Source organism: Ursus americanus, chromosome 4, assembly GCF_024610735.1.
Source record: "Ursus americanus isolate L20-20 chromosome 4, mUrsAme1.1.p, whole genome shotgun sequence".
In the NCBI taxonomy this organism is placed as follows: domain Eukaryota; kingdom Metazoa; phylum Chordata; class Mammalia; order Carnivora; family Ursidae; genus Ursus; species Ursus americanus.
The window spans coordinates 6,285,444-6,357,532 of record NC_142130.1 but is presented as its reverse complement, the minus strand read 5'-3'; the positions used below and the strand labels follow the sequence as shown (position 1 = coordinate 6,357,532).

Genomic DNA, 72,089 nt, shown 5'->3' with positions numbered 1-72,089 from the left:
TCTTTTTCAGATATAGCCTACCTGATATAATGCATGTCAGAGATGTAAATTGAATTCTTCAGTTTTTCTGTTGTGGGGTTAATCTCTTTCAAGTGGTGATATTTATAGATGCTTTTTTCTTTTGTCAAGTTGGAGTCGTACCGTGGTTTTATCTGATTGATCAATTGAACCTTTGGAGAGCTAATAATAGATGTCCTAGTTTCATCTTCCAATGGGGATTATTATTAATACCTTCCACTACATATTCCCAATGGAACAAAGTCAGTAGCATCCCACATTGTTGACAATTACAGAAAGGACCATAGGAGAAAAAGGCAGGGTCATTTAACCCTTGGACAGTCTGTAGAGTAAAATATGTTCTGTGACTTCTATACAATTGAACCAGCTACTCTAGGGAGAATTCTTCTTGCCTAAATGAGAAATGCTTTGGCTTTAATGGAAGGACATGGTGTGAACATGTGGTGGACATGGAAGAAAGGGTAACTAATTAGAACTTAGAGGACATGGATTCATGTTTTCAGTTCTGTCAAAAACTAAGAATAAGTTATTGGACAAAGACTTAACTCTCTGAGTCTCTGTTTACTCTTGTCTAAAATGATTTTAAATATTTCAAGTATATTGAAAATAAAGAGAACTATTAACTTAATGCCTTTGTTTACAGTATTCAGCTTTGTGAATTTTTTTATGTATAATGTTATTACTTAGAGCAGTTTTAGTTTCACAGCAAAAGTGAGCAGAATGTACAAGAGTTCCCCTATACCCCTTGCTCTCCCCTGACAACACACACAGCCATTATCAGTGTCCCTACCAGAGAGGTACATTTGCTACCACTAATGAACCTTCACTGACACATCCTAATGACCCAAAGTCCATATATTACATTAGGGTTCACTCTTGGGTATTGTACTTTAATTTATGAATTTTGACAAATGTATAATGACATGTATCTGCCACTATAGTATCACTCAATTATTTACTTTTATTTTTTTCACAATTGTTATTTTGTTATATACTGTATGGTGACTAATATAACAGCTTTGTGAAATTTTAATGGTTTGCCATACTTCCTTTATTTTTATTAGGAATAAAATATTGTGAAAGATATTAGAATATGCTACCCCAAAATATGCCACTTTGGCATCTGAATCATTTGGGGCTGAAGGCAACTGAGAAGAAGCAGATACAAGAGAAGCTCTCTGCCTTCTACCTATTTGCCTAAGAGCAGGACATATATTTGTAATGGTGCCCCCTGTCCCCTCTTCACCAGGAACGACAGAAGTTAATCACCACAGACAAGTCTAGATCCTTTTCAGTGCAGAGAGGGAACCAAAGGAATCTAACAAAACTTACTAAAAGGCTAGTGACTTTATCTTTTATTAGTTCCTCCATATATTTGCCGTTCCACAATTTGCTACTCTGGAAACTCAGAGACCTTTCCTTTGTCTTGTCACTTCTTTAAAATTTATAGTTCTAAACTGAGGGTTGATAAAGAGAGGTGGGCGGGAGATGGACTAAATGGGCGATGGGCATTAAGGAGGGCATTTGTCGTGTTGAGCATGGGTGTTGTATGTTAGTGACAAATCACTGAATTCTATTCCTGAAAACAACATTGCACGAGAATTTAAATAAAAATTTGACAAAAAATAAAATAAAATGTAGAGATCTTTTAAAATCTCATTTAAGACCAAATTCTAACCACCCCTTTGAGTTACTCCCTGTGTATGTGCAATGCACATGTTAATAACTCTCTCATGTTTTTCTCTTGTTTATCTGTCTTTTGCTAGTTTAATGTACAGGGTCCTAGCCAATAAACCTAGGATGGGTAGAAGGAAAATGATTTTTTCTTTTTACTCTCCTACAGTTGTTAGTTGGAGTATCTTATATAGCCCCACAAACAGTTTTTCAGAGTTAACCTGAGTTTGATATTTAACCTTCCCATGACTTTTTAAAATAGTTTTACTCATAGGGATGTATCCACCAAGAAATAATACATAGCTTGGATTAGCACGTTTTTTCAAGTCTTTTACAACTTGCTGTTTTCCACTAAATAATTTATTTGGGACAGTTATCAATAGTCATGCATATAGTTTTAGTTCATTTTAATGGTATAATTTTCATATTGTAGGACTACATTGCTTATCTGTCATTTTTTGTGAATAGACACGCAGCTTATTTCCAGTTCTTGGTATTATAAACAATGTTAAAATGAACATTTGTGTGAATAAGTATGTGCTGGAGGTTCTCCAGAATGTATTCCTAGCAGAATAATTGCTAAGTCATAAAGGATACAAATCTTCAGCATTACTAGATGTTTCCAAATTACACTACAAAATGGTTTCACACATTTGCACTTAATTTTATTTATCTGTATATCGCTTCTCAGCTCTGAATTCACCTGTTATTATATGTCCTGTGATGAGAATTCCTTTAAGTATATCTCCTTTAAAGTGACCATGATATTAACCTTTCTCAGAGGAGGGACCTAGAGGCACATTGCAAGATGAAGAGACTCTCCTACCAGTACAGGCATGGGCTGAGGTCAGTGGTGTGTGTGAGGACATCCAATGGACATCCCAGACACTGACCCAAAACGCAGTCTCTCTCTGACCTTGCAGACTCCATTCTGGTGATAACCTTTCCACAGCACTCTCCACACAGAAACCAGAGCTCCCCACTCTGAAAGGCTTTTGCCCATGTTAGAACCCAGAGGCCTTGTGCACACACACCTTACCAGTTGCTGATTACCTGTTTCCCCACCTGCACAATGGGTGGCCTAACATTGCGCAGCAGTTCAAGATCAGGTCTCACCTGGCCCAACCAGTGACCAAACTTCTTTACTAGGCTGTGAGAGAAGCCAAGCTTTCTCCTTGAGTTTGAGCCCTTTTGAGATTGTCCTTCTGCGACCATAACATACAATGTATTGATTTTTTTTTTCCAATTAGGCACATGTTCACAGGTATATTATTGTGGTTATTATTGGCTTTTCTGTGGTTATTAATGAGTTCTAATTTGTTTCACAAATTAATTATACATGTAGTTTTCTTCTGTGAAATGCCTATTTTCAACAGTGGTGAAAAGTATCAATAGTGGTCTTTCTCATTTACAGAACCCAGAAGAACTTGGTTCAGTCAGAAGTATGCCCATCAATAGGAAGTGAACTAGGTTACATTTCTAAGGTAAATTAAGTCTCAATTCTCTCTCCTACTTGCATTTATTTTCACTACTATGCTTTGTTTTTACTGTGTTTCTTTTCTATTTCATTCTTGCCTTCTATTTAGTGGGTCAAGTTTTGTCACACTTTTATTTCCTCTACTAGTTTGAAAATCATATATTTTATTTTTCCTTCAGTGGCTGCCCTCACAATTTTAACATGCCTAAGAAGTCAATATTAATATCTTTTCCCCTTTCATTAAGGTAGGAAGAAGTATTTTCTATCTCTTTGAGAGTAGAGTGATCTGTTTAATCTATTCTCTCTATTGTTCAAAATGGGGAATTTCTATTCTGCATTTCAGTTCACTGATTCATTCCTTTGTCTCTTGCATTCTGCTGGTGAGACCATCCATTGAATTTGGGTGGTTTTTTTTTAAAACTGACATTTGGTAATCATTAATAATCAATTACATTTGATTTATATTTACATTTTTTGTTTTACATTTGGTTCTTTTTTGTACTTCTATTTATTTGGTAAGACTTTGTATTCTGTTATTTGCTGAGATGTTGAATTTTTTATCATTTTTAAAAATGCATTCACAATTGCTCATTGAAGCATTTTTAGGATAGCTTCTTTAAAATCTGGATAATTCTAATACGACTATCCCCTTGTTGTTGGCATCTATTCATTTTCAGTTTTCTTTGAAGTTGAGATTTTTCTAATTTGTATGATTAATGATTTTTTAAAAAGATTTTATTTATTTATTTGACAGAGACAGCCAGCGAGAGAGGGAACACAAGCAGGGGGAGTGGGAGAGGAGGAAGCAGGCTCCCAGCAGAAGAGCCTGATGTGGGGCTCGATCCCAGAACACTGGGATCACGCCCTGAGCTGAGGCAGATGCTTAACGACTGCGCCACCCAGACCCCCCTGATTAATGATTTTTAATTGGAATCTCAACATTATGTGTATTATATTTTAAGACTCTGAACCTTATTTCAACTTTCTGTCTTAGTTGGCTTGTTTTTACATTTTTCTGACAGGTGAAGACAGAGGAATACCCCTTTGTTCCTGCCACGTGGGTGTAGAAGTCTTGTTTCCCAACTCTGCTTCTGTCAGCACACAAAGGGAGGCGAGGACACTTCTTGTTACCGCTGGGAGGGAAGGAGAGCTCTGGACCCTTACTAGGCCTCCACTGATTTCTAGGAAGGAGAGGATTGCCTCTTGTGTTGTCACTGCTGCTCACTTACACCATGGGAGGAGGTGCTGCTTCCAGTCTGACAAAGATGAAAGTTCAGGTTCCATACTTGGCCTTCTCTGACACCTCCTCAGGTGTGTGGGGGTGCTGGGGTAGCTTGCTACATCTTGGCCAGCAGTAGGAGCCCAGGCTCCCCATTTGGCCTTTGCTGGTATAGGTGAGATAGGACCAAAGATTCTTTTGTGGTGTTTGGCTGAAGTAGAGAAGTTGTTGTTTAAATATTTTATCTTGCTAGGCAGCCCCTCTCCTGGTTGTTTGGCTAGAATGAACAGGATTTTGTTGGGGACTTTTTTGGTCTATTCTCATTAGTGTTCCTGAGTTGTTGGCATCTTCTGTCACGTAATTTCTTGGGTCCCTATGCATTCTACCTTCTTCTCTCCAACTTTCAGAGTGTTACAATATATATTTTATATGCAAATCAATTTATATCAATCAGTGATTGATATTATATTAGCAGGAGGAATATGGAAAATTGTGTCTACTCCTTTTCCAAGGAACAGAAGTCCCTGGATTTTCTTTTATGATAGCAATATTTTCTCCTTTTATATTTGTTTTGTATCATTAGTCATGTTGAATATATTTGCTTCATAATGTGTATCCAATATATTTATTACTGATTTGAGAGGAGAGTAGGAAGTTAGTCTGCTGTTTGCTCAACTGACTCCTGTTCAATGTACATAGGTCATCATGTGTTTGTGAATTTGACTCAATTCAGTCAAGGTCACCTGAACTTTGGTTTTTCAAATGACCCCCGAATTTCAATGACCCTCTGGGTTCCCAATAGCTAATGTTGATTTTTCAGGTCAAAACTCTTCTTACTGTGCAGAGAGTATACAGACTCCAAACTCATTTGTGAGCAATCCCATGGTTCTAATTTCCAAGAGGAAGCAATTTTTCTATCCATAGGCTAGACCAGCAAAGGTAGTTTGGTCTTTTCCTTGTACTCGATAGTACCCTCTTCTGTATACATTTTGAGAGTTCCAGATCAAAAAAAATTCAATCCTGCCGAATGCTCTTGCAAGACAGAATTTTCCCCTAATGGCCAAGTGTACTGCCCATCATTTTCACAAACTACAGTCAGTTTCCATCAGTTTCCCTCTCTCAGAGCATCTGTTTCAGATGCCATGAGTTCATTTATTTATTTTAAAGAATATGTCTAGAATTCATAAGCAAGATCCTGGCTAATAGAATCCAACAGTACATTAAAATGATTATCCATCATAACCAAGTGGGATTCATCCTGGGATGCAAAGGTGGTTCAAATTCACAAATCTATCAGTGTGATAGATCATATCAACAAGAAAAAAGCCAAGAATCATATGATCCTTTCAATAGATGCAGAAAAAGCATTTGACAAAATACAGCATCCTTTCCTGATTAAAACCCATCAGAGTGTAGGGATAGAGGGTACATTCCTCAATCTCATAAAAACCATCTATGAAAAGCCTACAGCAAATATCATTAAATGGGGAAAAGCTGGAAGCCTTTCCCTTAAGATCAGGAACACGACAAGGATGCCCACTCTCGCCACTATTATTCAACATAGTACTAGAAGTCTTTGCAACAGCAACCAGACAACAAAAAGGGATAAAAAGTATCCAAATCAGCAAAGAAGAAGACAAACTGTCTCTCTTCGCAGATGACATGATACTTTAATGGAAAACCCAAAAGAATCCACTCCCAAACTATTAGAAGTTATAGAGCAATTCAGTAATGTGGTGGGATACAAAATCAATGCTCAGAAATCATGCATTTCTATACACGAATAATGAGACTGAAGAAAGAGAAATTAGGGAATCCATCCCATTTACAATAGCACCAAAAAATCATACGTTACCTCGGAAGTAACTTAACCAGAGACGTAAAGGATCTATATTCTATAAACTACAAATCACTCTTGAAAGACATTGAGGAAGACACAAAAATATGGAAAAATATTCCATGCTCATGGATCAGAAGAATTAACATAGTTAAAATGTCCATGCTACCCAGAGCAATCTACACTTTCAATGCCATCCCAATCAAAATACCAATGACATTTTTCAAAGAACTGGAACAAATAGCCCTTAAATTTGTATGGAACCAGAAAAGGCCCCGAATCACCAAGGAATTGTTAAAAAGGAAAAACAAAGCTGAGGGCACCACAATGCTGGATTTCAAGCTGTATTACAAAGCTGTGATCACAAAGACAGCATGGTACTAGCACAAAAACAGACACATAAACCAATGGAACAAAATAGAGAACCCTGAAATGGACCCTCGGCTCTTTGGGCAACTAATCTTTGATAAAGCAGGAAAAAACATCCAGTGGAAAAAAGACAGTCTCTTCAATAAATGGTGCTGGGAAAATTGGACAGCTACATGCAAAAGAATGAAACTTGACCACTCTCTCACACCATACACAAAGATAAACTCTAAATGGATGAAAGACCTCGATGTGAGACAGGAATCCATCAAAATCCTAGAGGAGAGCATAGGCAGTAACCTCTATGACATCGGCCAAAGCAACCTTTTTCATGACACATCTCCAAAGGCAAGAGAAACAAAAGATAAAATGAACTTGTGGGACTTCATCAAGATAAAAAGCTTCTGCACAGCCAAGGAAACAGTCAAAAAAAGTAAGATACAGCCCATGGAATGGGAGAATATATTTGCAAATGATGGTACAGATAAAAGACTGGTATCCAAGATCTACAAAGATCTTCTCAAACTCAATACGTGAGAAACAAATAAACAAATCATAAAATGGGCAGAAGATATGAACAGACACTTTTCCAATGATGACATACAAATGGCTAACAGACACATGAAAAAATGTTCAAAATCATTAGCCATCAGGGAAATTCAAATCAAAACCATACGAAGATACTACCTTACGCCAGTTAGAATGGCAAAAATTGAGAAGGCAAGAAACAACAATTGCTTGAGAGGATGTGGAGAAAGGGGATCCCCCCTACATTGTTGGTGGGAATGCAAGTTGATTCAGCACTCTGGAAAACAGTGTGGAGGTCCCTTAAAAAGTTAAAAATTGAGCTACCCTATGATCCAGCCATTGCACTACTGGGTATTTACCCCAAAGATACAGACGTAGTAAAGAGAAGGGCCATATGCACCCCAATGTTCATGGCAGCTCTGTCCACAATAGCTAAGTTGTGGAAGGAGCTGAGATGCCCTTCAACAGATGACTGGATTAAGAGGATGTGGTCCATGTATACAATGGAATATTATTCAGCCATCAAAAAGAATGATTTCTCAACATTTGCTGCAACATGAACGGCACTGGAGGAGATAATGCTAAGTGAAATAAGTCAAGCAAAGAAAGACAATTATATCGTTTCTCTCATCTGTGGAACATAAGAACTAGGAAGATCGGTAGGAGAAGAAAGGGATAAAGAAAGGGGGGTAATCAGAGGGGGGAGTGAAGCATGAGAGACTATGGACTCTGAGAAACAAACTGAGGGCTTCAGATGGGAGGGGGTGGGGGAATGGGATAGGCTGGTGATGGGTTGTAAGGAGGGCACATATTGCATGGTGCACTGGGTGTTACATGCAACTAATGAATCATCGAACTTTACGTCAAAAACCAGGGATGTACTGTATGGTGACTAACATAATATAATAAAAAATATTAAAAAAAAAACAGAATTCATAAGTATTTTTGTAGGACTTTCAGAATTACCTAAATTTCAATATTGCCAGTAGTAGAGGTATGATCTTATTTTTCTGCTGTACAGATATTTTGTGAGAATCAAATGAGATGGTATAATGGTACAGTTTATATGTTACATTGTGATCATTAAGTGTGTTTGGCTTTCTCATTATCATCATCATCACCATCATATGACACAGTCCTATATTAGTTTATTTTTTTAATTCTGTTTCACAAAGGAATCAACAGAGACTTGTGGAGTGGTAAAGTCATGATGGGAAAAATGAGTCAAAAATTGTTTAAAATATACTTGGTACTAAATCCTATTCCACACTACCGTTTCTTCTACACACAAAACCATATTTTGCCTTTGGGGAATGGCTTTTCTTTCAAGTATTAGAAGTTAGAAATTGAAGGGTTTTTGTATCATTTCCTGATACATGCTGATTTGATTATGCTCGACTGATTTGCTGATTATGATTGTGCTCAACTCACTTAATTTGTACGATGCATGACTTTCGGTCTTCTAATTGGTGACAGAGGGGTTAGACTGTAAGAATTAAATATTAAATAAGTGTGAAAATGTAGTCTTCCTTTAAAAAGTCAAAAGAATTCTCGTTTTTAGAGAGCTTCAAAAAATGTATTCTGAATTATGTTTTGTTTGTTGGTATGGATTAGAGAGCATGAATTACATAGAGATAGGTGAGAATATAGAGAACAAAACCATATATTTAGCACTATTGATGAAAACGGTCTACTTATACGGGGAGCAGTATCCATTTTTGCATTGTAGTCATTGAACTTTGAATGTCAATTCTAAGCTTTAATACACTGATATAAAGAAACACTGTCAGCTCAAGTTTTAGTATTTGTAGCATGGTTAATGTAAATGTACGAATGGTACTTGGTTTCTGAGTTTGGATAATGAGTTCCGCAATATAGTCTGTTTGCTCTTTGGTGCCTATGTTTGGATAATTTGTTGTGAGAGCTCAGATTGCAAAAAATACTATCCCTATATGCAAAAAAAAAAAAAAATCCCAATCTATTTAGTTTCTTAGTTCAAATAGAAATAGTTTGAATAGCAAAGAATATAAGTGTGAGTGTTTGTATACATTTACAGAGAGAGAGAGACAGAGACAGAATAAGGTATATAACCAGAAATGGTAAAATTTATGATAATCCCTACCTCTAATTTGTGATACCAGATAAGATGGTGACCAGAGAATAACTGCAAATCAATCACTATCCTGAAACATTAAAATATGATTTAAATATTTTACATTACTTTAGTATTTTATGCATTTTCATATTAAGTTGATTGAAAGAAGCATGGATTTGATAGACACATTTTATAGTAAAAGAAAAAGCTTCCTATAAATAATTTTAGTCTGAAATAAGAATTGTTTCATAAGCAAAAAATAGGAAGTCCAATTCTGTTATCTAAGATAGTTTGCTTACTGTTAGAGAATGCTAGAAAGAGGAAGAAAATGGGTGCTATGATATTTCAGTCAGACCAGTAGTTGACAGAGTAAGATACACTAACCTGGCTTTTATTATAGGTGTTACTTATCACAAGGAATACCTGGGAGACTTTCAGAAACGCACTTGTCGACTCCTTAGCTTTTGCATTGCTGATATTACCTCCTTATTTCTTAAGGTGTAGATCATGGGGTTTAAAAGAGGGGTGAAAACAGTATAAAATATGGAGAGAACCGTATCCACTGGGAGACTGCTAAAAGGCCAGGCATAAATGAAGATGCAGGACCCAAAGAAGAGGGTCACCATAGTGATATGGGCACTCAGGGTGGCCCTTGCCTTGGCCATGCCTGCTGAAGAACGCCGTTGCACGGTAACCAGGATGAGCGTGTAGGAGATCAGCAAGAGCACAAAGGAGCTCATGGCCATTAGACTGCTGTCTGAAAGCATCAGTACCTCAAGAGTAAAGGTATTGGTGCAGGCAAGTTTGATAACCAGGGGAAGGTCACAGTAGTAACTGTCCACTTTATTGGGACCACAGAATGGAAGGTTTACTGTGAAGACTAACTGACTTAGTGAGTGCAAAACCCTGATGAGCCAGGAGCCCACCACAAGGCTTGTGCACTTGCACAGACTCATAATGGATGCATAGTACAGGGGTCGACATATGGCGACATATCTGTCGTAAGCCATAGCCACAAGGAGCATCATTTCACCGCCAGCAAAGACATGCAGAAAGAATATCTGGGTCATACAGCCATCAAAAGAGATGGTCTTGTGTTCCATATGGAAATCAAGAATCATTTTGGGGGTGGCAGAGGTGGATAGACACACATCAATGAAGGAGAGGTTACTGAGTAGGAAGCACATGGGTGTGTGTAGTGCAGGTTCAGAGATAACAGTGAGCACAATGCGGAGGTTCCCCAGCACAACGGATAAATAGAAAAGTGTAAAAAATGCAAAATAGAAAAGTTGTAGCTCTCGAGAACCTGAAAGACCATGCAGTATAAATTCAGTCACTTCTGATTTATTTCTTTGGCCCATGATTTCAAACTTGTGAGAAGGGATCAGAAATGTTCCTGTCAAGTGAAATGGAGAAAACATCATCCTCTTGTGACCATGAATGAGCAGAGCTAAGCCTGGGGTATCAAATTCCATTCAGCATACTTATGTATTTAGATCCTCGTAAGCACACAGATAAATGTTCTATGCAATCATTTGTTTTGTAATGACTCTATAACCTTGGCTTTCATCTCTGAATCCCAGCATGATATTCACATTTTAAAACACAAGTTTACACATCACTTCCATGACTAAGAGCATGCCAATAATAGCGTCATCTCCCTTCCATAGCTTCCATCTCATTTTAAATCACTCCCTATAGGTATTCAATTTCACTTACTTCTGGTTTCTTCGTCTTGTTTGTGTTTTTGAAAAAACAAATATGTACATATTAAATAAATAAAATCAATAAGTAAAATACCTGATAAATAGGAAACGTAAGGTGTAGTCGTACTGACACGTTTCAAATGCTATTTCTTATGATTCTTAGTGATGTGACCTTGGGGAAGTTAATTAAACTCTCTGTGCATCAGTTTTTGCCTCTGTGAATTAAGAGAAATAATAGTATATGCCTCAAAGGATTGTTATAAGGATGAAAGAGTTAAAATAGATGAACTACTTAGGATAGTTCCTGGCCCATAAGAGATGTTCAATAGATGTTAGGTACTATGCCTTTGTTCCCTCAATGATGAAAATATTTGCAGGTATAAACTAGCATACTGCATAAATTATTAAAGTATGTACTCATCCTACTTAAGAGAACAGTTACTTCACGCATGTTAATGGTGTCTATTTACATGTAAGTGTGTTACTATGTGAGTTAATAATTAATATCATGTTTTTATCTTTTTAATTAGAGAGTTCCTAATTTAGATTCTTTGTAAATGCATAATGGCTCTTTTCTACCCACTGACTCTGAATTTCTGTGAATTTAAAATGTGATCCTCAGTCAGCATCAAGTACAAAAAAGGATACCATATTTGCTGATACTATCAATCTATATGTTCTCTACCAATTTATATAAACACATTTTATGATTTTGAAGGAAACTGTTTTATGCTTTCTTTGGTTTTTTTTTTTAGAGTACATTACTCATAGTGTTCAATAATATTTGTTGATCCAAATATACAAAAAATAAAATTTTTAGTTTCACATCAGCTAAAAGAGAACTGCTTTTATTTTCCTCTATAGGCTAATTATGTCTGGGTAGTTGTAGGAAACTCAAAAAAAAATTCTTTTTAAATGGCTCTGATTCTTGGGGCACCTGGGTGGCTCAGTCCATTAAGCAAGCGTCTGGCTCTTGATGTCAGCTCAGGTCATGATCTCATGGTCATGAGATTAAGCCCTGTCTCAGGCTCCCTGTCTCAGCTCCCTGTCTCAGGCTCCCTGTCTCAGCTCCCTATCTCAGGCTCCCTGTCTCAGGCTCCCTGTCTCAGGCTCCCTGTCTCAGCTCCCTGTCTCAGGCTCCCTGTCTCAGGCTCCCTGTCTCAGCTCCCTGTCTCAGCTCCCTGTCTCAGGCTCCCTGTCTCAGGCTCCCTGTCTCAGCTCCCTGTCTCAGGCTCCCTGTCTCAGGCTACCTGTCTCGGCTCCCTGTCTCGGCTCCCTGTCTCAGGCTCCCTGTATCAGGCTCCCTGTCTCAGCTCCCTGTCTCAGGCTCCCTGCTCAGGCTCCCTGTCTCAGGCTCCCTGTCTCAGGCTCCCTGTCTCAGGCTCCCTGTCTCAGGCTCCCTGTCTCAGCTCCCTGTCTCAGGCTCCCTGTCTCAGCTCCCTGTCTCAGGCTCCCTGCTCAGGCTCCCTGCTCAGCGGAGAGTCTGCTTGAGATTCTCTCTCGCCCTCTCCCCCTCTCCCCACTCACACTCCCTCTCTCTCTTTTAAATAAATCTTTTAAAAAGGCTCTGATTCTTTTCTTTGAGAAATAGCTCTATTTTGATAACTTATGAAGTTGGAATGATGAAAATTAATTTATTAACGAAGATTCTGAAGAAACTAAGTAGGATGCATAATAAAGACTATCTGAATGCCACAACATAAGAACTCTTACCTTAGAAAGGTTGGTGTCCCTGTGTTTTTCACTCTACTCCTCTAACAGCAATAGTTATGACCACATGTATTTATTTACCTATAAATTATATGCACACATCACTACACTAATATATTATGTACATTCTAAAATATAACAAATTTAAGAAAGAATGATATTTCATAAATGTAGAGAACTCTAAATATTTTTTCTCAAACTCAAGCAGCTTACTTACTTGGGTACATATACCCTATTTTAGATTCTAGTAATTAAGAAAAGTAGGTGACTGTTTCTCTGGAATGAAATTTCTTCTATTTTTTCCCATTTTAATGCGAATTTATTTGACCTTCAGCAAATCTAGGTAGAGTCATTCCCGGTTCTTTTTTTTTTTTTAATAATTTTTATTTTGTTATGTTAGTCACCATACAGTACATCCCCAGTTTTTGATGCTATGTTCCATGATTGGAGTGAAATTTCTTAAAAGCTTGTCTTGTGAAAGGTACACAGTTAACTTATTACATGCGGCACTCCCATTTCTGGAAGAGAAGCTGAGAGGCCTTTGCAGGGCAGGAAGAGGCTTTCTCACCTTGGGCAAAATGTTGAAGACGGTGAAATCTGTCTGTAGTTCCTCTGTCTCTACACTTTTGTTTACCAACTCAGTGGTCTCTCCCCTTTTGACTACTTTTTTTTTTTAACTCCATCTTAAGAATACAAGGTCGTCATATTCCTTTGTGCAGACACCTAGTGAAACCTGCAGTAGACAAAATAATATTCTTAAGTGTCCAAACTTCTGTTTCTTTATCTGGAATTAAGGAAGAATACTATCAGGTCTGAAACACATTTGCAAAACCAACTGTATGGAGATCTCTTATTACTGTCATATACCTAGAGAAGTTTTTAAAGACCTACTGTAAAGTATTAAAAGTGGTTATCTCTGGGTAAGAAAATATAGTAATTTTATTCCTTATCCATTTATGTATTTGCTGAGTTTTTCTTTTCTGCAGTAAGCGTACAATCTATTTAATCTGTAAAAACAGCAAAGTTCTTTTTAATTGACAAATTTCTGTTTTTAAATTTAGAAAAATAAGTAACAAGATGAAATAAGATATCTTTAATGGGAACACTCAAAGATACTGTTAATATAAATATATATCCCTACATATACAGTGCATATCATTTTATAACCTACCACTAATAATAAATACTTCCCATGTCAATACAGTACTTTTATACCAGTTTTTTATTGTACTTGTATTTTTATTTTGTGGAAGTTTTCAGTTTTCCCTGTTATTAACATATAATAACCTTGCTTTTTATTTAGCTAAAACTTTATGATTATGCATAACTATTCAGGATACATCATTATAATTTTGGAACTCAGAAATTTCTGACTTACTATACCAAAACTTAATATCACTAAAATGTGCTATGAGAATGCCTGTTCTTCACTTCACCCTTTATTGACAAGATGGTGTATTACACCTTTTATTTTTATCTATTTGCCACAGGAAAATGCATCTTACTGATGTTTCAGTGCATTTAATGATTATTAGTGGAATTGACACTTATTCATGAGTTGGTCGTTTGTACTTTCTTACTCTTCAATTCCCTACCCAGGGTTTTGCCCATTTTACCATTCAACTCTTCATCTTCTTAATATGTATATATAAAGATACTTTATGTGTTAAGGTATTGCCATTTTTTACAAATATTCCACAAATATGTTAGTTCACTCTTTTTATTTTTATTTGTTACATTTTCAATAAAATTAAATTTATGAATATACTAAGATCTATAATTTTTCCCAAATGGTTTTGCCCTTGTGTCTTGCTTTAAAACTTTTTATATAATGAATTATATTGTTTTTTAAAATTTATCAAAAGGCATATTAATTATTTAATTCAGTATTTAAACAAAAATTTTAAACATTAATGGCTATGGCAGAAGTATATTAAGTGAGCAATTAGGAGTTAGAGTTTGAAAGGTCTCATCTTCAAATGCTGCCTATTATTGGACAGAGGGGAGTGCCAGTGTTGGGTAGGGTGGCTGTGAAGGATGGCATTTCTGTGGAAACCAGAGCCTTATACTAAAGAAGATTAAATTCTGTCACAGAAGTTACAACAATCACTGAAGGGTTAAAGGAAAGTAAGGGTGGGGTTCTCAGCATGCCTCTGAACTCTTTGAAATTTCTGTCTCATCTAGCTGGCCTTTGTACCAGGCTAAGGAGCCTTTCAATAAGCTAATCTCTTTTGCAAGTTCCTTGTAATTGGAAATACATTACCCCTAACATTAATCTCTTAAAATAAGCCAAGCCTTACTACAAGACTTTCCACAGAATAATTAAAATCCCTGAGAGTCTGGTGATCACAGGACACTCTCAGACATCTTTATTTATTACGCAGGGAGGACCAAATACCAACCAACTGAAAATAAAAATTATTTTAATAAAAAGTTGTTTTACTCCTAATTTAGCTGGTATTTATTTTAAGATAAGGATGCTGGAATTATAACCTCTCAAGTGATTGAATTTGATTGTAAACGCCACAAGAAAATGAATCAAGCCTTTTTTCCTCATCACAGTTAAACCTGTCTGTGTTTCACAACGGGCCTGTTTATAAAAGGCAACAAAAATTGTTCCCAAATTAGTAAACATTAAAAAACGATTATGTGAATAATTATATGCATGAGTGAATGAACACATTACAGTTTTAGCTGGCAGAATAATGGCTGATTAAATATAAATTGTTACATTAACATTCTGTCCTTGGTTATAGACAAACTAAGCCACAGCAGTATTTGAGTATAAGCAATTGATTGGATATTGTGGACATCAAGACATGAAAAATCCTTTTAAAAGTCTAACCTACTTTCTGTCATCTTGAAACCATGACTTGGATGAAAGAAGAGAGAGAATGAGAGAGAAAAGGAAGAAGGGAAGTTGGAAAAGGAGACGAAAGGAGGGAGAACATTTTCAGACTGTTTCTATTTCATTCTCAATTTCTGCTAATTTGCTGACCATTGATGGGGCCTCCAAGATCTAAGACAAAACTCTCCAGGGGCGCCTGGGTGGCACAGCAGTTGGGCGTCTGCCTTCGGCTCAGGGCGTGATCCCGGTGTTGTGGGATCGAGCCCCACATCGGGCTCCTCCACTATGAGCCTGCTTCTTCCTCTCCCACTCCCCCTGCTTGTGTTCCCTCTCTCGCTGGCTGTCTTTATCTCTGTTGAATAAATAAATAAATAAAATCTTAAAAAAAAAAAATAAAACTCTCCATTTGATTCATTTGTCTTATTATCTTGAGCATGTTCTTCCTATTTTGTAGTTAAATAGTATGAAAATAAATGCAAAAATAGAGATATTGAAAATCTCTGGAGCTGGGGCTAGAACTGTTTACTTAAGAATCCATTTTAAATGGAGAGCTTTCAACACCAGAAAAACTATTGTAAGTTATTAATTTTAGTGAGTTTCATAACTGATAAGGAACACAAGAATATTTTAATATAAATAGAATTCCTGGATCCCTCAGTCCTATAATTTATAAGAAAGACCCACAGTGCTTAGACTATAGAACTAACAACCAGACCAAATCTTTTTTTTTTAAATATTTTATTTATTTATTTGACAAAGAGAGAGACAGCCAGCAAGAGAAGGAGCACAAGCAGGGGGAGTGGGAGAGGAAGAAGCAGGCTCTCAGTGGAGCAGGGAGTCCTATGTGGGGCTCGATCCTAGGACTCTGGGATCACACCCTGAGCCGAAGGCAGACGCTTAATGACTGAGCCACCCAGGCACCCCAACCAGACCAAATCTTAATTTCAAATCTCTGCCTTGACTATTTAATTTTGAGGAATTCCGTAAACTCTGTACCCTATAAACTTAATAAGAATCTTATGGAAAAACATTATGCATGTACCCTTCTGTCCCAAAGTTTATTAGATAAATTAAAGGTAAAAGAAACAAATAAAAATCCTTGAAGGGAAAAAAGTTTCATAAGAGGCAAGCTAAAAGGCAGATGCAATAGAGAAGACGGGCTTTCAAACTTTTCTTAATGCAAATGAGTTGGATTGAGACTTCTATGTGTGTAGGTGATTCTTTTTGAGCACTAAATCATGGATACTTTACTCCACCAGCCTAGTCACTGAAGCCTTTTTATAAATTCCATAGGATCTCTGAAAGAATAGAGCCCAGAATAATCTCTGTAGTTAGTTGACTCTCAACTAAGAATGGCACAGTGCACACACAGTGTTTATAAGTTGTTCATCAAAAATTTTTAATTAGAATAACCTAAGATGCTATTAAAATAACTGAAATAACAAAATATAATTTTTTAAAATTTCACTAATTTTTCTACTTGGAAAACCTTTTTGGTTTCATCCAGTTACTTAGAAATGTTTTCTGTGTGTGTGTGTTTACACATATGTGTGTGCATGTATGTATATGCTTGATTCAGTCATTTCCCAAACACTAAGTCTGTAAAAATCTAGAAGCTATTAAATACAGAGCATAATTGGATTGTTACATGTACTCCTGTAATTTTTGGATGAGATAATTAGCTCCTATTTCTTGTGTACTCATGATGTGCTAAGAAGTCTATAAGAAAGTAGATAAAAATATATATAGATAGATACAGAAATGTTAAGTATATATTCTACCAGATTATATACATAGACACAATCTTCAGCAAAAAAGTATGTATGTTTTATGTATATATAAAATCTAGAATGCACACAGTAACCCTTCAAGTATAGCTCTATCCCTACATTAGCAAATCTCAAGTCAAATAATGCAGCAAGCAAGTGACAAAGCCAACATTTTCACCGTAAAAATTGTATGCTAAGCACTCTAATAATAGTATGTTGGCATAACTATATGCATGGAAATCAGTGCAACAACTAAAAAATATATATGTGCCTATGTGTATAAAGAAGCAATAGAATTTAAGCAAACATATTGACCATTAACTGTGTCACTACGTTCTGTGCCATATAACTGGAAGTGAGCTTAGAGATGACAGTGGCTGAGTCTGCTGAAGAGGGTCTGAAGTTGAAATCCATACAGAAAAGTGAACTTACTCAGAACATTCAGAGGGAGCTCAAACATGGAGACACAAAGTCAGTCTCATTTCAGTATAACTAGAAAATTATATTAAATAGTTCATTTGCAGAGACCTAGTTGAAGTGGCAGAAGTATTAAAACTTACATGTCTCATTCCTCAGTCACCTTACAGACTCACTAAGAGAGGTTGGAATTTGTCCACTGTTTTTATTTCAGAAGTTCCATAAGAATAACCTGAGGTATCATGATGAAATAAGTTCTTTTCATATGGCTTGCAATACTCCTTGTGCTTTATACATTTTATTTAAAAGGAAGTAAAGGTGAAAATGTATTTCTCCTTGATGTGTAATTTTGTCCCACTGGGGCCATTGCTAACAAGCCTTTTCATATTAGAGACTAGTAAATATGTCTGTCTAGGGATTCTTTACTGAAAATTACTGAAAATCATATTCCCAATATATCTATACATTAGTTACTTTAAGACCTTATTATAACTGGTGTAGAATTCATTTTCTATGAAAATTTATCCACAGGCAAGATTTCTGAGTGTTTTAATTGGACTATTCTTATAAAGTAACTCATTCTCTCTGCAGGTTCAGTTCTGTTCCAATCACTACTATTAACATTTTTGTGAAACAGCTATTGTTTTCAGCCATGTTCTTTTTTTTTAAGATTTTGTTTATTTATTTGACAGAGAGAGAGACAGCAAGAGAGGAATACAAGCAGGGGGCGTGGGAGAGGGAGAGGCAGGCTTCCCACTGAGCAGGGAGCCCAATGTGGGTCTCAACCCCAGGATCCTGGGATCATGACCTGAGCTGAAGGCAGACATTTAACTGACTGAGCCACCCAGGCATCCATAAGCCACATTCTAATTACTGTAAAGATAGGTATAGCAAAAGACTCTGATATTGCAGAACTATAAATACTTAGGCCAAACAAATATGTCTTGTTTTTGTCTGTATTCTCCAATTAAATTTAATTCAGAATTTGAAGAAAGAAAGAAAAGAAAGAAAGAAAAGAAAAGAAGAGAAAAGAAAAAGAAAAGAAAAGAAAAGAAAATGAGTATCTGTGGGACTCCTGGGTGGCTCAGTCAGTTGGGCATCTGACTCATCGGCTCTGGTTATGATGTCATGGATCATGGAATCAGCTCCACTTTGGGCTCCTTGCTCTGTGAGGAGTCTGCTTGAGGATTCTCTCTCTCTGCCCCTCTTACAACTCATGCGAGCATGCATGCTTGCTCAGTTTCTCTCTCTTGAATTAATAATCTTTTTAAAAATTGAGTATCTACTATGTGCAGAAACACAAATAATTCAAAAATGCATAAGACAAACTGCTTATCAGTAAATTGTTTGCAATTTTAAGGGCAATTGAAGAAAATAATGTAACATGAAATTCAAATAGAAGACCATATATATTATAAATATATGTATATACATATATGTATTATCAATCTATCTGTATAATGCATATATACAAATTATGATGTGTGGAACATTGGGAGAGATTATATTTTGTTGGAAAGATCAGGAAAGGAAGGGGTGAAAAGGAAGAGGGAGGGTGGAAAAGAAGTATGAGGAAAATAAAAATAAGACAGAAGAAGACAAAAATATGTATTTGTAAAGGACCTTAAGTGAGAAATAATGTTGTGAAAAGCAGAGATAGTGATGGAAGTTTACACAGTACAAACAGACTAACTAACATAAACAAAGGCATGAATAAAGAAAATTAGAAGTAATCAAAGAAAAAGTGCTCTAACTAGGCTAGACTATAGCATATGTGAGAGTTTTGTTGGACCATATATTAGAGGATCTTAAATACAGGTCTTAGGATTCTGTAATTAATTTGTTGGAAAATGCAATGCTACTCACCATTTCAGTGCAAGGGGAATATGTTTTAGGAATATGTATCTGGCAGTGGTTGGGGAACTAAGTAGAGTGTAGAAAACACTGGAGGGGAGTAGTTGCAGTTGGAAGCTACTGCACGAGTTTCTTGTATGGCTACTGAAGTCAAGAATGGGTATCGACAAAGAAGGATAAAAGGAATAAAAATTTCAGGGATTGGATATTCAGACTTCATTGTCTGCATGCAAGTTACCAAGAGGGAGAGAAATGAGAGTATAAAAAACCTGGAACAGCCAGAGGGATTTCTAGTCCAGGGCATTTCAAACTTTGATCCATGGAACCCTGGCAGTATTGTGCAATTGCCCCCACATATTCCTAAAGGGGAGTGGAGGCTCCAAATCTTAATCTAAATTGATTTAAGTAGGTGCCTTCTGCACATGTGGAAATGGAATTCAAGCAGGTTGAACTTTGGAATAAACCGATGCTAAAAACTATGTCTCGCAACTGAAAGTCCAACCCTTTCAAGCACAGTGGACAAATTTGTTCGCCAGCATCAGTATCAGGAAAAAACGTGCCCATTACAGTAGGTATATTTGGTAGACTTTGTTGACACTCATTAGGAGCTGCCCATATATTACTATATAGGTGAGCATTTTTGCTTAGAAGATTTCGGTGGATTTGAGAAATAAAAGAATAAATAGCAGATGTGGAATGTGAGTGACTTTTACCTCCACTATGTTTATGCAGAGAGTATTTTGGGGCCTTAAACAGAGTAAAACCTATTTATTCAACAGTATTTATTGCATGCCGACCATGTACCAGGAAATTTTCCAATCTTAATGGATACAGTGAATGAAACAAAACCCCTGCTCCCAGTGAAACTTTTATCAGGTGGTTGGGAGAAGCAGACGGTGAACAAAATAAGTCCACAGTATAACATGTTAGATAGTAATAAGTGCTATGGAGCAAAATATAAAGCAGGGAAGAGTGATAAATATCATTGAAGGTGTTGTGGCTGTAGACGTAGTTGTCAGAGAAGCCTTCACGGACATTAGTTTAAGAATAAAGACCTGAAGAAAGTGAAGAAGTAAGGCATACAGATATCAAAAGGAACAGAGTGTCTTCCAGGAGGGGGGGATATCAAATACAAAGAAGCCTGATATAGGTGCCTGGAATTTTCTAGAAACATCAACAAGTCCAGGTTGACTAAAGCAGGGTGAACAAAGATGAGAAATGTTTAAGATCAGAGAGATAAGAAGGACCAGAAATATTGGGGCTTACAGGTCATTGTAACGACTTCAGTTTCAGTGTGCGTGAAATGAAGCCTTTGGAAGGTCCTGAGCAGAGAAGTGACATGATATGACAGATTGTATTAGGATTACTTTAACTGCCATATTAGAATAGACTGAAAAGTATGGAAGCATAGAAACTTACTAGGAATGAGTGCTTGTAATAATCCAAGCAAATGATCATGACTTGGATCAGGTGGTAGCAGCAGAGGTTAGAGGTTGCAAGAAGTAGTCAGATTCTGAGAATATTTTGAAAATAGACTCTGTAAATTTGCTGACCTATAACAAGAGGTAAGAGACAGTGTGGGAGGATAATTCCAAAGCCTTTGGACTGATCAATTGGAAAGATGAAGGTTCCATTTACTGGGATGGATTTCTCCATGAACCTGGAGGAACAGGTGTTTGAGAGATTATCAGGAATTCAGTTTTAGACATATTAAATTTGAGACAGGTGATAGATGTCCAAGTGAGGCTGGATATTGAAGTCTGGAAATTGAAGGAGAGGTCCAGTTAAAAATGCAAAGCTATGTCTCATGACCATGTAGTTTTTAAAGCCTTGAGGTTAAATGAGCTGACGAGTGGAGAAAGACAGATGGTAGAGTCTCAAGGAATGAGCCCTGGGGTAATCTAAGAGGTCAGAGAAAGGAGGAAGAACCCCAAAAGAGATTCAGAACGCACCTCCAAAAATATATGAAGGAAGCCAGAAGAGCATCGTGTTCTAAAAGCCAAATGAACAGGGTTTCAGGAGGGAGAGTGTGATCAGCTGTATCAAAAATTGTACAACTGATCAAATGTAGGATGAGGATTGGGAAATGATCTCTGGATTGAGCAGTAAAGAGGTCACTAGTAACCTTGAAAGAAGCAATATGAGTAGATTATGGAGATAAAAGCCTTACTGGAGTGGGCACAAGAAAGAAAAAGAAGCGAACTATTGGTGACAGTATGAACAAGTGTTCAGAGGTTTCCCCATACATATCTTATGAACAAGGATTATGAGAAAAGGATCTAGAGCTAGAAGAAGAATTGAGGACAAAAGAATTTTGTTTTTTTCCTGTTTCTTTTTATTTAAAAAAATTAACTGTAAAAGGTTAAAAAAAAAACACCAAAAAGGAAAGTAAAATTGATTACACAAAAGAGAGGGAGAAATAGTCGAAACCTTGAAGATATGAAAGAGAAAAGATGAATTTAAGAATATCATTTGGGTTTTTTTTTTTGTTTTGTTTTGTAACATGTAAGGATGTCGTAGTACATTGCGCTGATTTTTTCATCTTAGTTGGAACACCATAGGACACTTGCACTTCAAAATGCACAAGACAGGGAATGTTATGGAGATGCTGAAAAAAAAATCTTTTATATGAAGGAAACATCAAATTATGGTGGCATAAAGAAAGACAAAAGAAGTTTTAAACACATGCCCAGATGTGTCATGATGTAATCAGTAATTGTACATTTTAAAATTTATTCTAGGAAACTACTCTAAGACTGGTTCTTCTATATGAGAAGTGTAATTAATTTAAAACTTATCATTGTCAGTGCCCTAAAGTAACTAAGTAGGTATTTAACATATATAATTTGAATTAAAATCTTCCATTTATTTGAAGAAAGTTGATAAGGAAAATATACTTCCATAGTCTGAGCGCTCCTTTGGACATTTGCTGTATAAATCATGGTCCTAACTTGTGTTTGACACACAGAATCCATTGAATATATTTTCAAGTTAATAAATGTAAAATACAGTATGAACAATTAATGGCTTTTCCATTATAGTTAAATCCTTACTTTTTCATCCTGTTCAGTTCTCAGAATGGGTAAATAATGTAATAAAAAACATACTATATTAGAAAAGTACATCCACGGAAAATTAAATGTTTTTCTGGAAAAGAAAATCAGACCTCAATAGATTCCCATATTCTAGAAGTGAAGAAACTGAATAATATATAAAATCAAAATTCACAAATAGTTTCCTCTAATTATGCAACCCAAACTGAGCCACACTATGATTTTGTGCAACATATATTGACAGTTTTTTTCTGACACATTTTATAAGTCAAACGTGTTTATTGGAGTGTGGATATGGTTAACAAAAATGGAGCCCTCGATATACAACAGCAAAGGACTGGTCATTTAAATTATACTACAGGAATCCATTACCTGTTTTTGTTTGTATTTTTTTATTTATTATGTTCAGTTAGCCAACATTTGGTACATCATTAGTTTTTAGTGTTCAGTGATTCATTATTTGCATTTTTTACAACTCTGCAGGTAATGCTACATGGCAGCTACATGCTTACTATGCAACACTATTATGATACCATTGACTATATTCCCTATGCTGTACCTTTTCTTTCTGTGACTCACTCATTCTATAACTGGAAGCTTTTATCTCTCATTCCCCTTCAACTACTTTGCTCAAGCCCCACCCCCTGTCTCTGGCAACCATCAGTTTTTATATTTATAGGTCTGATTCTACTCTTTCTTTCTCTATTCATTTGTTTTTAGATTCCACATAGAAGTGAAACTGTATGGTGTTTGTTTTTCTCTCTCCAACTTTTTTTCACTTAGCGTTATACCCTCTAGCTCCATCCGTGTTGTCACAAATGGCAAAAATGGCAAAAATCTCATATTTCTCTCTCTCTCTCTCTCTCTTTTTTTTTGAGAGAGAGAGAGGACACACAGGGGTCGGGGGAGCAGCGAGAAAGGGAGAGAAAGAATCTTGAGCAGGCTCCACACACAGTGCAAGCCCAATGCAAGGCTCAGTCTCATGACCCTGAAATCATGACCTGAACTGAAATCAAGAGTGGGACACCTAACTGACTGAGCCACCCGGGTGCCCCAAATCTCATCTCTTTTATGGCTGAACAATATTCCATTATATATATGCAACATCTTCTTTATCCAATCAACTATCAATGGAAACTTGGGTTGCTTCTACATCTTGGCTATTTTAAATAATGCTGCAGTTAATGTAGGGGTGCGTATATCTTTTCAAATTAGTGGTTTTGTATTCTTTGGGTAAATACCCAGTAGTAGAATTATTGGATCATATAGTATTTCTATTTTTATGTTTTCAGGAACCTCCATATTGTTTTCCATAGTCCCTGAATTTACATTTCCACCAAGGTTTCTTTTTATCCACATCCTTGTCAACACTTGTCATTTCTTGTCTTTTTGATGTTTGTCGCTCTGACAGATGTAAGGTGATTTCTCATTGTGGTTTTGATTTTCATTTCCCTGATGATTAGTGATATTGAGCATCTTTTCATGTGTCTGTTGGCCATCTGTGTGTCTTCTTTAGTAAAATGTCTGTTCAGGTCCTCTGCCCATTTTTCAGATTGTTCGTTTTTTGTTGTTGTTGTTGTTCTGTTTTTTTGGTTTTTTTTTTTGGTGTTTGAGTTGTGTAAGTCCTTTATATATTTTGGATATTAACATCTTATCAGATATATTAGGACTTTTAAATATTGGAGACAATGTTTATGATATAAGGTATGAAATACATCAATATAGTTATAATATAAAGCCTGGGTGACCACAGTTGACTCTAGTGTTACTGCAGAATGAGGTGTCCTAGGCCAATTGCCACCTATGTCTGCTGTTGTTACCTAGCTGTATAGTCTGGGTGGGGACATGGCTCAGTGTTCCTGCTGCCTTTATCCCCTTGGCCTCCTCCACCTGTGCTGGTGAGCTGCCCCCTGCTGCTGATCATCTCAGCTGTACTTTTCTTATTCACAATAAGAGTTATACTTCAGACTCTGAAAGACAGGGTTCTGAAATATCATGCCCAGCTTCCTAGTCCGGGATTTAAGTTTTTTCTAAAACCAGTGGAATGCACATTCATTGGAATATGCATTCAGTGTATCTGATTCAAGTTCCTATGATGGGTTCATGGCTTACCTAATAATTTGTACAGATTAGTATAATGATCTCATAGCCTGTCCTATTCTTTTTGAACAGAAAGTTTCAGTTTATAATGCATGTTGTTCCTGCTACTTTACTTGAAGCATGCAGACCTGGTATGGATGATCCTGATTTGGGTGTTTGTAAAAAAAACCTTGGTATTGTGAAAATGAGCAGAATAATTGGCTTAAGGCCTCAAGAAGAACTGAGGATAATCTCTGATTTAAAGGAAGAGCACAAGATAACTCTAATAACTGTTTCTCACTGTGGAGTTATAGACTTAAAATAGTTCTCACATTATGACCAAAAAAACAAAACAAACAAACAAAAACAAACAAACAAAAAAAACCTGCATGTGGCATATCTATAGCAGTCATTGATGTCCAGGTAATCTTTGATCATAATGGTGATACCAAGAAGGAAGCAACAGGACAAGAATAGGCTTGATGAATCACCCGACCTAAAATTCCAAGATGACTGTGACAGGTTCTTGGGACAAGTTATGTTCACAATCACAGTGACTGCGTAGCATAAGTAGCATACCTCCACAAAGTAAATGTTGTGCAGCCTTTTTTTTTGTATCAGCTGAACCCGACATTCTAGACTGAGACCATCTTGGAGGAAATTGGGATGGTACATAACACTGGGGTAACATCATAATGTGTTTCTGCATCATAATGTTCAGTGAGCTCCAAAGTAACTACCTTTGCATTTCTTTCCCTCCCTTTGGAGTAGTGTACAAACACCATTCAGGGCCCGGTAAATACCTGATGCAGAGCATGGATGATGGGAGTCTTGTTCTATTTTTAGGTGGTCTTATTGCCTGACGTCTAAAGCTTCATGTGTGTCATCTTTTGATGTCATCTTGGTTTTTACCGATAAAATGATAAAAGAATAAGTGGTACCAGACTAACATCAAGGGATATTATAAAGCTATAAAATATGTGTATGAAGCTTCTTAAGTTCTGTATGTGAGAAAGAAAAGATAAAGGTGGATTAGAAAGTATTACCTTTTTACATGCTAAATGGATTTTTTGATGGATCGCACAAACTTTTTGATGTTAAATGCGTGAAAACAGGAGTACTAATGGGATTGTTTTTACTACTGGAACTAAATCATAGATTACTTGCAGTATTTTAGACCATGAAAGAAACATTATTTTTTTTATCCAATATGGATATACAACTAAATTTTTATGAAATTAATTTCATAAAATTTAAATTATATAATAATTTTTGAAACATCTTGTTACTGGTTTTAGGTAGCAAATATAAGCAACTTCTTAGCTTAGGAACTGTATAATCATGTGAGGTTTCTTTACTTCAAATACATAACAAGGAATATACATTTATTATTTCAAACAAATAAGGTAACTTTTTAAAATGTTGGATCCACAAGAAAAAAGTAAGTCTATGTTTCCTGAAGTTTCTTCTTGTCTACTCGGTTCAACAAAGCTATCTTGTGAGAGACAGCTGGGAGAGCAGCCTGGAACTCACATACCTGGTCTTCAGTTTATGCATTGCTGATTTCACCTCTTTGTTTCTCAGTGTGTAGATAATGGGGTTCAATATAGGTGTAAAAACCGTAGAGAACACAGAGAGGACTTTATTCACTGGGAAGCTGCTGAAAGGCCAGGCATAAATGAAAATACAGGGCCCAAAAAAGAGAGTCACTACAGTGATGTGGGCAGCCAGAATGCTGCAGGCTTTGGCTATACCCACTGAGGAATGATGTTGCACAGTGATTAGGATAATGGTGTAGGAGATCAGCAAGAGTAAGAATGAAGTCACCCCCATGAGACCACTGTCCAAAAGCATCAAGACTTCAGGGACATAAGTATCTGTGCAGGCAAGTTTAATGACCAAGCTAAGATCACAGTAATAACTATCCACTATATTTGGGCCACAGAAAGGCAAGTTTATAATGAAAGCTAACTGGCTCAGGGAGTGCATGATCCCAATGACCCAAGAGCCTACCACCAGGCCTGTACACCTGCACAAGCTCATGATGGTTGTATAATGGAGAGGTTTGCATATGGCTACATACCTGTCATAAGCCATGGCTACAAGAAGTACCATCTCACCACCAGCAAAGACATGGAGCAAGAATATCTGGGCCATGCAGCCCTCAAAGGAGATGGTCTTAGATTCATGAAGGAAATCATGAATCATCTTGGGGGTTGCATAAGTGGCTAGAAACACATCAAGAACAGAAAGGTTACTAAGCATGATGTACATGGGTGTGTGCAGGGCAGGGTCAGAAATCACAGTGAGAACAATGAGGAGGTTGCCGAGCACAATGGTGATGTACAAGAAGTTAAACAACACAAAGAAGAAGTACTGGAGTTCCCAGGAACTAGAGAGTCCCGACAAGACAAACTCAGCCACCCTAGAATAATTTCCTTGATCCATGGCCTCAGGCTACAAGAGAAGTACCTACAAAAAGAACATTAATAGATTATTATTAAGAGCAAAAAAAGTGGACCACAAAACTGAAGAGTTCTTCTCAAGATTAATTTAAAATGATTTAGAGTTAGTCCTGTTAGGAAATGGTGTATCTGTAATTTTGACGAATATTTCTTCTCTCATTTGTCCGACCAATGAAGGAAAGCTCTGAGGTGCAGATGTAGCTCCTCAGCAACTCCATTTTATACATTTGTGGGTTAAATCTGATGGTAAATGACAGATTTATATTATGAAAACCACAATTAAGAGAAGAAGCTAAAGTATCCAGATTCTTGTACTATCTTCCTTGCCCTGCTGCTGTTCATTATCCACTTGGGATTGCTAACAAACAGCTTCAGTTCTTAGAGAATTCTCAAGAGACCGTGTTTACGTTGACTTACCTTTTCCCCTGTTTTCTACTGTGGTTCCTTTTGCCTCTGTCCTCTCTCTACTACTTGACCTCCAGAACTACACCATTAAAAGTGTTTATACATATTTTCTCTGAAGTTGTGATGGCTGTTTTGGCTTGAAGTCCCTTGAAGTGAACATTGTACTATATGAAGATAAGTAAACAGAGATGGCTAGTACATCAGAAGACAATATTGATAGATAAGGTAATAATAGCAATGAAATGTAAAGATCCCATTTAGTTAAGGTAGTTGAAAAGTAGGTCATTTGAAGGTCAACTGTAACATGTTATTTATCAATGAAGAAAGCTTCCAAAAGAAGAAATTATATCCAGGATATAGAATTTGTAGACTTTGATTAGGATATCTCTTACTTCATGAAATAAGGTACATTCTTTGAAGAATATCTGGCTGCGCTATTCTTTCTCATTAGCCAAAAATTGAAATAATGAGCAATACAAAGTAATAAATAACAGATAATAACAATAACAATTGAAATAGTAAACAACTTGCCATAGATTGTAAGGTAATTGATTCTCCTTATGTTCTGTCTGCAGTTTCTCTGGAAGAATGCAGAAAAAGCTTCCAAGGAGATAGATAAGGATTTTAGAATTCAATTTTAAAAATTGTGTTTAGAAACACAAGAATCTTTTAGTTGAAAGGAAGGCAGTTAGTTTATACTTTTTAAAGAAAGAACACTCTCACTTTTCATTTTCTGTGACAATTAGAAGTGGTGTCAGTCTTTGTAAAAAAACAGGAAAAAGGATGATGTCTGTGAGAAAAACTAGTTTGTAAGTGTTTTTGCATGCGGTATGTAAGCATTAAACTTCTTACAACCATCTGGTGTGGAGGAGGTTGTTGTCCCCAGTTTTCGTGTAAGGAAATTGAGAGTTGGAAAGGTTAACTAATATGTTCAATAGTGTACAACCAGCAAATAACAATTTCAGAACCTCATCCCAGTTCTTCAAAGCTCTTTCCACAGCCCTTGACAGTAGAATCTCTAATGGAACCTAAAATAGACAAGTAGAATTATCAAGATTGGAAAATGAGAAATTAGTTTAAGTAGTTGATATAAAGCGCCATTAAATATTACTAAATGTACCATAAATGCACTTGATAATAATAGCCCTTTCTATTTACAAAGGTAGGAGGGTGATACATATTTTGTTTTCCAAAATGGTTAATGCTTTTTGTTTAAAGGGATAAATTCTAGTTTAAAATGTATTAGCCTGGAAAACTTTATTCCCTGGTAGTATTTGCTGACTGGGTTGTTGCTGTATGGTGCTGTACAAAGAGTCTCCCAAAAACAAGTGAAAAAGGAAAACAATCAAGTGAATGAATAATGAATACTCTGGCAGTGTAACTATAATGGAACCGCTCCAAAGGATATGTAGATCAATAGTTATCACTTAGAATGAGAAGGGGCTTCCTCCCTGGAGCATTCTCTTGTGGGGAAGGGAATTTATATTCAGAAGGATGAAGTATGGGTTTAAGAAAGGATTGGGAGTAAAACTATTCTTGACCATATCTTTTAACTTGGTTAGTCACCTATGGAGTGACAACTTTCTTTCAGTGAAAATGAATCAGACATAAAGGGGTGTGGGAAGCAGAAGAAAAATGCCAGAAATCTTCGCAGAGAGTGACACTGCAACTTGTTCTGAATGCCAGTTTTGTCTGGGTGCTGGACTGGGCTGGGATGAACTATGATAAATATAAAATGATATTAGTATGCTCTTGTAGAGTCTTTTCTACTCAGCTTTTCAAAAGAAAAAAAAAACAACTTAGAAGCAAAAAAATAAAAGAACAAAAAAACCCCCCAAAAAACAAACAAAAAACCCCAGCTCAAATGTTACCAAAATTACAGAAATTGATCCTTAAACCATTTTCTATCACAGCCAAGTCAAATTGTATGTACCAGACTAATGTGGACATAAATATTTTGCAGTTGAGGCGAAAGAGTTTTCTCAAAGCTTCAAGTCCAAATACCATAAGCCATTGCTCTAAGTTTCTTTCTGTAGTTAAAGCAAATGGATGAAACAAATGGTTGACATAAAATAAACATACCTGATTCAGCTATCTGAAGATTTTTAAGGAAATTGAAGTAAGTGTTGGCTTCTTTCAAATCAAATTCTCTTATAAAAGAGCTACATCGGATGTATACATGCTTCTGAGCTGAGATATAACTATAGTAAATATTGACTTAGGCAAGCCTCAGCATTCTGTTTCACCCTTTGTCCATTTTTCCGTTTCTCTACTTCATTCTAGACTGTGAATTGAACTGGGACTATGGGGGGATAGATGTGTCCCATGGAGATTTTTTTTGTCATTAGATACTCACTGACTTGTCAAACAGGGAAAATCGCTTAAGCTGGAGAGTCAAACTACTTTTACCTTTGTCTCAGCAACACCCCAAGCATTTCCCCTGTGTCTTACTTATTACTAATTACATGCACTATGTTTCTAATAGATTTAGGGAAATGTTGACATGCAGGGTTTCTGAAATACTTGAACAAGAATGGAATCTTCAGGGACACCTGGTTGGCTCAGTCAGTTGAGTGTCTGCCTTTGGATCAGGTCATGATCCCTAGGTCCCAAGGTCGAGTCCAGGGTTGTGCTCCTTGGTCAGTAGGGACACTGCTTCTCCCTCTGCTCCCCATGCTTGTGCAAGCTTGCGCTCTCTCTCTCTTTCTCTCTCTCCCCCATCTCTCTTACTCTGACAAATAAATAAATAAAATATTAAAAAAAAAAAGAATTGAATCTTCAGTGATATTCTCCTACGTTAGTGGGGAAAAATGGAAAAATTCAGAGAACATCTAATCCCGCACAGTGGGGATGGATAATGAATTCCTCTTTTAATCTTAACTGTTAAATACCATTAATAGAGCATCCATTGTGGATATATTTGTGTTCCTAGCATATATTCTACTAAATTGTAATATGTTATATGAGAATATCATCCTGGATTTGATATGCTAATTTTATGTAGGATTTTTGCATATAGTTTTACAAGTGAAATTAGCCTGTAGTATTTTAGAGTTGTTTGTGCTACCACATCCAGTTTTGGTACTGAGACAATGATAGACTCATAAAATTAAGTTGGAGTACTCAGAAAAGTACTTTTTATATCCTAGTCATCTCTGTTCCTAGAAGAATTAGAAGACATTGTACACAAAGTTCAATGTGCCTAGTGACCTTATAGGGTTACTTATAATTGGCATTTTAGGATGTTTGGGTGTTTGTTACAGGCAGAATTAGATAGATACAGCCCTATAAAATGTATATGTCCTCCTCTGAATAAAATTTTATGAAAATCTGCACAATAAATTGAAATATGGAGATAATAGGGACAAAATTTAGTTCCCATGTACTAAACATAATACTTGAAATCTCTTCATGTTTTCAGTGTATCTGCCTTTTGGGAATATAATCAAGATATAATCTTTGGCTAGTGTCATATGCCTGTATTTTTTTTTTTAAATGGTATGCTGGAAAAGGACTGGCATTCTAGTTGTACCATAGTTAAATATCACTGTGTTAATTTCTGCAGCATGTTGTTTGTAGGAGGGAAGCTATAATGAGGATCATATCTTTCCATGAAACTGGTATTTGGTGCCATATGTAAGTGTGGTTAATTGGTCTTCTACAAGCTGTAAAAGAAGACATTCTGTGACAGGTAAATGTCACAACTGGTTATCGTGAGTAAAACCATGAAGCCAACAGGGTCTTGAGATACCTTTGAAGCTTATTTTGCTGGCCTTACCAGACTATGTCTTTATTACTCATTGCTAAAAATGATGTGTAGCATAGGACTGCACTCAGATTAATTTGTTTATAAGAAGAAATTAAAACTACACTTGTTTTTTACATACAGCCGCTCTGCCGAATAAAATGCATCTGAATTTTAAATTGCAAAGATATCTGAGAAGTTAATTTTTCATGCGTACCTATTGTTGAATGTTTTGGTTCAAGAAAGAATATTTAAAGCTTTTTAAAATGCTTCAATTCTTAATGTAAGTGTACCTGTCTGCATTGAAAATCCTAACCAGCATGGCTGCAGTAGATTTCTTAGTGGTATCCAGTACCACTTGCAGAGGGCTTCTTTAACACATTAATTGTACTTGGGTATAGGACTCTGGTGGTGTTGGGTGTATTGCGTGGGCTGCATTACCTACAGCATTGTGCAGTGACAACTAGAAGAGGCATTATACTTCACTGATGCTTGTCTGGTAATATCACTTCATTCTAATGGAAGCTTTATGTGATGTATGAAATTTGTGTTTTTTATATATCAATGAGTATAGTTAGATTGGTCTTGTAATGCCTGTTTTTAGCTGTAAATAGTTAAGTATGTCCATGGAGGGACTTCGGATTTATTGCAGTGTTCAATCCTGGTTTTTACTTATATTAAAGCATTCAGTCTTGCTTTCAATTTCATGCCTTGGTTCTCAGATCCGCTGATGTGTACAGATGTTATGTAGTTATGTATTGCACATAATCATGCTATTCAGCCTTGATTCTATTTTGTATTATGTACATAACAAAAGCCATGTATGGAGGGGAACTTCCACTTGCTTAAATTAGTGTTTTCATATTCTTGGGTAAAGACCCAATAGTGAATTTACTGGATCTACGGTAATTCTATTTTTAATTTTGGGGGAACTTCCTACTATTTTCCGGTGACTGCACCAATATGTATTCTCACCAACAGTGCACAAGAAGTTCCTTCTTCTCTACATCCTCACCAAAGCTGTTTCTTGTGCTTTTTATTTTAACCATTCTGACAGGTGTGAGGTGATAGCTCATGGTGGTTTTGATTTGCATTTCCCTGATGATTAGTGTTGTTGAGCATGTTTTCTTATGTCTGTTGTCCATCTGGATGTTTTCTTTGGAGAAATGTCTATTCATGTCTCCTGCCTATTTTTTCTTTGGATTTTTGGGGTTTGGGGTATTAGTTTTATAAGTTTTTTATATATTTTGGATATTAACCCTTTATCTGGTATGTCATTTGCAAGTATCTTCTCCCATTCGGTAGGTAGTCTTTTAGTTTTATTGGTTGTTTCCTTTGTTCTGCAGAAGATTTTTGTTTGGATATAGCCCCAATAGTTTGTTTCATTTTAATTTCCATTGCCTCAGGAGTCATATCTAGAATATTGCTGTTACAGCCAATGTCCAAGAAATCACTGCCTGTGCTCTCTTCTTTTTATGGTTTCAGGTCTCACATTTAGGTCTTTAATCCATTTGAGCTTATTTTTGTGTATGGTGTGAGAAAGTGGCCCAGTTTCATTTGTTTGCATCTAGCTCTCCAGTTTTCCCAGCACCATTTGCTGAAGAGACTGTCTTTTTCCCACTGCGTATTCTTGCCTCCTTTGTCATAGGTTAATTGACCATATATCGTGGATTTCTTTCTGGGCTCTCTGTTCTGTTCCATTGGTCTACATGTCTGTTTTGTGCCAGTACCATAGTGTTTTGATTACTACAGCTTTGTAGTATATCGTGAAATGTGGGATTATGATTCCTCCAGTTTTGTTCTTCTTTTTTCAAGATTGCTCTTGCTATTCAGGGTCTTTTGTGGGTTCATAGAAATATTAGGATTGTTTGTTCTAGTTCTATGAAAAATGCTGTTGGCATTTTGATGGGGATTGCATTAAATCTGTAGATTGCTTTGGGTGGTATGGATATATTAACAATATTTGTTCTCATACTCTGTGAGCATGGAAGAGCTTTCCATTTGTTTCTTTTTTACATTCAATTAATTAACATATGGACTATTATTAGTTTTAGAGGTAGAGGTCAGTGGTTCATCAGTTGTATATCACATCTGGTGCTCATCACATCACATGCTGTCCTTGATGCCTATCACCCAGTTACCCCACCCCTCCACCCACCACCCCTCCAGTAACCCTCGGTTTGTTTCCTATGATTAAGAGTCTCTTATGGTTTGTCTCCATTTGTTTCATCTTCAATTTCTTTCATCCATGTTTTATAGTTTTCAGAGAACAGGTTTTTCATCTCTTTGGTAAAGGTTTATTCCTATGTAATTTTTTTTTTGGTGCAATTGAAAATGGAATTGTGTTTTAATTTCTTTTCTGCTACTTCATTATTTGTGTATAGAAATGCAATAGCCTGTGACTTTCCTGAATTCATTTATTAGTTCTAGTAGTTTTTTGTTGGAGTCTTTTGGGTTTTCTATAAATAGTAGCATGTCATCTGCAAATAGTGAAAGTTTTCTTTCTTACCTATATGGATGTGTCTTATTTCTTTTCCTTGTCTGATTGCTGTGGCTAGGACTTCCAGTACTAGGTGTAATAAAATTGGTGAGAGTGGATATGTTTGTCCTGATCTTGGGGTGGGGGGGAGAAATGCACAGTTTTTTACTATTGAGTACGATGTTAGCTGTGAATTTCTCATATGGCCTTTATTATGTTGAGGTATATTCCCTGTAAACCTACTTTATTGAGGGTTTTTATCATGAATGGATGTTGTACTTTGTCATACGCTTTTTCTCCATCTATTGAAATGATCATATGGTTTTCATCCATTCTCTTGTTGATGTGATGTATCACGTTGATCGTTTTGTGAATATTAAATGATCCTTGCATCCCATGAATAAATCTCACTTGTTTGCAGTGAATGGTTTTTTTGATATATTGTTGGTTGGGTTTGCCAATATTTTGTTGAGGACTTTTGCACCTATGTTCATCAGAGATATTGGCCTGTAATTTTCTTTTTTTATATAGTGATTTTTAATGTTCCAAGTGGTAAGCTGCACTGACTGTAACAACTTACAAAGTTAGGCCCCTTTGGTTTTTATAGCCATATGTTTTGGGGATTTGTCTTTCCAGTGTGATTTTCCTGTGCCTGGGGTGCTGAGAGTGGGGTCTGCTCTTCTCTCATCTTGTTCCCATGGTGACCCTCCTTCCCACAGACAGTTCTAGGAGTCAGTTTGACTCCCTACAAGATCTCTGCCCTTCCTACCCTCTTCAGTTGGCTTCTTCTCTACATTTAGCTATAGGGAGTCAGTTCTCCTACTCGTCAGGTTGTTTTCTGGTTTGTTTACTCTGATGTGGGTATTATCTAGGTGTATCTGTGGGATGAGGTGAATCTAGGATCCTCCTACTCTACCATCTTACCTGGAAGTCTCCTTGAAGTTCTTTTTCAATGTGTGTTATAATTATTGTTGACTTCAGTTATCTTCCTCTTTTTAGGCAAATTTGGCAACTTATTCTTTCTTAGGAAATAAATTATTCTGGATGAATATGTTGTCTTTTGCTTTTACATAGCATTCTTTAATTGATCTCCTCAACATATAATCTTAAGGTCATTTTTCTAATCTTCAAAGATTACTTGTATGGTTCCTTTTTATTTTGATAAACACTGATCCTATTGTTGTTATTATTGCCTTCCAAGAACTGTATTTTTAGTTTCACTGGTAACTGCATTTTTTGTTTTTATTTCAAGAACTTCTGTTATGAAAGTAGAACTACACTGAAATACCATCTCTAACATATCGTATTGGTAAAAATTCAAAATTTCACAATGTACTCTCTTGACAAGGCTTTGAGGGACTTATATATGCAAATAGGAATGCAAAATGCAACAATCATTATAGAAATGCACTTAGCAATGGCTAGAAAATCATATATGCAATTGACTCTTGTACGTAGCAATTTTACTTAGATGAATGGGGAAAACGTGATTACACATGTGTTGATAACTGTTGAAGCTGAGTAATAAATGCATAGAGGGGAGTTTATGAGCATTTCCTCATCTTTTGTATATATATATTTTTAAGTTTAAATTAAGTTTAAAAAAAGATTTCTGCTTTAACCGTCTTTATAACTTCTTCATATTACATAGCTTGTTTTGTAGTTTTATTTTAAGTTTCTCAAGTCAAATGTCTGGTTAATATGAAATAATTTCTTAACAATATAGTACTGCTTTCCTTCACCAAATAGTTATTAAACACTATTTCCCAGTTACTAAACTAGGAGGTAGGAATGCATTAGGGTATATGATGAAATAGTTCCTGACTTCACAAATATATATTCTAAGACAGAAAGCAGATACCTTGACAAAATTGACAAAATTACCATGGAGCAGGTAGGGAGTCGTATGAATAATTATGGAAGGCTTTAAGCTTAGATTAAAAATGTATGGAAGGTTTCAGCTGTTACATAATAGATGAATCAGAGTTAGCCAGGTTAGTGGATGGCCGTGTTTCTAGAGGGGGATATTTTTAATCAGGAAGAAAATAACAAAAACACCAGTATCTGTATGTCAACATGTAAACATTTGGTGAAGACATAAAATTGAAGAACTAAAAGAAATTTAATTTGACTGAAATCTAGAGTAGATAGGATTTATCTAGATAAGAAAAATTACATAGTATTAAACTTCTTTTAAGAACAATAAAAAGCCATTGGTTGGGGAAAAGGATTGCGTTATTAAAAGGAGTATCATGATAAGATTTATATTTTAGAAGCTTCTCTTTGTCCGGAGGGTACAAAATCAGTTATAGGAAGGTAAGACCTATTTGTAAAATGGAGAGTATGGAGCTCAACAAATTCTTTTCCCCAAAATAATAATAAAATTGGAAAAAATATCAGAAACAATTTCAGAATTCTGGATATTGAGCACCAGCATGCAAAAAATGAAAAGCAGTAATTTATAAAAGACTACTGAATATTAGTCAGGTAGGAACAGTAGAAGACTGTAGTACCTTTGCTTGAGGTTTCTCACATTATCACAACTCACATCAGTTCTTTCAGCATGACTGTTCTACCACGGTGGGGCAAACTGTGGAAACCAGCAGGTTTGCTGCCAGATTTAGAACTGAAGACAGAAAATCCTATGCCCAGAAGTGTTGTCTAAAATAATAATAATAATAATAACCTCAGTGCAAGAAATTAGGAAAGTCTAACATTGCAGGTAGTCTTTATTGATATATTGGATGGAACAAGAAAGAAACTGTCAGACTAGCCAGAATATTAAGAGGGAGATCCAATAAATGAAACAGTTATAAGAGGCCTTGATAAACTCGCACGTATTCCTGAATGTTTGGACAACTATGGACATGCACAAGACTACATGCATGCTCAGGAGAGGTCAGAAAAGACCATAAGAAACTACTTGCCCCTAGATGAATGTGAATCCTTACACACAGGCAGAGGATGCATGAGGAGGTAGCAGAAGGTAAAAACCAGAACGACTTGTAAAATGGCTGCCAAGATGAAAGGCTTACTGGTCAAGATGATGAAATAAAAACAAGAATTAACAACAAACCTGAGAGGAGACATCAGTAGCAATATACTTCAGGAAAATAGACTATAGAATTAGTCTAATCAAGTTGCTAAACAAATAAAAAAATAACAAAAACTACAACAATAATAAAAACAATAACAACTCATTGGAGGCAAGGCATAAGAATAAAGAATTGCTACAATATTACCTAAATTTTTCAGTTTTAAAAAGTGAGACATGCCAAAAAAAGAGAGAAGAAAATGTGACAGACATGGGAGAAAAACAGTCAATAGAAATGATTTCTGAAGAGTCTCTGATGTTGGATTTAGCAAACAAGGACTTCAAAGCAGATACTAAAATATGTTGAAAGACCTAAAGAAAAACATGTTTAAGAATTAAAGGATAGCATAATTACAATGATTCACCAAGTAGAGAATAATAATCAAGAGATGGAAATTATTAAGAAGAAACAGTAGATATCCTAAAGTAAAAATTCCTAAGTGAAAAGAAAAATTCCCTAGAGGGGATAATAGCAAATTTGAAGGTGCGGAGGAGAGAATCAGCAGACTTGAAGATCAATAGAACTTATCCAATCTGAATAATAAACCAACAAAAAGAGAACGAAGAAAAAGGAACACTACTTCAGAGACCTGTTGGGACATAATCAAAGTATATCAACATGCCCTTAATGGGAGTCCCAGAAAGGAAGACAGAAGGATGTGAATATAATATGAATATAATGTCTGAAAATTTCCCAGTGTTGAAGAAACACTCTAATGTCCAGATCCAAAAAGCTTAGCAAACTTCAAGAAGGATGAACGCAAATAGATCTATGCCTAGTATAGGCTATTATACTTAAACTGTTGGAAGACAAAGAGAAAATTGTGAAATTGATAAGAGAAAACAAGCTTATCAGGACAAGGGAACTTCAGTAAAATTAACAGCTAACTTTTCATTGGAAACAATGAGATAACCAGTTCAAAATATGAATAGGAAAAAATAATGTCAATAGAGAATTATTACATATCTAGTAAAAATCTCCAAAATGAAGGTCAAATAAAGAAATTTCTAGATTTAAAGGAAAAAAAAAACTAAGATAATTCATTGCTAGATCTGCTTTACAGGAAATAAGAAGCTGTTGAGGCTGAAAAGGACACCAGAGAGTAACTTCATTTAACATAGAATTAAAGAGCCACAGTAAAACTAATTACGTAATTAAATATAAAAGCCTCCATTAACAGATTTTTTTAACCTTTCCTTATATAACCTGACTTGAGATTTGATTGCATAAAATCATCATGGGAATTTATTTTTTGACTTATAAATTCGAAGATGTAGTTAAAGAAAGGGGGAGGAAATGAAGGTAGACTGGAGCAAAGATTCTAGATTTTACTGATGTTAAGTTAATATTAATCAGTAAATTGTGATAAATTAACATGTATATTAATCCCTAGAGCAACCACAGATAAAATAACTTCAAAAAATTTTAATGTAAAAGCAACAAAGAATTTAGAATGGCACACTAGAAAATCTCTATTTCATAAGAAAGCAATAGAAGAACAAAGTAACTACAACCACAAAGGAAGACTTGGGACATACAGAAATCAAAGTTGTAGATGTAATCCTGTTATATCAATCACTGTGTTAAATGCAAACGAACACTCCAAACAAAATGACAAGATTATCAGACCAGAAAAAAAAAAGATGCAATTTTATGTTGTCAACAGAAAACACACTTCAAATTCCACATCCAGCTTTTCTTCTCAGCCATCAGTCCTGCTGACATACAGCAACTTCAGATTCACCACCATACTTAGAAGCAAAAACCTTCCCTAGTATTCTCCACTAATTCCCATTATTGTGTCAAACCTAATCTTCATAATACATCTCTGACTCCATCTCACTCTTTAGTGGTTCAGCTTCCCTCATCGAATCCTAACTGATATATACGCGATATTTAAAAAAAAAAAAAAACTTGTCCAAAATCCTCATTGGGTTTTGATATTAAGCTCAAGCTAAATTTATAGAAGGAGTGAAAGAAAAATTCATTATTTTCTGCACTTTATAATTTTTATCCTTGTACTCCTTTATTCTTTAGGTTCCCCCCCCCCAATTTCCTATATAGAATGCCAAATGTACATTTTTGCTTATATTTTAACATATTTACTTATTTATTTACTTACTTATTTATTCTGCTCCACTACCTACTAACCACACAACCCACCCAACCAAAGTTTCTACCCCCAGCACCAGTGTGTACTATTTAATAAATTAATGCTGCACAAATGACTAGCCTCCGAGCTCTGATGCCTGTAACAGTAGGGAAATTATCCCCCTCTTGTCACCTGCACTCCATGGTCTTTGCAAGGGTCAGATGAGACTGAGAAGTAGATACAACACTTTCAAACTGCATAGTACTCTCACAAGAAATATTATCATTACACACAAAAGAACAGGGAACAACTATTAGGCATTTGAGCCACCCTGTGTTCATTTCACCTTCATAACAGCACCCAAATTTCATTTAAAGGTTTATTTCTTCCTCACTGGCTACTTCTTGGAGGGATAGTGAACCCAAGTAGACATCTTTGTACTACTCAAGTCAGCAGGGCCCCAGGAAGCTCCTTTTGCTAGTGGCCAGAAGGTGACCATGTGACATGAGACTGACCCAGGTGCTTCCTCCCTGAAATAGCAATCTTTTTATTTTTTTTTTATTTCAGTATAGTTGACACACAGTGTTACATTAAGTTCACATGTACAACACAGTGAGTCAGTTTATCTAATTCCTCCTTTATGCAGTGCTTGCCGGTGTAGATAACTGTCACCGTAGTATGCTGTCACAGTATCATTGACTCGATGCCCTATTCTGTGCCCTGTATTTATTTATCTGTACTTACTTATTCCATCACTGTAAACCTGTATCTCCCACTCTCCTTCACCCATTTTGCCCCTCACTGTACCCCCTTTCTTCTGGAAACCATCCATTTGTTTTCTGTTTGGGTTTGGACATGGACATGGACAGTATCGAAACCACAGTCAAATGGTTTGACACCAGTCAAAATGGTTAAAATTAACAAGACGGGCAACAACAAATGTTGGTGAGGATCTGGAGACAGGGGAACCCTCTTACACTGCTGGTGGGAATGCAAGCTGGTACAGCTACTCTGGAAAACAATATGGAGGTTCCTCAAAAAGTTAAATAGGGCTACCCCAACACCCAACAATTGCACTACTAGCTATTTACCGAAAAGATAGAAATGTAGTGATCCGAAGGGGAACCTGCACCCCAATGTGCATAGCATCAATGTCCACAATAGCCAAACTGTGATAAGAGCCAAGATGTCCATCAACAGATGAATGGATAGGGGTGCCTGGGTGGCGCAGTCGTTAAGCGTCTGCCTTCAGCTCAGGGCGTGATCCCAGCGTTCTGGGATCGAGCCCCACATCAGGCTCTTCCGCTGGGAGCCTGCTTCTTCCTCTCCCACTCCCCCTGCCTGTGTTCCCTCTCTCGCTGGCTGTCTCTGTCAAATAAATAAATAAAATCTTTAAAAAAAAACAAAAAACAAAAAAAAACCAGATAAATGGATAAAGATGGTGTCTTTATCCATATGTATGTATATGGATATGTACATACATACATACATACATGGAATATTACTCAACCATACATACATACAATGGAATATTACTCAGCCATCAGAAAGGATGAACGTACCATTTACATCAGTGTGGATGGAAGTGGAGGGTATTGTGCTGAGTGAAATAAGTCAATCAGAGATAGACAATTATCATATGGTTTCACTCATATGTGGAATTTAAGAAACTGCACAGAGGATCATAGGGTAAAGGAGGGAAAACTGAAGGGTAAGTAATCAGAATGGGTGAAAAACTGTGAGAGACTCCTAACTACAGGAAACAAACTGAGGGCTGCTGGAGGGGAGGTGGGTGGGGGGATGGAGTTGGGTTTTGGGCATTAAGTAAGGCACATGATGTGATGAGCACTGGGTGTTATACACAAATGAATTGTTGAACACTACATCTGAAACTAATGATATTCTATATGTTGGCTAACTTAATCAAATTTAAAAAGCACAACAAAAAACTCCCATCTTTATAAAATTAATCATCCTTACAGAAGCATATAAATTGAAAGACTATCAAATTGCTCAGTGTATTTCACTGCACTCTGAAAGTACATGCGAAAAGTTCACATGAATTAGGTTTCCATGGTCGTTTTTTCCCCTGGTTTTCAGTCTGGAAACATGCATCCAAAAATCTCCATGCAAAATAGTAAATGGGAATAAACAGGAAGAGTAGAGATGTTTATTCATTTCTCTTTTCAACTTAAACTGCTTTTTCCAAAAGCTCGTTTGAAAACAAAGTTTCATTGGTCATAGTTTAAGTCTGAAAACACTTTTATGAAGAGTCTGAAGATGTTCACATGTTACCATCTACCAAGAACATGTTCTGTTTGGCAGTGTAGTCCAGTGATCACATTCTCCCAAGCTCTTAGCAGGAGAAAAATACTTCACATAAGACTATCTATATCATACAAAGTTATACTTGTTTAAGAAAATATTTACTAATCTATGCATCTATGTCTTTACCTTAATAATATGAAGGATCAAACATCATCATTCTTATTTTGAAAAAATTGTGGTGAAAATCCGTTCTAAAATCTGTAAATCAGTTTAATAATTACTCATTGCAAAGAAGCCATGACACACTAATTAAACAATAATTCAGAATTTTTCCTGATTTATAAAAATTATAAGCAGTGAGGAAAACAGTCTCTGGAGACTGGAATAAACATAAACATCAATGTAGTTTTCTAATGGAAGTTGCTTTTTTTTCTAAATCTCTTTTAAATTTTTTAAATGATGAGGTGAAAAACAAAAAATGGGAGTTACTTTTAATTTTCCAAATTAATCCTCATACGCATTAACTTTATGCATACCTACATGCAAATACTGAAAATTTATAAAATAAAAATTTACCTTTCAAATTAAACATGTCAATTCTTAGCTCAGTAAGTATCGAGGCCCTTAAAGCTATCCAAAGTTGATCAGAACAATAGTACAATAACATTTGTTGAACGTACATTATGTACTTTATATGAATGACTTCATAGAAATATGAAAATAACTCTGCAGTGTTAGTACTATTATTATTTTCTTTTACAGATGTAGAAGCTGAGGCTAAGGGATATCAAGTATCTTGCTCAAGTTTACACCACTAACAAACAGTAGAATTGGCCTTTAGCTCTGATAAAAACATACCTGAGTCTAAGACTTTTACCCCCACATGCAGGGTGGATCTAGGTTCTGTAAAACTAAAGTCTGTCTAGTCTGAGGGGACTTCTTTAAGAAAATAAAAAGTCAAAATTGTGAGTAAATGGTTATTAGGGTCCATTCCAGGACCTTGAGGAAACACATGCAAGGAAGGGGGTCTGAAACAGGCTTCGATATAAACCCACCACCGTTACACTCTATAGTATTCTGAAATTTTCCTCAAAGATTTTTGGAAGTACACATCATGTACAGTTTTATTGTCATTACATATATCTAGTTCCTTCCCGTACCACTGTTTACATTGTATCATTTCATCTAAACCTGATTTTTACTATTTTTCAGCTGCATTTGATTATTCTTAATTTTACAAGACTTTTTTTTTTTTAATTTTGAAAGCTCATAGGTTTGTCATTGTGAAGCTTCCCAAACACCTGAAGGGGGGAGTTGCTTGTCAACAAAGTCTTCTTATAGATTATTCTAATTGCAATACGCTCTCACTTGTGTTACTGGAAATTTAGACCATTTAAAGCCATCCTCGACCTGGTTTGTTTATATTAGCTGGTTTCTGTTCACCTAGAATGCTTTGAAAACATTATTTCTGGCTTTGGATGCCTTAGTGGCAAATGGCACTGTCTTTACTACTGCATAAGGAGCCTGTGCCCCGTCACTGTACTTACTCTTGTATAAAGAAGTGTCAGCAGAGTGATGAGGATACATGGTGATGAAATAATCTGCCTGGAGCTCCTAATTAAGATTTAAGTTTTATGGTATACACAGAGATTGCTTGTACATTTACTGTTCATGCTGAGCCGCCGAGAAAGGTAGTAGGTAGTTCCCTTTATATATGCAAGTCCTCCGGAGGCTGTGATTCTTTTCATTCTCGGCTGTAGGGTCTTACTGTAATTCCAACTAATCAATCTCATTATTGACTTCCCTTACAGAATTGTCTGTTGATCAGTTGCACCTTTGAGGGATTTGGCAAATGTCTTTGAGTTTTATAATTCTCCACACAAGTACTGAAGAGTGATGACATTCCTTTGAAAAAGCTCAACGGTTTTGTCTTGCAAAAAGCAGTTCATTAAAAAATATATACTCCGTGTTCAAATAATTGTATTATTTGAAAGAATTATTTATGGAATTTATAAAACACTGGCTAGAAAATTTATACATAAATGAATTTCTTGATCCTAAACATATTTGCACATGTAGCTGAAAGGTCACTCTCTCTCTCTGTCACACACACACACACACACAAACACACACACACACATCCTGAGTTGGTCCATTTTTATCCCTATTTCAAATAGAATGATGCTATTATCTTGTGGATATAAGCACATTTCAGGCTAGCGTTAATAGGCTACAGTATTAGACATAGATACTGTAGATATTACAGTATCTACATTTTTACCCAACAATTACAACCATTCCTATGTTTTTAACACAATAATATCACCCATTATTAACTGTAAGCATATTTCCTTATTTAACACATTAATGAAAAAAAACACACACTGATGAAGAAAATACACATTTCTCCTACCATTTGGCTTAAAATGAACAGTTAGGAATTTCCTTTTCTTAACTTGTCTCTCCCCATTGATAATTACTGCATATATAATTGTTTTTTTATTCACTCAATAATGCCAAAGAACAACTTCATATTTATCAAATACTGTGGTTGTAACAGATACTTTCTTGTTCTTAAAAGTTGGATAATATATTGAACACTATAAGTACCATTTAGTCAGTTTCAAATAACAATTCGTTCTTTCATGTGTGCCATCATTTAAACATGATTTGTAAAGCAAGGCACACAGGGAAATTATTTCTCATGACTTTCAATGCTTGCAATTCCAGTAACTACCAGCGGGTGGTAGTGATAGCTTGTGTACCTTAAAGCTAATTTTGAACCTTTTCAAAACTAAAGAAAACCCTACTTGTATAAACAAATATACTTACTACATTGACAATGTATTACTAAGCACAGATTTCTTATTTTTGCAACCAAATATTAAAAGGGAAAAGTAATTTAACCAAATTGTAAATCAATGTAATACTTTAAAATGAAACCATCGGCTCCCCATAAATTGTTATCTTAATTTAATTCCAGTTTTAACTTCCCAGCCATTAAGCTGACATAGTACCTGTATGAAACAAAATGTAGTGCTTTGAAACTCATTTCACAATATTTTCTAATTTGCAGAATTATTCAGCCTCTGTATTCATAATACATTATCAAAAGTTGCCATGGCTGTATTTCTTTGCTTATAGCTGGAAGTGAGTGGTGGAGATGCTTCAGCTTATAGCGTTTGCTTTGGACATCATCAGCATTCGTAATGAAATATGTCTAGAGTTTTCTTCAATAGAAAAGATTACAAATTATGTTAAATGTTAAGTAGGAATGATTCAGGGATAGATGTAGGAAATCACTGCCTGTCAGAGGATACTCCTGTAGCAGTATAGAGTTTCTAAGGCTTATAGAAATCTTACTAATTTGCCATACTTTAGGGATAATTCTCTAAGTAACTCAGTGATTAGTTGTTTTGTTTTATTTTTAGAGGGGGTGGGGAGAGCCAGGATGAGAGGGCATGGTAGGGAGAGGGAGAGAGATCCTAAGCACACTCCGTGCCGAGCATGAAGCCCAACACGGGTCTCCATCTCATGACCCTGAGATCATGACCTGAGCAGAAATCAAGAGTTGGATGCTTAACCACTTAACTGTCTGAGCCACCAAGGTGCCTCTCAGTGACAAATTGTGTATAAATGCTATTATCTTCTAGTTCCCCTTTAATTTGTACTTCCTCTTCACACCTTTTGTTTGTCTTTCCCAGTGAATAGATTATTAGTATTGAATCTCCTACCTGGAACAGGGACTCTTGGCATTTAATAGATAGTCTTTGCTTCTGGAAGAAATTGTTTCTGTCAATTTGCTTTTTTGAAATCTAACATGTATTTTAACCATATGAGAGTAATTTTAATATTTACAATTTGATTGCAATTTGGTTCAATTACAATTTGATGAAAACTCCAGAAATAAAAGTCTAGTCACAATGCTATGTACACAAAAACTGTAGCATATAATGCCTAGGAAATTAAAACAAGAACTAGAATTTAAGACTAAAAATAAAGCAAAGGAGTTGTCTTGTTGGGATTTAGAAGCCTATTTTTCAGTTTGCTCATAGCTGCCTTCACTTCTTGATTCCTTAAGGTATAGATTGTTGGGTTCAGAATGGGAGTAAAGATGGTATAAAACACAGACAGGATCTTATCTATAAGGAAACTGTTTAGTGGCCACATACAGATGAAGATGCAGGGCCCAAAGAACATGAAGACAACAACGAAATGAGCTGTGCAGGTAGAAAGAGCCTTAGATGATCCTTTTGAATGATGCTTGATAGTGACCAGGATAATAACATAAGAATTGAATAAAAGAATAAAGCAGGATAAGGCAATTATGCCACTAGTTGAGATCATAAAGAGGCCCAGAACATAAGTGTCCACACAGGCCAGCTGGAACACCACAGGAAGGTCACAGAAAAAGCTGTCTACTCCACTGGGACCACAGAATGGTAATGTGAGAGCAAATATGACCTGGCTCATTGAATGCATGACTCCTACCCCCCAGGAAGCCACCACGAGGGCAACACACATCCCAGGGCTTATGACTGAAGCATAGTGGAGAGGCTTGCATATCGCAACATACCTATCAAGGGACGTGGCCATAAGTAAAATAATTTCAGTGCCAGTAAAAAGGTGTAGAAAAAATATCTGGGTGATACAGCCATCAAAGGAGATGGTTTTGTGTCCAGTGAGGTAGTCTGTAATCATCTTAGGGGTGGCAAAGGAAGCAAGTGACATATCAATGATGGAAAGGTTGGTGAGCAGGAAATACATAGGCGAGTGCAGGTGAGAGTCGGCTATAACTGTGATGACTGTGAGGCTGTTACCAAGCATTGTTGCTACATAAAACAGTGAGAACACCATGAAGAAAAACAGCCGTAGTTCCCAGGAACTAGAGAGTCCCAGCAAAACAAATTCAGAAACAGACTTATTGGCCACATCCATTGTCCTGAAAACCTACCTATATCAAGGGGAAGAAAAAGAGAAAATATGATTCTATTTAAGCAAAAGGTACAAGAATCCACTTTCACAGACTTTGGTTCCTCTACGAAAACTTATCTTTACTATTCTTTCCATCTTCATTGGTATGTTGGTTTGAAAGATAATTATAGGATATTAGAGATCATAGCAAAATACCACTGAAGTCATAGGTGTTGAAATAACACTTTCTTTTTTGATATTAAATAGCAATCAAATTGAGATTATTATATCATCCAGAAGGCATATACTTATCTACATATTTGTCCATCTATTTATCTATATAATCTTAAAGATAATAACTAACATTAAGTAAGTACTGGCTCTGGGATGACAGTGTGTTAAACACACACACACACATACACACACACACACACACACACACACACACACACACACTTTAGTAATTTAGAATTCAGCCCTAGGAATATCCTTACTGAAAGAACATATAAAAATTATATCACATATAAGTGACATTATAGAAAGATTTCAGTGAACAGTTGCAAAGCTGTTATAAATTTCCAGAGAAGATTTTTAACATATTCACAGATAAATTATCTCATTGAGCCCATCAGAAACAGAGAAAATAAGTAAGAATCCAATGGAAGAAGACTGCTTTATTACCAAGTTTACTACTATATAGTCATATAGCCCAGGAAAAGGCATTTAACTTTTCTTCATGGCTTCTTTTTTGTTAAAGTAAGAGTCTGTTCCTCTTACAAATATTTGTAATACTATGACTTAAATTTTTATCTTTGTCCCCTAAAGACTATATGACATCATCTTTATGAGAAAGAGCTCAAAGATTAAGTTCTTTAGTCTCTCCCCTGTTTAAATTCTCCCTTCATATCTGCCAACATATGTAAACTGTTTTATTGATCTCAGCTCCACAGAACAGGGTTAGGAGATTCGAGGTGGGAAGAGCAGAGATTTAAAATCTTTCAGTATTTGTAAAACACTTAAGCTTACCAGATCTGTAGTAGAATCGGGGCTTTAGATTATTCAGTGTTAAGTAGGCTGTGATAGAGAGCATATAGGAGGTAATTTTAAATATAAATTAATGACCTAGTTGAATCATTAGTTGTTTAGCAGCTCTAGATAAAATGTATATTGTAGGAACTTGGGGATTGACCAAGAAAACATCTGCAATGGGATTCATTAAATAGCAAAGATGGTGTTATTTGGTTCACCACAGGAATATATGTCAAGAGTCTCATGGGAATTTACAATGATTATTTTCACCTGGACCAGAGAGATTCAGGAATTGGAAATTGGAAAAGCCATCATTTAAGAGGTATCCAGAAATATCAAATCAATGAGTTTTAATAAGCACTTCTGATTATCTAACTCTTTTCTAGAGGCAGCAGAGAATGAAATCCAAAAACATTCACATCTGCTTCAGATAATTTATTATTTGTTTGGAAATACTGAATATCCGTAAGTTAAAAAATTAATGAAAAAATACAAATCTAATGTTCACACAATTCTTGGAGATCATGAGTGAATGGAATTTTAGATAAAGGAAAATTTATAATGTGTTTAATTAATCAAGAAAGTGTTCTTGCAGAAGAAATACCATGAGCTTGACCTAGAGTGAACACTAAAATCTTGATTGGTAAGAGAAAAAAATGCACATGTGGAATAAAACAGTGCAAGTTATTTGCAGGAGCAAGATATTCCGTTAGCAGGTTGAAAGAAAAAAAATGCAGTTGTCCTAAAAAGAAAAGCTTCACTTGAATATACTAATGTAAAAAAAAATATATGTCCACAGTATAATCTCAAGTGAAAAGCAAATTGAAGTGTAATGTGTATATTATGATCTTGATTTTGTAAAATCAAATAACAAAGCAAACTAGGCTATTAAAAACTGGTTACCTCACAAAGAGAAGGGAGGACAGGGAGATGATGAATTTTCTTATTTATATGTATTTGAATATTTTTCACTTTTTTCTATTTTTTACTGTTTTTGTATCAAAAACTTTTACACACGTATTCATAGCAGTACTATTCACAATAGCCAAAAGGTGGAAACATCTATCAACTGATAAATGAATGAACAAATGTGGTAGAGCCATGATTGCAATGGATTACTATTTAGCCATAAAATGAAATGAAGTATGAAGAGTGATACCTACTATAGCATGGATGAATCTTAAAAACATTCTCAGTGAAAAAGGTCTGTACATGTGGCTGTGAAAGAACAGAATAAAATCACAGCAAAAGAACTTAATTAAGTGGAGAAAAGCAATATGCCTGATAAAGATTTCAAAGTAATGGTCATAAATATTCTCACTGGACTTGAGAAAAGAGTGGAGAATCTCAAAGAAATTTTCAACAAAGAGAAAGGAAATATAAAAAAGAACAATCAGATGAAGAAATCAATAACTGAAATTAAAAATACACTAGATGGGGCACTTGGTGGCACAGTCGGTTAAAGAGGCTGGCTCGTGATTTTGGCTCAGATCATGATCTCAGGGTCCTGGATTGAGCCCCACACTGGGCTCTACACTCAGCAGGGAGTCTGTTTGAGAATTCTCTCACCCTTTGCCCCTCCCGCCACTCATGCATGTGCTCTCTCTTTCAAATGAATAAATCTTAAAAAAAAATACAGTAGAGGGAATAAATAGTAGGTGAGAGGAAACAGAAGAATGAATCAGCGAGCTGGTAGAGTATTGGAAAGCAACCAAGGAGAACAAAAGAAGAAGAAGAAAGAAGAAGAAGAAATAAGAGTAGGTCAAGTGAGCTCAGCAACATTATCAAGCAAAATAACATTCACATTATAGGGATTCCAGAAGGAGAAGAGAGAGGAAAAGGGACAGAAAATTTATTTGAAGAAATAATAGAGGAAAACTTCCCTAATCCGGGGAAGGAAGCAGACATCCAGATCCAGGAGGCACAGAGGGCCACAAACAAAATCAACCCAAGGAGGTCCACACCAAGGAATGTAATAAAATGGCAAACGGACTAAGTCCTCCAGTCAAAAGATGAAACAAACAAACAAACAAACAAACAAAAAAAGACCTGTCCATGTGCCAACAGAGACTCATTTCAGACCAAAAGACATATGCAGATTGAAAGTGAGGGGATGAAGAAACATTTGTCATTCAAATGGCTATGAAAAGAAAGCTGGAGTAGCAATACTTATATCAGACAAAATAGACTTTAAAACAAACAATGTGGGGAGCCTTAGTGGCTCAGTCATTAAGCGTCTGCCTTCGGCTCAGGGCATGATCCCGGAGTTCTGGGATCGAGCCCCACGTCAGGCTCTTCCGCTGGGAGCCTGCTTCTTTCTCTCCCACTCCCCCTGCTTGTGTTCCCTCTCTCGCTGGCTGTCTCTCTCTCTGTTAAATAAGTAAATAAAATCTTTAAAAATAAATAAATAAACAATGTAACAAGAGACAAAGAAGGACACTGTATCATCATTAAGAGGACAATACAATAAGATATAATAATTATAAATATGCACCCAGAATGACAGCACCCAAATACATAAAACAGTTAATAACAAAGATAAACTAATTGATAGCAATACATTAATAGTAGGGAACTTTAACACTCCACTTACATCAGTGGACAGATTAGCCAAACAAAATCAACAAAGAAACAGTAGCTTTGAATGACACATTGGACCAGATGGATTTAACAGATATGTTGAGAACATCCCATCCTAAAACAGCAGAATAAACATTCCTTTCAAGGGTACACAGAACATTTTCCAGAATAGATCACATAGCCACAAAATGAAGTCTCAACAAATTCAGAAAGATTGAAATCATACCGTGCATTTTTTTTAAAGATTTTATTTATTTATTTGACAGAGATAGAGACAGCCAGCAAGAGAGGGAACACAAGCAGGGGGAGTGGGAGAGGAAGAAGCAGGCTCATAGCGGAGGAGCCTGATGTGGGACTCGATCCCGGAACGCCAGGACCACACCCTGAGCGAAGGCAGGCGCTTAACCGCTGTGCCACCGAGGCGCCCCAGTGCATTTTTTTTTACCATGCATCTTTTCTGACCACAGTGCTATGAAACTAGAAATCAACCACAAGAAAAAATCTGGAAAGACCACAAACACATGGAGGTTAAATAATATGCTACTAAACAATGAATGGGTCAACCAAGAAATCATAGAACTCGGAAGGCACATGGAAACAAATGAAAATGAAAATACAATGGTCCAAAACCTTTGGGATAGAGCAAAGCAGTTCTAAGACGGAAGTTTGTAGCAATACAGGCTTACCTCGAGAAGCAAGAAAAATTTCCAATAAATACCCTAACCTGACACCAAAAGGAGCTGGAAAAAGAACAACAAATAAAACCTAAAACCAGCAGAAGGAAGGAAGTAATAAAGATTAGAGCAGAAATAAATGATATAGAAACTAAAAAAAAGAACAAATCAGTGAAACCAGGAGCTGATTCTTTGAAAAAATTAATAAAGTTGATAAACCTCAGGGTGCCTGGGTGTCTCACTTGGTTAAGCGTCTGTCTTTGGCTCAGGTCCTGACCTCCGGGTCCTGGGATCAAGCCCTGTGTTGGGCTCCCTGCTCAGTAGGGAATCTGTTTCTCCCTCTCCCTCTACCCCCTCTCCATTCGTGCTTTCTCTCTCTCTCTCTCAAATAAATAAATAAATAAATAAATAAATAAAATCTTTTAAAAAATCTTTTAAAAACCTCTAGCCAGACAAATCAAGAAAAAAAGAGAAAGGGCCCAAATAAACACAATCACAAATGACAGAGGAAAACTAATAACCAACACAACAGAAATATAAACCACTGTAATAGAATATTATGAAAAACCACATGCCAACAAATTAGACAACATAGAAGAAACAGATTAATTCCTAGAAACATATAACCTCCCAAAACTGAAGCAGGAAGAAATCAAAAATTTGAACAGACTGATTATCAGCAAGGAGATTGAATCAGTAATCAAAACACTAGAGTCCAGGAGCAGATGGCTTCATAGGCAAATTCTACCAAACATTCAAAGAAGAGTTACTACATATTTCTTTTCAAACTATTTGAAAAAAATCAAAGAGGAAGGACAATTTCCAATTCATTCTATGAGGCTACTGTTGCCCTGATACCGAAATCAGATAACGATGCCACAAAAAAAAGAGGACTACAGGCCAATATCTCCGATGAACATAGGTGCAAAAATCCTCCACAAAATATTAACAAACCAAATCCAATAATACATTTAAAGAAATAAATAATTCACCACCATCAAGTGGAATTTATTTCCAGGAATGCAAGGGTGGTTCACTATTTGCAAATCAGCCAATGTGATACATCAATCACATCAATAAGAGAAGGGATAAAAACCATATGATCATTTCAATAGATGTAGAAAAAGCATTTGACAAAGTACAACATTCATTCATAATAAAAGCCCCCAAAAAAGTGGGTTTAGAAGAACATACCTCAACAGAATAAAGTCCATACATGGAAAATCCACAGGTAACAAACTGAACTAAGGTCAGGAACAAGACAAGGATGTCTATTCCCACCACTTTTATTCAACATAGTAATGGAAATCCTAGCCACTGAAGTCAGACAACAAAAAGAAATAAAAGGCACCCAAATTGATATGGAAGATATAAAACTTTCACTGTTTGCAGGTGACATGATACTATTTATAGAAAATCTTAAAGACTCCACCAAAAAAACTACTAGGACTGATAAATGAATTCAGTAAAGTTGTATGATACAAAACCAACGTGCACAAATCTGTTGCATTTTATACAGTAATAATGAAGCAATAGAAAGAGAAATTAAGAAAACAATCCCATTTATAATTGCACCAAAAATACTAGGAATAAACCTAACCAAAGAGGTAAAGACCTGTACTCTGAAAACTATAAAACACCGGTGAAGGACATTCACCGTGACACAAAGAAATGAAAAGACATTCCATGCTCATGGATTAGAAGAACAGATTTTATTACAATATCTATGTTGCACAGGAGGAGGAGTTAAGCTGGTGGAGGAGTAGGAGGACCCTGAGTTTGTCCCTCAAACACAGCTTAGATAGTTATCAAATTATTCTTTTTTTTTTTTTCAAATTATTCTGAACACCCAAGAAGTCAATTGGAGGTCTGAGAGAACAAAAATTGCAAGTCTGTAAGTAGAAAAGCAACCAGCTTTTGGAACGTAGGAGGTGTGGAAATTCACTTGGGAGAGAGAGAACTGTGGATGCAATGGTGGGGAGAGAGCCTGCTTATGGAGGCTACCACAAATATCAGAGGCAGTGGAGCGCAAAATCTGAACTGTTTAGTTGGTTACTGGGGAGGACGTGCCTGGATGAAAAGTGCTCAGGTGGTAAAGTGGGGCAAAATCCCAGGAGTGACAGGGTGGTCTGAGGATCCCCTGGGTCATAGAAGAACAGGTGACACCAAGGTGCTGTGCTGTTCCCAGGCATAGGAGCTGGGAAGCTGGCTGAGGGCAGCGGGTCTTGGTGCCAGCATTTTGGTATAAACTGTGAACCACAGCACAGTTGTGCAGCTGCTTTCCTTGGACCGTCTGGCAAGCCTGGAAAGACCCTCCTCCAGAGAAACATTGCAGGTCCATGCTGCAGATGTCCCTAAAAATTGGAATTTTGAAACTCAGTCATGCACCTAAGATAAAAAGGCTCAGACATGGCCAGGGTAAACATGGGGTTCATAGGGAAACCAGGAAAAACAAATAGGGTGATTGATTGCTTTTCTGTGAGGGCTCACTGAAGAGTAGGGGCATGAACTTTCACCTCCAAGGTTGGAGAGCAGGGCTCAGCCATTTTCATCTGGCCCATCAGTACTGAAAGCCTCCAAGGAGGAAACAGCACCACCTAGTGGAAGTGGGAGCCGCTTACACCAGGCCCCGCCCCCCTGCGCCCTGGAGGAGCATTTCCATTTCCCCAGGCCCCTCTCCCAGAGGACCAGCATAAACAATTCACTCACGCCAGATTTATTGATCATAGAGTGCTACAAAGCTTCAGCTGTAGGGGAAATAGGATTGAGCTTCCTTTTTACTTTTATTCTTTCTTTTCTTTTAAGATTTTATTTGAGAGAGAAAGATTGAGAGTGGGGCGAGAGGGACAAGCAGACTCTGCACTGAGTGCAGAGCCCGATGTGGGCTAGATCCAGGACTCTTGAGATCATGACCTGAGCCAAAATCAAGAGTCAGAGGCTTAACTGACTGAGCCACACAGGCACCCCTTTCTTTTATTTTTATTATTTTTTTCATTTATTTACTTATATTTAACAATACCTTTTTAATTTTTTATTACTCTTTTAGATTTTCTTTTTATAGATATATTTTTGGGTTTTTTCTACATTTATTTATTTATTTATTTATTTATTTATTTATTTATTTAGGGATCCTAATTCTTTTAACAAGCAAACCAAAACACACCAGCATCCTAGGATTTTTGTTTGTTTCTTGTTTTGTGTTTTTGTTTTCTTGTTCTCTTTTTGTTTTTTGCTTTTTCTTGTTTTTTCTTTGTTGTTGTTTTGTTTTTGTTGTTCTTTTTTCTCTTTCTTCTTTTCTGGACAAAATGACAAGATAAAAGAATTCACCCCAAAAGAACAAACACAAGGTAGAACTCACAGCCAGGGAGCTAATCAACACAGATATAAGTGAGATGTCTGAACTCGAATTTAAAACAACGAGTATAAGGATACTGCCTGGGCTTGAAAAAAGCATAGAATGCACTAGAGAATCCCTTGATGCAGAGATAAAAGAACTAAAATCAAGTCAGGCCAAATTAAAAATGCCATAACCGAGATGCAAACATAAATGGAGACCTTAAAAACGAGGATGGGTGAAGCAAAGGAGCAAATCAGTGATGTAGAGATAAAATTATGGAAAATAATGAAGCAGAAAAGAAAAGGGAAAGAAAGGTAATGGACCACGAGGGTAGACTTAGAGAACTCAGTGACTTAGTAAATCATAATAACATTGATATTATAAGAGTACCAAATGATGAAGAGAGAGATAAAGGAGCAGAGGTTTATTCAAACAAATTATAGGTGATACTTCCCTAACCTGGGGAAGGACACAGACATCAAAATGCAAGAAGCATAGGGAACTCCCATTAAATTCAACAAAAGCCAGTCATCACCAAGCCATATCATAGTCAAATTCACAAAATACACAAGGAAATAAACTAGGAAAGAATTCTGAAAGCAGCAAGGGAAAAAAGGTCCTTAACCTACAAGGGAAGACAGGTCAAGTTCACAGCAGATCTGTCCCCAGAGGCATAGCAGTAGACTGTACGTTAACTAACTGGAATTTAAATAAAAACTTTTAAAAAATATATTCTTCCCTTGGTGTGAAGTTTAAAAAAATTAAAAAGATTATATAAGGCAATAATTGTAACAGTATAATATTTATAGGTATAATGTGTGTAACAATAATATCACAAAAAAGAAGAAAAGGGAATAGAACTATATAGAAGTACTATTTCTGTTCTCATTGTAATTAAGTTAATATAAATCTGAAGCTGATGCTGATAAGTTAAAATACACAGTAAGACCTGGAACAACCACTACGGAAATAATTGAAAAATAGGGGTGCCTGAGTGGCTCAGTCAGTTAGGCATCCGACTCCTGATTTGGCTCAGGTCATGGTCTCAGGGTTCTGAGATCTAGCCCTGGGTCGGGCTCCGCCCTGGGCATGGAGCCTAAGAGTCTCTCTCCTTCTCCTTTTCCCTTCCCCCACCTCTCTCTTCCTCCCTCTTTCTCTCTCTCTCTCAAAAAAAAATTTTTTTAATCATTAAAGATGTTTACATTAAAAATATTCAATGCAAAAGAAAATAGTAATGGAGAAGTAGAAGAATTTAAAAAACATGAGACATAGAGAAAATAAAAAGCAAAATGGCAGATGTAAATCCAATAATATTAATACCAATTTTAAATGTGAATGCATTAAATAACCCAATCAAAAGACAGAGATTGCCAAACTGGATAAAAAGCAAAATAAGATACAGCTATATTCTGTTTAAAAGAGACACATTGTAGATTGAAAGATAGAGATTGCAAGTAAATAATAGAAAATAATGTAACATGCAAACAACAACCACAGAAAAGCTGGAGTGAGTATACTAACATCAGATAAAATAGATTTTTTTAAAAGATTTTATTCATTTATTTATCAGAGAGAGAGAGAGAGCACAAACAGGGGGAGAGGCAGGCAGAGGGAGAAACAGGCTCCCCACTGAGCAAGGAGCCCGATGCAGGACTCGATCCAAAGACCTGGGATCATGACCTGAGCCAAAGGCAGATGCTTAACCAACTGAGCCACCCAGGCACCCCAGTCAAAATAGACTTTAAAACAAAAACCTACTAGAGAAAACGAGAGACATTTTATAATAATAAAAGGGTCAATCCATCAGGAAGATATAACAATCATAAAGTATATGAGCCTAATAACAGAGCACCAGTGTGCATGAAGGAAAAAGTGACAACAATGAGGGAGGATATAGACAACTCAACAGTAATAGTTGGATCATAGTTGGAGACTTCAATACCTCACTTTCAATAATGGGTAGAACAACTAGGCAGAATATCAAGGAAAAGAAGACTCAAACAATACTCTAAACCAACTAGATCAAATAGATATCAGTAGAATAGTTCACCAACCCGCAGTATATATATTCGCAAGAGCATATGGCTCATTCTCCAGAATAGACCATATACTAGTCCATGAAACAAATATCCATAAATAGATTGAAATAGTAACAAACGTGTTCTCTGACCTTAATGGAATGAGGTTAAGAAATCAATTAAAAATAAAAAAAGAAATTTGGTAAACTCACAAATATGTGGAAATTAAATATACTTCTAAATAATCAACTCAAAGAAGTAATCAAAGAATTATAATATTCTTTGAGATGAATTAAAATGAAGACACAACATACCCAAACATGGGATATAGCTAAAGCAGCAGTGTTTACAGAGAAATTACAGCTGTAAACACATATATTTAAAAAAAGAATAAAGATCTCCAGTCAATAACCTAATCTTCCACCTTAAGCCACAGGAAAAAAAGACAAAACTTAATGCAAGGAAAAGGAACTAAATAACAAAGATTAGAGCAAAAAACGACGTACTAGAAAATAGTAAAATAATAGACGAAATGAATGAAACCAAAAGGTTCTTTGAAAAGAGCGACATAATTGACAACCCATCACCTAGACTGACAGAGAAAAGGAGATAAGAGTCAAATGACGAGCGTAAGCTCAGCAAGGGTTACCACTACTGACCTTACAGAAATAAAAAAGATTATAATAAATACTCTGAATAATTATATGCTAATAAATTAAATAGGTGAAATGAATAAATTCCTAGAAATACACAAATTACTTAAATTGGCTGGAGTACAAGTAATCTGAGTAGACCCTCCCCCCCAAAAAAAAGGAAGATAAGAAATGTGAAATAATTGAAATGCGAAGCAAGAAATGCCACTTTTCGTCGATAGTTCTCCATTGGTTGGTACTGGATTCCTGGTTAGCCTCTTTTTGACCACTGTATTTTTAATTAGTGGTAATAAAAGGCACAAACCTTTCATAATTGGGGTTAAATTGTGCCAGGTACAATTTTTGTATACAATTTTTAACTTGATAAAATATATTTTGGGGGGGCACCTGGGTGGCGCAGTTAAGCTTCTGCCTTCGGCTCAGGGAGTGATCACGGCGTTCTGGGATCGAGTCCCACATCAGGCTTCTCCACTAGGAGCCTACTTCTTCCTCTCCCACTCACCCTGCTTGTGTTCCCTCTCTTGCTGGCTGTCTCTCTCTGTCAAATAAATAAATAAATAAAATGTTAAACAAATATATATTTTTTTTTGGGGGGGGGGGAAGTAGTATTATCCATTAACTGCTTTTGCTATCCCTGCCTTAGCTCCAAAAATTCACCAATGCCCCTTGTGCTGGAACTTTTTTTTTTAAAGATTTTATTTATTTATTTGACAGAGAGAGACAGCCAGCGAGAGAGGGAACACAAGCAGGGGGAGTGGGAGAGGAAGAAGCAGGCTCCTAGCGGAGGAGCCTGATGTGGGGCTCGATCCCAGAACGCCAGGATGACGCCCTGAGCCGAAAGCAGACGCTTAATGACTGCGCCACCCAGGCCCCCCTGTGCTGGAACTTTAAAGCTCAGATCTAAACCCCTGAACATTACACTACAATCCAGAGAGTCTTAGGTTAGTAACTGTATTTTACCCCCCTCTTCCTCTCCCTCTTTCCCTGATGCTGTACACATTTGATCTGCCGTTTCCTTCTCTTTATCCTTCTTGTATACCATCTGTTACATAGAGAGCCCACAATATTTTGAAAGATGTGTTACAAATGTGAATTAAAAGAGAACTCTGGGGCTCCAAATTCTGTAGACCTGAAGCAGGCTGAGGGAACTACTCAGCAGAAAACATAGGCCATTTCCTATGGGAAAAGAAAAATGATCCATAGGTTGGAGCCAAGAGCTGCCTAGATCAATGGATCAGGGAACTACCCCAGGGGAGGCAGAATGAGGCCCAAGTCAAGTAGTATTCCCTGGCCCTGGAGTCAGGGAAATTGATGAAATGTACCCTGAAGTATTTCAAAAATGCTGTGGGCCAGCGTCTGCTGTGTCTTATTTCTCTTCTTTTTGCATTGCCACACCCATCACAATTAATTGATCGTAGTCTCATCATTGTATGTTGAGTATGTGGAGAATAGAGCAGTTCAGAGATATCCTAAATATAAAGAGGATCTGCACCCATGGGGTCACATGTATATCTGGAGTGGATACAGAAGAAAAGATCATGCCATAATTGCATGAGACTTTGGGGGTCTTGCAATTGAGTAGGCATGTTTTCTATGTGGGAGGAATGTAAATAATTGCGTCCAGACAGTGGGTAGTGACATATTGAAAACAACCAGAATATTTCACATCTCCCTCAAATAAGAAACGTTTTTTTGCCTAACCCCTTGAATCTTTGTTGGCCTTGTAAATTGCTTTGCACAATGGAATGTGGCTATAGGATTGTTGCCTGAGTTCCAGAGCTGAACCCTGCCGCTTTTACATCCCTCATGCGTGTAAATAAGCTCAGGCTAGACTATTGGAAATTAGATACCATGTAGAAAGAGAAAGTCCCCAGCCATTTCAGTCACTCCAGCTGAGCACCAGATAACCCGTCCTGGAGGTTCCAGCACCAGGCAAGCTCCCTAGTAAATTTAACTGTTTTGAGTTTCTCCTGTAGACTGTGGCCTAAGTGTACTGCATTTTTCTGTTGTCAGCGTGGTTATGTAAGAACTGCATTTCCCTTAATTCCCTTCCCTGCAGGTTTCTGGGTTAGTATTGTCTAAAAGGAGGTTTGTTTGAGATGTGAGCGGAGTCAGCATAAAGCAGTAGCCGTTATGCTCTAATGATTATGGTTACGTTAGAAAACATGCAGGTGCAGCAGACATGCCAGCAGGTTCCTGCTTGTTTTGCTCTGTGACACTGCATCCCAGTTCCTTTTCTGGACTGCTGGATTTGAGGATCTATAGTAGCCACAGGCCATGACCAGATGCTTCACTGCCTACGCACAGAAGTTAGAGCCTCACATAATTTCTTTACCAACACCCCTTTTATGACCCTACTTCATTGGCTAGATGGGCTTGGTTTCTTAGATTGACTCATTGATGTTGCCTCTGATTCTGCAACTCCTCATTTCATATTTTCACTTCTGTAGGTCCTTCCACAGTTGTTTAAGGTCTGATTTCTACAATTAAATCCTTTATCTCTTAATGCATAGTGGCTCTGTTTCCTAAACTGAACTCTGACTGATAGAGTCCCTAACCTAAGTAAAAACTAACAACCCAGATATAGTCAAAGAAGTTTTTTTTTAAAGAACTGAGATTTTGATTTATTACTTAATTCTGTTCCCCTTAGAGATTTTGTTAATTTCTTCAGCTTTGTTTTTTTTTTTTTTTAAGATTTTATTTATTTATGTGACAGAGAGACAGCCAGCGAGAGAGGGAACACAGCAGAGGAATGGGAGAGGAAGAAGCAGGCTCCCAGCAGAGGAGCCCGATGTGGGACTCGATCCCGGAACGCCGGGATCACGCCCTGAGCCGAAGGCAGATGCTTAAGGACTGTGCTACCCAGGCGCCCTCTTCAGCTTTGTTTTATTTTGGCTTGTGCTATATTCTTTTCCTAAATTTTGAGTTTGGAATTTAATTCATTATTTTTGATATGTGTTTAAAGCTATACATTTTCCTCTGATCACTATTTTAAATATTCTTTATAGATTCAGAGATGTCATATATTTATTATCATGAATTTTAAGAAAATCTCTAATTTTGATTTATAGTTTATTTATTAGCCACCAGGGTTTAATAGAAGATATTTTTAAAATCTACATGGTTCATATCCTTTTTATTTTTAACATTTTTTTTCCAGCTTTACTGGGATATAATTGATACATAATATTATATAATTTTAAGGTATACAGCATGTTGACTTGATTCATTTATATATTGTAAAATGATTTCCACCACAGAGTTACCTAACCCCTCCATCACTTCATATAATTACCATTTCTTCTTGTAGTGAGAACATTTAAAATGTATTCTCTTAGCAACCTTCAAGTATGTAAGACAGTATTGTTAACTATAATCACCACACTCCGCATTAGCTCCACAAAACATGTTTGTCTTATAACTGAAAGTTTGACCAGCGTCTCCCCATCTTCCTCACTCTCCAGTCCCTGGTAACCACCATTCTATACTCTGTGTCTGTAGGATCAACTTCTTGAGATTTCACATGTAAGTGATACCACGTAGCATTTTTCCTTCTCTGACTTATTTCACTTAGGATAATGCTGTCAAGTCCACCCATGTTACTGCAACTGGCAGAATTTCCTCTTCCTCATGGGTGAATAATATTCCTCTGTATGTATATGTATATGGTATCACATCTTCTTCATCCATTCATCTGTTGACTGATGCTTTGGTTGTTTCTATATCTTGGCTATTGTGAAAAATGCTACATTGAACCTATATAGGAGTGCAGATATCTCTTAAAGATCCTGATTTCATTTCTTTTGGTTATCTTCTCAAAAGTGGGATTGCTGGATCATATATGATAGTTCTATTTTTGATTTCTTGAGGAACCTCCATACTGTCTTCCAAGTGACTGAACCAATTATATCACCACCACTGATGTGGTGTGCCAGAGTTCCCTTTTCTCTGCATCCTAGGCAGCACTCACTATCTTTTTTATGATAGCCAATCTAACAGGTGTGAGGTGGTTTTGGTTAGCATATTTTTGAAATTAGTGTTATCTCATTTAAAATTCACTACAAAAAGCTGAGTATTTTTTCTGAAACTGAGTATGCTTTATATTTCTCATTACAAATGAGGAAATTAAAATGCAAAATAATGTGGTAAGTAGTAAAATCTTGCCCTGTGATGTGAACCCAGGCCTCCAAATCTGACATCCAGTGTGCTTAATATTACACCAGCTGCATATAATATAGTTTCACCAAATTATTTCCTTTTACCTTATGAGTACAAGCTAAGCACAATGTAAATATTTCAAAATTTCTTGTTAATATAGAAATATTTAATAGTCATCTAAATTTTATTGGTTTTTATTCTGAGTATGTAGAGATATTAAAGACTTGATAACCACTTAACATCCTTATGTGTCAGATGTTTCCTCACTTTTCATTTCTCTTTTCTTCCCCTACTTCATAATGATTCCAGTGAATATTATAAAATCTAAACCCTCAACCATTCATTGATTTTATTATTTGCAGTATAGATTTTTCTCCAAACAGGTAAACACAGCCCTTATCCTTAAAAATTAGTGGAGGAACTGAGAGATAACATTTGCAATTCCACGAATCAAATTAAAAGAGCTTACTTGACTTATCTTTGCTGTGGTCCAAGAAAAAAATTATCCCTTATGGCTTCCCTGCCCCACAGTATCCATACCATGTACATAAAGCACTTCAGAACAATCACAATATTTTGTGATCCATCTTTAATTCTGACCAAACTAACTTGAGTGTTTTAATAACTCTCACTGCAACTTGATCATCTGTTTATTCCCCAAGCAGCCGCTGGTCTTTTTCATGCCATGTAATTTACTGAATTGATTCTTACCAATACAGACATTATAAATACAATGGTCCCAAGGATTGTGAGCCTCCTTTACTTAGAAATTAGGCACAGTATTGATGTGAGTTCACTCTGGAGCAATTGTCATTGCTTGCAGGTATTAGTTGAATATTGCAATATTAATATGTGTGTGGAAGGATCTTAAAATCATCCATATCAACCCACTTACATTATTTATGAAGAATCAAGGCATCAGTTGATTTAGTAAATTATCCAATCTTACATATCAAGGACAAGATTTGAATTCACATTTTCTGAATCTTAGGCTGCTGCTATTTCCGCTACGCCAATTTAAGTGAGAGCTGTAACGTCCATTTTAATATCAGGTATGTGGGTGAAGAAACAAATCTAAAAGTTTTTGGAATAGATAAAGTCAGAAGAGCAATGTGGAATTAAAGAAGGGGCACCCAAACTTCAGGAGGGGAAAAAAGCCAACAAGTACAGGTAATTGCATGTAATAATTGGTTTAGTCTTAGAACAGTTCATTTAAAATACACTTATGGCAGAGTTTTGAGAAAGAAAAAAGAAAAAAAGCTAGTTTAGTGGCAAGATGAAAGGAGTTTGTCATGAATTTTAAGTACACATCCTCTCAGTTGGCTTTCAGTGCAGTTTGTAAAGTCTCAGATCTCAGTGGGAACTAGTTTACCTAAGAAGTCTTAACTTTTGAGGCATATAGTATTATCTAACTTCTCCTAGATTCACCATACCATCTTCTGTCTCTATATAACCTGTCTCCTATTTGTTCCAAGTGAACTCCTGAAACAGGAAGCGTTTTCTGCTTCAAACTGCTTTGGTGAAAGTCTATAAAATCTAGCAGTTCAAAAAATATGTAAATTCAGGCAGCATGTTACTTAATGGTCTTTCTATGTAAAATATACTTGGAAATGTATGAAACCTTCAGGCTCTAGCTACATAATGTTCACCAACCTTTGAAAAATATTTGGCCTTGGTGGTATGGAACAAGGGTTATTCATGTCTGCATAACTGAAATAAACTGAAAATGAGAGGCTATTTCATTTTTATTCTAGACAATCTCCATTAGAAAATTGGAACATATTATGTTTCTCTATAGCCATTTTCCCTCCCCTTATTTCTATTCCTTTATCCTAACTACTGTAAGGAGACAGTGCCCACATTCCTTTCCACTTTTGTGTTCCCACTATCATGATTCTCGAACGTTGTTCATTCCAGTCCTTCATTCATCATGATGTTTTGAAAAAGTTACCATTCCCTTTCCCTTCAAAACTTGTTGGAAGTTAGCTGTGAAATTTTTTTTAGGTATTTTATAAACTGAGGAGTAAATCTTAAAATAGCTGAATTTTTCTTTCTTTCTATGAAGATTTGCATCTTGTAAGCAAATTTCTCTCTCTCTCTTTTTTTTTAAAGATTGTATTTATTTATTTGACAGAGACAGCCAGCAAGAGAGGGAACACAAGCAGGGGGAGTGGGAGAGGAAGAAGCGGGCTTCCAGCAGAGAAGCCTGATGTGGGGCTCCATCCCAGAACCCTGGGGTCACGCCCTGAGCCGAAGGCAGACGCTTAACGACTGCGCCACCCAGACACCCCCTGTAAGCAAATTTCTAAGTCATAAGAATTGATCTCGAATTGAATCAATTAAGATATCTGGAAAGACATGGGGAAATATTTGAACACTGTGAGCAGGGAAGTGATAAAACAGGGAACTATCTGGTAGTAGGCTACCACTAAATTATTTCATGCAAAAAATCTCACTTTGAATTTGATCACTGTATTTTTTCCTAGTTCTCCTCCCATCTGGAAATGTCAGAATCCTTCCAGAAATCAGACTGAATGGCCTGGAATAATCAGTCAGTCATAACTGAATTCATACTACGGGGTCTCTCCAGTTCTTGGGAACTCCAGATCTTCTATTTCCTGTTTTTCTCCATAGTCCATGCATCCACTGTATTGGGCAACCTCCTTATTGTGCTCACCATCGTGTCAGAGCCATGCCTTCGCTCCCCCATGTACTTTTTGCTGGGCAATCTCTCCTTCATTGACATGTCTCTGGCTTCATTCGCCACCCCCAAAATGATTGCAGATTTCCTCAGTGAGCACAAAGCCATCTCTTTTGAAGGCTGCATCACTCAGATATTTTTCCTGCATCTGTTAGGGGGTGCTGAGATTGTACTGCTGATATCTATGTCTTTTGATCGGTACGTGGCTATATGTAAACCTCTACGTTACTTAACCATTATGAACCGAAGAATGTGTGTTGGGCTTGTCACGCTTTCCTGGATTGTTGGCATCTTTCATGCTCTGAGTCAGTTAGCATTTACTGTGAATCTGCCCTTCTGTGGACCCAATGAAGTGGACAGCTTCTTCTGTGACCTCCCCTTGGTGATCAAACTCTCCTGAGTAGACACATACATTCTGGGAGTGTTCATGATCTCAACCAGTGGCACGATTGCCCTGGTGTGTTTCATCCTCTTGGTGATTTCCTACACGGTCATCCTGGTCACTGTTCAGCAACATTCCTCTGGTGGGTCCTCCAAAGCGCTCTCCACTTGCAGTGCCCACTTCACCGTTGTGACTCTTTTCTTTGGCCCATGCATTTTCATCTATGTATGGCCTTTCACAAACTTCCCAAAAGACAAAGTGCTCTCAGTATTTTATACCATTTTCACCCCCCTCTTGAATCCAGTGATCTATACCCTTAGAAATAAAGATGTCAAGGATTCCATGAGAAAACTTAGTAGCCGCATCTTTAAGTCTAGGAAGACTGATCATACCCCTTGATTTCCTCATACAAAAATGAAATACTTGTTTCGCATTTATCCTCCTCATTCAGTTGGTCAACAAAGTGATGCTACTGCAAGAAGCTGGTAGTTCATGGCAGAACTATTTATGTAATCAGTCTCCGCAGTCACAGAGCTCTGGTCATGTTAATTGTCCTCATACAATATCGCATTAACTACAGGGCACCATCAAACCTGTACTCTACATTTTACTGCACAGAGACCCACTTTTGGACTATTCAACTTCTGTCGGATATAAACATATATTTGAATATTCCTTCCCCTGAGACATATGCATGTTTTAAGAGTAGATTCTCTCCTACTCTCTTGTAATAGCCTCTAAGAAAAGAGGCAAGTGTGAAAGCACCGACACCTAGTATAGTACCCCTGTACACTGAAGTTACAATGAAATTTTTTATTGGTGACAAAGGTGCTGATGAATGGATTATTTTAGTTTAAAAGTCAGGAAAAAGTGGAAGGTTCTTGGTAAGTAAAAATATTTGTTATTTAATGTTTTTGTAACCCATCTTTGATGAGAATAAGAATGTATCTTATTTATATTCTGTCCCTAAGTTCCCTAGAGTGGATTTTCCAATTTTAAAGTAGTACAGTTAACTCCAGAAAATTCTTATATATATAGATAGATAGATAGATAGATAGATAGATAGATATAAAAGATTAATATGTGGTATACAGTAAATTCTATCCACGCTCCCATTCTAAAAGATGACACTAAGACCCAAGGACACAGCTTTTTCAGGGTCATGCTAGAGGCAGGATCTAGGTCATCCACCTACAAATAGAGATACATGTTTATTTTCTAAGCAGTAACAAGTTATTTTGGTGCTATACTTTTTGTTATATTGTTTCTGTAATCAAAGGATAAATAGTTATGTCCTAAAGGATCTGAGTCATTTTCCCCCTGATTAAGCACAGTATTTGACTTAAAGGACCTATGAAATAGTGGTCTTTCAACATATTTGATATAGCTAATAACGGGAGTTTTTAGAAGATAGAAATCATCTAGCAGTATCTATTGATTTTACAGATCATGAAAGTGAGAACTGGGGAATAATTTTCCAAAGGTCATGTATCTATATAATGACAGTATCCTAGAATGTGCCTGTCTTCTCTCTCTGTCTCCCTCTCTCTTGCCCTCTCTCTCTCTCTGTCTCTCTCAACTGAACAAGGGCTAGGTTATCTTCAAGAGCATTTGGTCATTGTCATTCTGAGAGCTACACATAGAAGAAATGTTTAATGCATATAAGTGGATGAACTGTAACCACAAATAATTATCTGCCTGCTTGCCATTGTCAAAGTTAGCATAACATTGTAATATTGTACTAGCTTGGGTTTAGATAAAGACAGATGAATATATAGAGATGACTGATGGGATAAATACATTGTAAAGAGTTGAAAGAAAGATAAACCAATCATTAGGGGAATGGATGAGCAGATAAATGGAAAAGGAGATGGATGGGGGGATGGCTGTATAGCAAGATAGACAAATACTTAAAATCATAAATAAGTGAAAAAATATCTTACTATATTGACTCAATAGTCCATGTGCTGAATCTATACAACTATAGATTGCAACTGTCACTTGTTTAAAATTTAAAGGCTATTGAATTTAGTAAAGTCAAAACAGGATACTCTGAAGTGTGTTTCTTGTGATGAAGTACAACCAGTTCAGTTTAGGAATATATTTAACGGTCACTTGAGAGATCCACCAATGAATTAACATTAGTAAAAAATAATAATAATTTATGGGGTGCCTGGGTGGCTCAGTTGTTAAGTGTCTGCCTTCGGCTCAGGGCATGATCTGGGTGTTCTGGGATTGAGCCCCGCATGAGGCTCCTCTGCTGGAAGCCTGCTTCTTCGTCTCCCACTCCCCCTGCTTGTGTTCCCTCTCTCGCTGGCTGTCTCTCTGTCTGTCAAATAAATAAAATCTTAAAATAATAATTTAAATACCTTTGGTTTATTTATGACTCTCTGAATATTACAAATCTGTTCTCCCACCTTCTCAACTCTGGTGATGAGATCAAGGTTCCAAGTTGAGTCTTTCATATTTCGTTCTGATCAACAGCATATGGTTGGCTCATCAGGGTAAGGAATGCTGCAAATCTTTTGTCAGACTGCAGATTTTGTGTTCCAGTTTAGCATCTTAACATACACACTGCTAGGATTATAGCCATATAAATGTCATGAGTTTCATTATCTGGAAATTTACGTGTGCTTGAAAATAAGATTCCAAGTATTAGGAGAACAACATGGGAAGTTAACCCCAAAGACAAAATCTAGATGGTTGGCATAAGCATCAACCTAGGAAAATTTGCATAACGGACTCCCATTCTCCATTCTAAGCCCTCCACCTACAGGGTCCTCTCCCTCCTTGCCTCGTATTCTCTGCTGACAATAAGTTATCTGAGCATCCCTTTTTACCTGTCATATGACACTGAGTCCCAACTCTGTGAAAGACAAACCTAGCAAACAATTTCAGGAAATAACCTGATTTTATGATGCCATCTCTTCACCTCAGAGAGTCATTAGCCTAATTGAAACTGTGTGTAGTGTGGTTCAGTAGAGCAAATTTTTTCTTCTCTTTTTTATTCTTTAAGTAATTAGATTCCCTGTTCTCCATTTACCTCTGTTGAGCTTGTTTTACAAGTTGATCTCTAATTATAGTCTAATAAATGCAACCAGGAATAAATGTATATAGGGATATCAGAATACTTAACATTGTTCAAAAATTAAATGTACACATACACAATAAAATTGAGATTTGTTTGCGACTGGATGAGCTACAGCAGCAAGCCATCAGCCCCAGAGTTCCCAGTACCAAAATCCCTTTAGATGTATTTCTCTCCCAGCAAAGAAAGAAAGAAAGAAAGAGAGAGAGAGAGAGAGAGAGAAAGAAAGAAAGAAAGAAAGAAAGAAAGAAAGAAAGAAAGAAAGAAAGAAAAAGAAAGAAAGAAAGAAAGAAAGAAAGAAAGAAAAAGAAAAAAGAAAAAGGAGAGAGGAAAGAAAGAAAGAAAGAAAGAAGGAAGAAAGAAAGAAAGAAAGAAAGAGAAAGAAGAAAGAAAGAAAAAGAAAGAAAGAAAGAAAGAAAGAAAGAAAGAAAGAAAGAAAGAAAGAAAGAAAAAGAAAGAAAGAGAAAAAGAAAGTAAGATCCATTGTTTCTGCTCAAAGAACTACTGTTCCCGGCTCATTCTAGGAGCCACAAGGATAATCAGGAATGTGGCCTTTCATTTGATGATGTTGACGATATAGCTGTGGATTTGTGACACTTTATTATCAGAAACTTGAAAAAAAGTGATTTGTTTCATGTGCCATTTTTTCTGGTCAGTTAACAGTTTGTGCTCCCCCGTCCCTTTGTACCAGAAAACCTACTTTACTTAGAAGATGTTACAGTTTTCATTTCAAAAAACTGTAGTGGTTTTAGAACCAAGACATAGTATGATTTTATAACACCCACCTTCAAGGTTTAACCTAAGCCCCACCTCTTCAGGGGAGGCTTTTTCAATTCTTTTATTAACTTCTCTCTCTCTCTTATTAACTTCTCTCTCTTCTCACAGCTAATATTTCCTGCATTATTGATTTTATACATTGCTTTAGATTGTTGCTTAACCATTTCTTAAGTCTGTGTCTTTTCTTCTTGTAATTTATAAGCATTTTAAGAACAGAAACTTTGCCCTTGCTTGTTTTTGTTGTTGTTATTCATTTGCTTGTAAATCTGTTTTTAGTATCTGCCATAGCATTTGACTCAGAGCACAGTCAGAAGCAGTGATTTGGTACAATTTTTAAACTAATTATGTTTTTCTAACTGTCCTTTTGTGTTTTCTTTGGTACTGTTCCACCATTCTTCGTATCATAGTAATCACAGAAATGTTGAGGTAGAGAGAATTTCAGAGATAAGTAGTTGCCCCTATCAAATTCTGACTCTGGAATTCTGCCATTAATTATGGGACCTTGTACAAACCTCTGATCTGATTAGATCTTCTATGAGGTCCTTTCAAGTACTATTATCATGTGTAGGACTTTTAATTGTCAATTCATTTTATCCTGCGGTAGTTCAAGTATAAAACTTCCTAAAAGTCAAGGGAAATTGAGAAGGTCAGAATCTATAGGAAAAGGGACTCTGGTTTTATATCCTTTAAATAATCCTGGATACCCAGGAAGGTGTGCGTCCCATAAATTTTGGTGTGTTGTGTTTTCATTTTCATTTTTCTTGAGATACGGTCTAACATCTGTTTTTTTTTTTATATACAATGGTCATTTGAAAGTATGCTAATTTACACATATTTGTGAATTTTTCCATTTCCCTTTGGTATTGATTTCTAGTTTCATTCCAGTATGGTTGGGAAAGACGCTTGGGATGATTTCAGTCTTCTTAAATTTGTAATGACTAGTTTTGTGACCTAGCATGTGATCTTTTCTGGAGAGTGTTTCATGTGTACATGAGAAGAATGTATATTCTGGTCCTGTTGGGTGAAATGTTCTGGATATGTCTGTTAGGTCCATTCGGTCTGTAGTGTTGTTCGCACCTGCTGTTTCCTTACTGATATTTAGTCTGGATCATCTGTCCATTATCATTTGGGGTGTTGAAGCCTACTTTATTGTGTTGCTGTTTCTCCCTTCAGATATGTCAATGTTAGCTTTATATATTTAGGTGTTCTCATGTGCATATATATTTCTAATTGTTACATCTTCCTGTTGAATTGACCCGTTAGCATTACATAATGACCTTCTTTGCTCTTGTGACAGTTTTTGACTTAAAATCTATTTTTTTTCAATATAAGTATACTCCTCCTCTCCTTTGGTTATCATTTGAATGAAATATATTTTTCCATCCCTTCACTTTGAGCCTGTGTGTGTCCTTAAATCTAAAGCAGATACCTTATAGACAGCATATAGTTGGATCTTGCTTTTTATCCCTTCGGTGACCCTATGTCTTTTGTTTGGTGAGTTTAATCTATTTACATTTAAAGTAATTATTTTTAGATAAGGACTTACTATAGTTGTTTTGTTGTTTTCTGTTTTGTAGTTCCTTTTTTTCCTCTTCTCCTCATCTTTACTTTCGATGTGTTGGTTCTTTGTAATGGTATGTTTTGATTCTTTTCTCTTTATCTTTTCTTGTATTGCTACAGATTTTATTCTTTGTGGTTACCGTGAGGCTTGCAAAAAAACTTCTTGTTATAACTGTCTGTTTTGGACTGATTACAGCTTAACTTTAATTGCGTACAAAAACTATACTTTTACCCCCTGACACACACTTTGTAGTGTTGTTGTAACAATTAAGCAGATAAAATAGCATGTCTAAAGCCCTCAAAAGAATGGAGTGTAGCACATGGGAGGAAGAGTAAAATTAATGTTTAAGGGGGAAAGGAATGTAAAATAAGGAGGTAAGCAAGAGTCAGATGATTCATGTCCTACTATACACTGTAAGAATTTGTTATTGTATATTCCCTAGCCACATTAGTATTTTTTTGTGATACATAGAATGAAGCCTGTCACATTTTAAGCTTTTAGTAATAAATATCTGAGAATAAATACATACATCATCTTCATCAATAATAAAATCAGCAATGTTAAAATCAGCATTAAATCAGAATATTTCACCCTTGGAGAGACAAGTGCTGAGCTGTATATGCCTCACTGGGGATGTCCAGGTCTCTTCTATAATCCTTCCTGCTCCCCTCCAGGTATTCTCTGTCACCTTAATGTAAAGGTTTCCACCAACTTGCATGTCATCCCCCCAGTGAAAACACACCAAAATGCCATTCAGAACTGACACCAATAAGCCAGTAAGATTGTTTCAGGGTATGAGAGGAGAAGAGATTCTGGGGCATAGCTTTAAGATGCAAGGTGATGGGAAAAGAAGAGAAGAGGTAAAAGGGAACCCTAGTTCCAGAAATTGCTGGGCTAACAGTTCCAAGTCACCTCACCTTATAACCTAAGATTCAGTGTTCTGGTTAAGTAAGCAAATTCAGGATTATATAGGAAAGTTGTAAAGAGATAAGAAGACCAGGATAACTTTTCTTCTGTAGCTCCAATGTAGTCTTCAAGTGCAAACTATATGTTTAGTACCCTGTGATCCACCGTAGAAAAAATAAGTAAGACAAGGCTTTTGTCAGATCACCTGAGAAGGCTATAAAAAGTGCATATTACCTAGTGCAAGACAAAACAGATAAGATCTCTGGTGTTAGCCCAGTCTAAAAACTCATTTACAGCTTAGAATTCTGGCCTAATGTTGGCAGGTTTGTTTTTCTTTCATTTTTAAAGAAAATCTATGAAGCTCTGTTTTCTTATGAAATCTTCCGTTATCTAATTTTATTAAATTAGTTTGATTTCTTTATAAACCTTTGAGGAAAGACAAAAACATGTTGGGAATACAGGCTGTTGACTTGCAAACTCTGCTAAAGAATGATGAGAACACCGGGATAGAAGTTGACAAACTTGCCCCAAACCAGAAACCTAGTAAGTGGTATAGAGCTTGGGTTCCAATCAGACAACCAGGCTTCACTGGTGATACAGCCCCCACTCCAAGAGTTTTTTTAGTCTCGTGTGTACTGCAGACCCCTCTGAGCTTCAGTCAAGCTCAAAGCCTCCTCATTAGAATAATACTGCAAACGCATAAACTAAAATACATAGCACTGTAAGGAAAACCAATTACATTGAAATATAGTTATCAAACTGTGCTATGTGGACCGTTTGGGGTTTAATCGATTCCCCAGGAATTGGCTTTACCACGTAAATGCCCTGGTGGAAATTAGGTATTTATCCTACAGCTTCAGATTTATTCTAGCCAGTCTGACTTGATGCTTCACAGTTCCAATTTTATAGTTTCTTAAACAATACTTCTACCATGTCTCCAAATAAACTATTCCCTTATATTTTCATAAATGTGGGCAAAATCTTTCCGCCTGTAGTTGTAACTTTATTAATGTGCTAAAGTGAATAGGTAATTGTCACCATTCATTTCTCAGTTAATATTTATGATAAATCTAGTTATATAAGAATTTTAAACATTTCACTACTATCTTTTGAATGGGTAAAAGATAAAGGGAGACAAAATATGTGAACAATATTTTATCACTTTTGAATCATATAAACTTTACTTAAAAACATTGTGATAAAACAAGACACTGACCTGTAGAACATTTATTAATTATTTTCCCCTTTCATGCCATCATGGTATATATTTCAACTTAAAATGATTAAGAAATTTCTTTTTTTTATTATAATCATATTTTTTTATTATGTTAGTCACCATACAGTACACCCCTGGTTTCTGATGTAAAGTTCGATGATTCATTAGTTGCGTATAACACCCAGTGCACCATGCAATACGTGCCCTCCTTACTACCCATCACCAGTCTATCCCATTCCCCCACCCTCCTCCCCTCTGAAGCCCTCAGTTTGTTTCTCAGAGTCCATAAAATATAATACTTCCTTCGAAAAACACAGACCTATAAAGGACATTAACTACATCAATGCACCAAAGATTAATAATTGGCACAAATCCAATATTTTAACATTAGTTAATATTAGGTAAATTGGAACATCCTATTATAGTCTTACAACCATGTTCTTGAAGTTCAAGTAAGCATATCTATTTCTATTCCATTTACCCTGTCATTTATGCATGTCTAACACAATGGCAATAATAACAATGATATTATTAGTTAGCATTCATTAAACCTTTAATGAGTGCCAAGCACTGTTAATTATGTTACATGTCTTTTTGTTTAATTTTTTACAATATTCCTAGTCTACATTTTATAGGTGAAAAAACAGAGTCTCAGAAACATTAAGAATACATGCTCAAAGTTGTACAACAAGAAAGTGGTGAGATTGGAATTTCACCTATAACAGACTGGTCCCATCTAATTGCTAGATATATGTTTCTTAAAAACAGAGAAACAGATCTTGTACATTAATGTATCACAAGCACCCAGGAAAGACCTTAAACGGAGTAGGTTCTCAATGAGTAGTTATTGAACTAAAGACTTATCAGAAGCAGGGTTTATATTTAAAACAAAGATG

General features: G+C 36.3%; 3 protein-coding genes and 1 pseudogene across 3 annotated transcripts; 1 reads left to right on the top strand and 3 right to left on the bottom strand.

Moving 5' to 3' along the window:
* Positions 1–6,763: 6,763 nt before the first annotated feature.
* Positions 6,764–11,311, bottom strand: LOC123784853 (olfactory receptor 4K15-like). The gene is made up of 3 exons (XM_045786358.2): positions 11,287–11,311; positions 9,657–10,577; positions 6,764–6,795 (listed from the first exon to the last, which is right to left on the bottom strand). The coding sequence occupies exons 1-3, from the start codon at positions 11,309–11,311 to the stop codon at positions 6,764–6,766; spliced, it is 978 nt and encodes a 325-aa protein (XP_045642314.2).
* Positions 11,312–26,141: 14,830 nt separating this feature from the next.
* LOC123784848 (olfactory receptor 4K15-like) lies at positions 26,142–27,101 on the bottom strand. The gene has a single exon (XM_045786352.1). It carries the CDS (start codon positions 27,096–27,098, stop codon positions 26,142–26,144), a length of 957 nt encoding a protein of 318 aa, XP_045642308.1. The 5' UTR covers positions 27,099–27,101.
* An 18,088-nt stretch (positions 27,102–45,189) lies between these two features.
* LOC123784854 (olfactory receptor 4K2-like) lies at positions 45,190–46,137 on the bottom strand. Its single transcript, XM_045786359.2, has one exon. It carries the CDS (start codon positions 46,135–46,137, stop codon positions 45,190–45,192), a length of 948 nt encoding a protein of 315 aa, XP_045642315.2.
* Positions 46,138–62,928: 16,791 nt separating this feature from the next.
* LOC148110199 (olfactory receptor 4K3-like) lies at positions 62,929–64,044 on the top strand (annotated as a pseudogene).
* The last annotated feature ends 8,045 nt before the right edge of the window (positions 64,045–72,089 follow it).

What these genes read in the sequence shown, in the direction of transcription:
- LOC123784853 (XM_045786358.2), bottom strand. Translation starts at nt 11,311, where the DNA reads ATGCTAGTTTATACCTGCAAATATT. An exon ending in AGTTTATACCTGCAAATATT is followed by an intron (nt 10,578 to 11,286) that starts TTCATCATTGAG and finishes ACAAGTTTGAAA; the next exon opens with TCATGGGCCAAAGAAATAAA. An exon ending in GCTAAGGAGTCGACAAGTGC is followed by an intron (nt 6,796 to 9,656) that starts GTTTCTGAAAGT and finishes GTATGGTGTGAG; the next exon opens with AGAGTGGTCAAGTTTCATTC.
- LOC123784854 (XM_045786359.2), bottom strand. Translation starts at nt 46,137, where the DNA reads ATGGATGTGGCCAATAAGTCTGTTTCTGAATTTGTTTTGCTGGGACTC.
- LOC123784848 (XM_045786352.1), bottom strand. Translation starts at nt 27,098, where the DNA reads ATGGATCAAGGAAATTATTCTAGGGTGGCTGAGTTTGTCTTGTCGGGA.